Source organism: Gymnodraco acuticeps, unplaced genomic scaffold (assembly GCF_902827175.1).
Source record: "Gymnodraco acuticeps unplaced genomic scaffold, fGymAcu1.1, whole genome shotgun sequence".
Taxonomy (NCBI): Eukaryota; Metazoa; Chordata; class Actinopteri; order Perciformes; family Bathydraconidae; genus Gymnodraco; species Gymnodraco acuticeps.
In genome coordinates this window covers 8,535,952-8,596,899 of record NW_022990238.1, presented here as the reverse complement: position 1 = coordinate 8,596,899, position 60,948 = coordinate 8,535,952, and the positions used below count along the sequence as shown (strand labels likewise).

At 40.8% G+C, this 60,948-nt stretch overlaps 2 protein-coding genes across 13 annotated transcripts; one reads left to right on the top strand and one right to left on the bottom strand.

Moving 5' to 3' along the window:
* The first annotated feature begins 864 nt into the window (after positions 1-864).
* On the top strand, positions 865-25,216 carry svilc (supervillin c). Of its 11 annotated transcripts, none has more exons than XM_034219879.1 (34): positions 865-1,023; positions 3,176-3,285; positions 3,384-3,448; positions 3,896-4,383; positions 6,060-6,236; positions 7,151-7,185; positions 8,453-8,514; positions 9,492-9,637; positions 10,279-10,498; positions 10,787-11,328; positions 12,046-12,175; positions 13,587-13,634; positions 13,757-13,819; positions 14,344-14,418; positions 14,504-14,597; positions 14,688-14,846; positions 14,939-15,134; positions 15,961-16,127; positions 16,602-16,721; positions 16,812-16,948; positions 17,658-17,805; positions 18,412-18,557; positions 18,678-18,853; positions 19,642-19,786; positions 20,074-20,392; positions 20,536-20,687; positions 21,290-21,392; positions 21,877-22,084; positions 22,185-22,318; positions 22,399-22,554; positions 22,975-23,118; positions 23,202-23,314; positions 23,732-23,887; positions 24,093-25,216. In XM_034219879.1, the coding sequence occupies exons 4-34, from the start codon at positions 4,118-4,120 to the stop codon at positions 24,180-24,182; spliced, it is 4,827 nt and encodes a 1,608-aa protein (XP_034075770.1). In that variant the 5' UTR covers positions 865-1,023; positions 3,176-3,285; positions 3,384-3,448; positions 3,896-4,117; the 3' UTR covers positions 24,183-25,216. The 11 variants fall into 11 exon arrangements, with proteins under 11 accessions (XP_034075770.1, XP_034075778.1, XP_034075774.1 ...); XM_034219878.1 differs by lacking the exon at positions 865-1,023 and adding an exon at positions 2,641-2,688; XM_034219887.1 differs by lacking the exons at positions 3,176-3,285; positions 3,384-3,448 and adding an exon at positions 5,800-5,949 and having other exon boundaries at positions 14,814-14,846.
* tmem98 (transmembrane protein 98) lies at positions 24,308-33,095 on the bottom strand. Of its 2 annotated transcripts, none has more exons than XM_034219890.1 (7): positions 32,971-33,095; positions 30,659-30,896; positions 29,766-29,933; positions 29,153-29,186; positions 28,960-29,075; positions 27,037-27,096; positions 24,308-26,657 (listed from the first exon to the last, which is right to left on the bottom strand). In XM_034219890.1, the coding sequence occupies exons 2-7, from the start codon at positions 30,787-30,789 to the stop codon at positions 26,456-26,458; spliced, it is 711 nt and encodes a 236-aa protein (XP_034075781.1). In that variant the 5' UTR covers positions 30,790-30,896; positions 32,971-33,095; the 3' UTR covers positions 24,308-26,455. The 2 variants fall into 2 exon arrangements, with proteins under 2 accessions (XP_034075781.1, XP_034075782.1); XM_034219891.1 differs by having other exon boundaries at positions 29,766-29,897.
* Between the last annotated feature and the right edge of the window lie 27,853 nt (positions 33,096-60,948).

Below are 60,948 nucleotides of genomic sequence, written 5' to 3'. Positions count from 1 at the left end.
GCCATCCAGTTATTTTAGCCGGGCAGGCTAAAATGATAGGTCGTGCTTTTTACAGTACTACGGCTTCCACAGATGACATTTTTTAATGGATTTTTTGTCAAAGCACTTAAGATATTCATTGCTATCGGGATGTTAAGAGCATTCCATGGGATATAACAAAAAGTGTATCTCGAGCCGGTTTCTCAAACGTACCTACTCCACCTTTAAGTACTTTTTTAAATGACTTTTACATGAGTATTTGCTACTTTGTACTTCTCCCCCACGACAATTCAGAGGTAAATTGTGTACTTTTACTCCACAGCATTTATTTGTTCCCTTTAATTGCTTTACAGATTTTGATAAATGGTGTGAAATATAATCAACACTTTAATCAGACATTATTACACCTGGAGAAAATTCACAAGCCCTGCTACACAAAGGAATGGAAACTAGCTTTCCCTTTACCAGCGTCGATAACACTTTAATGCATCAATCATTATCAAACATATCATATTATTCTGAAATGGGCCAATCTGCACAATAAGTATTTTGTGTACTCTAAGTATATGTTGATGCTAATACTTTGTACTTTTACTTGAGTAACATTTTGAATGCAGGACTTTTACTTTTATCAGTGCAATCATGCTCTTTGGTACAATATATGACTTCTTCCACCTCTGGATGTTGACACAGCAACACAAGTTTAGTTTAATAAGTGTAGGTCTTGTTTGATGTTGTTCTAGGTGTGCAAATGAACATCTTAACAGTTAATCAAATTCCTCAAAAAAACGTAAGTGAAGTGAACGTGGGCTTTGGGAAGTTATGCTCCTGTAAACCAGTCTATGCTGTAAACCCAAGCTCTTGGAGAGCAGCGTCCGTCGGTTGCCATACTGACGGCTGCTTCCTGGTCAGTGGCGGGGACGGGGTCGTCCCATGGTTTGTCCATCTATTTATACCATACTCCTCTTAATACGGAGCCCTCTACAGCTGCCAGTGTGACTACATTTGGAGCGACAGTCCGGTGGGGACTGCGGCGCAGTGCATGTAAGTACTGAATTCTTCATTTATGTCTAATTTTACAGCCCACAATGTAACCAGGCACCAACTACGACCAAGTTCTGAACATGTTATCACAAGCCACTCATTTCGATCACTGAACTGTTGTTTGTTTTGTCTGTCTGTTGAAGTTGGGCATTGGTCATGGGAGTGATGGTGTACAGTGACTCTGAGCTTGTGTGTTCACAGTGTTATGGAGTATTGTCTAAAGTCTAAACATGATATAGAGGTGGGGACGATTTGTCAGTAATGCCCGCACATGTTTCACGCGCAATTTACGCACGAGTTACTACGGAAAGTTCAAGAATCTTTAACCTTATGTGTGTGTATCACTGTTTTTAAATTGTTTCCCTTTTGGTTGAATCCTTTATGTGTTTGCAATGTGAATGACTGTAAACAGCCGTAGTTAAATAATTTAAAAGTAGTCTGTTGACATTCATAATATACATTAATCCCTAAAAAGCATGCAGCCAAAACACGTTCGAGGATGTAGGCAACTGTTATGTGCCTGGAAATTAAATTGTGATTTTAATACATTTGGAAATGTTCTCCATCCCTTGTTATTCTCAATCCATTTGAAATATAAGCAGTGGCTATTTGTTGGAGTATTTTATCACACATAAACAAAAAACTGACACAGATCAGCTGTTAGTGTGCTACAACCCGCTGAGGTAGTGGATCATGGTGATTGCATTAGGCTTTCCTTACTCTGCCCTGGCAAATGCCTTTATTGTATAAGGCTTAAGGACAATGCATTGCTATGTGTAAACCTATCCAGAAGCAAACATTTCACTGCCACAACACATGCCATCTGTTAATGGAGAGTCAGTTTAAGTGTGAAAGAAGGGCCTCTCAGAATGTATCCCTGATTTATGGTGCTCCATGGGGGGGGGTTTCGTGCAGGTAGCCCATGACAGGTGTAATTGGTCGGAGGCTTATTCTTGGATAGCCTTTTAATCAGGTTTACTCTGCTGCTGCGGGACACGGAGGTCCTCTAGTTATGCAACATCTGACATGTCTGCCCTTTGAGTTAAACCAGTCTGGTGGCCTGTACAAAATATCCTGAAAAGCCTGTAATAGGGCTGGAACTGACAATTAAACTAAACGATAATACATCTTCCAATTCTTTTCTTATTGATAAATAAAATGTCAGAAAATAGTGAAACATGTTCAACCCAGTTTCTCAAAGTCCAATGTGATGTATTTAGATGTCTTATTTTATCATCCACAACTTAAAGATATTACATAAAACAGAACAACATTGCATTTCTCAAAATGTTCATCAAATTAAAGTATTGTTATTTATATTGCCAATGCTTTTTCTATCAATCGACCAATCAATCAGTCAACTAAATAGTGGCTTCTCTAGTCTATAATGTTACACTGTTGTTTGAGTTGTGTGAGTTAGTGGAGAATGGCTCCTGTGTGCTCATCCACCGGCTTTATTTCAGAGCTAGTGTTGTTGGATTAGAAGCCCATGATCCCCCGTTGAGCCTCCATGGCATTCTCCCCTCCAATTGACAATCCTCTAGCTTGTCACATGACTTTTTGCTCTTTAAACAAGCGTGGCCACCAGCAAAAGCATAAATGGGTGTGGCGTCGGTGGGACTTGGGCAGCTCGTGGCTTTGCTCTCTCTGGGTCCTGACAGGGAGGTGAGTTCTCCTGTTCTAGGTTGGCTGACGACGACAGTGTTTGTTTTAAAGCACTTGCACACGTGTTTAGGAGTTATAACACAGATGCTCATAACGCAAATCTTTGAGCTACTTCTCCTGATGTTGGGATCACTGAAACGTACAGTTCAGCTCATTAAAGCTCTCTGTGGCGTCCTCATTTTGGACTGACAATGTCTGCAAATGTGGCCTTCAGTTTATTAAATAGGACATTATATCTATAAAGTTTGGTTGTTTCTGATAGATTAAAGTCAGGCCTGATGAGTAATTATGCAGTCTTTAATCTTATCTCTCTTTAATTCTCTCGAGCAATCTAAGAAAAGCAGAAATCATGATTAAATGAACTTGCATCATTTACTTTGTCAACTTTGCTGCCACCAGAAGCATTCGGCCCTGCTGCAGATCTATCTGCTGTACTAAGTCCGAGGCTCACGTTTTTGTTCTGGCTCCATTGTGCTTCCTTCATCAGGAATGCTGACATCCACAGTTTTGAAAAGCAAAGAGACACATATGCAAACACTCAATTATGTTTGAACATATTTGTGAGCCACATAGTCATTCATTTGTGAACATATGATGGTAAGCTGCTGCCTTTAAATGGAAATTGAATCATATCATTACTATTTATATGTGGCTTACTGCCTTATGCTTTGTTTGTGTTATTTATTCACTTCCAGGCAACCATGATGTAGCCAACAGGGACTTTTTTTGTCACTTCTCTCTGTGCGTGTTGCCAAGTCATGTAAGTCAGATTGAATATGTATTTAAACAAATTTTGATCCAATCATTTTCGACAGATAAAACTCTGTATTGACACACAACAGACAAACTGTCTATGTGGCATGTTAGATAAAATTTGAACAGGAAAACTGACTTGTTGGGCTTGAGTTACATCCAGGGTTGTGGAAAAGACCAGAAAGTGTGCAGTGCCATCGAGGCCAGGACCCAGAGTGGAGCTGAGCTGCTGAGGTGTTGAGTTTCAGTGCAAGGGGAGATTCCTGCTTGGCACTGCAGGCTGGTACAGGTCATCTTACATGGACTGTACAAGAGGAGAGAAGAGGATGCACTCTTACAAAGTCAATGTATAAAGAAGGCTAGGAAGATATCAACAGAATAACCAAGAAAGGGATGTCAATGTGTGGCTTCTGACCGTTTGATCTGTGTTTTTGTTTGCTTGTTCCTTTTACAGGAGCAATGTCTCACCCACCAAGGAACAACATTGTCTGCAACCTCTGATTGGTTGGCTCTCAGCAAAGAAAGTCAATAGGTCCAATGGAATCTGAATCGCCATTTCACTGGAGAAAAGTTTGACTCTGGTTTGTTAAAAAGTGGAAAAAAGCAACCCATCTGTTTTTATATGCTTTTTGAATAACTCGAGGCGAAGAGAGTCAACTGAATCATCCTGAGGGACATGGACACCATGGAGAACCTAGTCCTGGAGCCCAGATCAGAGCGGATCGCTCGCTACAAAGCAGAGAGGAGGCGAGAACTGGCTGAGCGCTTCGGCAACCTGGAGGAGCTACCTACCAAGTGGGTGAGGAGGGATGGGAAAGAGGTCCACGACCCAGAGACCCACAACCAGAGAGGAACTTTAGACTCAGATGGCCTCAGTGAAAGAGTTAACGGCAGGACGCGCAGGGTTACTAACGGAATAGAGGAGTCCAACCACTTGAAGAGGTGAGTTATTACTGCACAAATGGATGAGTCGATTGAGTGTGATACCATAGATTTCACCAATTTAAACCAAATCCAAGAGCGATTTTTCTTGTTAAATACAAATCAAATATCTGAATTCATGTCTGTTTACTGATACACACATTTTAGGTGCATACAATATTTATTTTAAAATAAAAAAATTAAAAAACCATTAAGTTGACCCTTCAGAATCAGGACACGGCTGTAGAAATCTGTAAATTATGATAATGAATAACTGAAATCGTTAGATGCAGCACATTGTTGGAGTCTGTACAGTTTTCTGGAGCTTGATGTGGAAGGGAGCAGGTGTGAAAGGCTTAATTTGTCACGACAGCAATAAAGCAACGGGTCTACTTCCTAACCCTATGACACCTCGACATCAGTACAAACTGTAGGTGTTGTACTGAAATAGAACAATGGATAGTTAGCAAGTATTTTGGTAACAGTGTGCGGCTTCATTCACTGAGGAAAAGTCTAACCTGATCAGTGACAAAAAAGTACTTGTGTGTAGCTGTACAAGATAGATGTGGGACACTTGATCTACCTGTGTACTTTATGCCAAATATGCAAACAAGTGGACTTTCTTTATCGGAAGCTGATCCACTTAGCTTTGTTTCAGATTCTCACAGAAACTTGGGTTGAATAAGACTTCAAATGGGTCTTACTTTAAGACTCAAAAGAATGAGACTGTTTATTGGGAAGTGTTTTAAATAGTAACTTTTTTATTTAAAATGCTTGTGTTTTGAGCATATGACTGGATGAATGAGATTTGGATTATAGTGCAATAGTTGTATGAAAGTTAATGAGCAAGAAGAACAACATTTCCCTCCAAAAATTCAGGTTAACATGCGGTTAGCTATTGGTCAACAAATTATCATATTGGGGGTAAAATGATCATTTAGGTAAAAGTAGATTGTGAGAGATCAAATACATGCTAAATGTATTTATCAAACATTTAAAATCAAACTTTTCTTTTTTAGAATGTAACACATTGGAATATGATAAAAATTGGTCCGCTACTTACCAGCGACCTTTCAGCAGCTTCAGATCCTTGACTTCACCAGTTGCTCTACGGACTTTGTTTCTAATTAAAACTGAGAGGTCTAAATCTGTGGGTCACAGCTGGGAGTTAAAGAGCCAGTCTGATGCTTCTTTTGTATTTGATTGGTACCCTTCCAGCCTGACACTGGGTACTTTTCCTTTGAACTTGCACTATGGAACAGAGACTGGGAACGTCTTCAGTGTCAGAATGCACAACATTGCACCTTTCTCTGTTGGAGCTGCACATTTTTGTTTGTGTTCTCTTGACAGTAAAGGTTTGGTTGTATTGTTGTTTCTGAGAGCGTTCCCCACACCTGCATCCTCAACTCCTTCCCCCCCTACTCCCGCCCCCTCCAGGCAGGGTTCCCCGGGCTCTGCCAGCATGCTGGGTGGGGAGGGGCACCCCGTCCCTGTTGGACTCGATGCCCCGCAGCTCCACACTTGGGTGTCGGTGGGCCAGTTGAGAAGTTCTCTTCTGCAGCAGACTGGGAACGGAGAGCAGAAAGTGTAGGGTCGCCTGCATGAGTGTGGTCCAGACTGTCACTGTCAGCCTGTGGCCATTTTTACCTCAACATCTTCTTCCTTCCCTCCTCCTGCTCTGTTCCCGTGGGTACCAGTTGCCCTGACGTTGGGCGGTCCACCTCCTCTTTGGATCTGGCTGTAAAGCCTGGCTCTGAGGGGGGGCGGCGACGCACCCGGCGTTACCTCCCCAGCGGGTCAGGCGGGGGTCGCAAGACCAGCGAGCGCTTCAGGACACAGCCGATCACAGCCAATGAGATGGAGGAGAGCAGCGGGTAGGGGCTGTGTGCTGTGGTGCAACGTTTGGCAACTGGTTTGGTTTTCACAAAGAAGATTCTGTTTGCAGTGTTTTGTGCCTTTTACACTGTTAAATTGTATTTTTAGTCTTGTATGTTTTTAACAGAGACATATGTTAAGGATTTACATTTCAGGAGGGCAAAAAGAAGTGTAAAAGGTGGATTTGCAAATGGTTAAGGACTTGGGGGTTTTAGGGTTTAATGGTGGGGATGTTAAGATGATGCCCAATAGAATTGAATGGTGGGACCAGTTGGCTATTCTCTCTACTATATAGTGTGGCTGTGTTCTGGGTACAGAATTGATTTTTTACTCTGAGGATGAAGTTGCTCTGTTCCTGCATTTGAGATCGATTTGTATAATACTTGTATATTGACTTCCTTTATTACTTTATTAAATATAACAAAAGACCAACTTTTTCCATGAATCATTTATCAGTTTCTCTTAAGAATTTTCTCCACATTTTGCTGATATCATTTAAAAATGTGGTTTTACCATTTGCCAGTGAAGTGTATGCCATCTGGCAACCTTGAATAATATTCAGACAATTGCTGATGGTTTTTGATTTATATCTGCTTCTCACTAATACAAATGCAGTCACACTTGAGGTTTGACAGCTGCAGCACCTTTACATATATGTCCACGGGTGGTGTGGTTTGCATGTGTTTGTCCTCCTTCATGACCTCCACAGTGTTGATCTACCGAGCATGCAAATATGACACAGTATCTTGCTTGTTTGAAGCTGCATACTGAAGCACAAAGACATGTATTGTGAGCCCGCAGCTAGATCTGAAATGAAACACATGCATAGGAGCTGGAGTTTTTAAGTCCACATAATTTCCCTGTTTGTTTTTCACCTGTTGAATTCATTCTTTACCTCTTCTCACCCTTCTAGGGGGTTGGACGCAGAGGAAGAGGAGAATTGCAAAGGTGACGCTGTGTTCCTGCCTGGCTTTAATCATACAGTTTGTTATTGTCTTTGGAGACAAACGGCTTTTGTCTGCTAAGCTGGTACACTGGTGGCAATGTGATACAGAGAGGGAGAAGGTCAGAGTATCACAACACTGGTCACCACTGACAACGCAATGATGTGAACATAATGATGGAAGGAGGAAAAAGTTAAGGGGCAACAAAAGAAGACCAGAAAAACCTGTGATTCTCTTCACAAGCTTCTTACAAAGCAAACATTTAGAGCGTGCATCCAACTTGCACAGTTGCTTCCACAAACTAATATAACAGCTCATGAATCAGGTTATATTTTTAGGCTTGCAATATTTAAACTCCTCTTTGATGACAGATTTACGTCCCACTAAAACGATTTTAGCAGTGGAGCAATGCTATGGCAGTCTCTCTCTTTACCTCACCATAAAACCTTACAAGCACGTTTTACAAAGATCGACCTACTGAGAATTCACAGCACGTCTGCGGAATCAAGCAGGCAATGTAAATCTAGCTTTATATGCTACTGGGATTCATTTCAGGCCATACGTCTTCTGCCTTCCACTGTGCAGTGGATTGAATCCCCAAATTCAACAAAAGTTAGGGATTTACCAAGTCTCACCGTTTCCTGTTGGAATACTTAAAAACTCTATTTTATAATGCTAAAGTGTACACAACATTCAAATGACAATATGTCAAGAAATGGGGATAAAATGTGTTTAATAATACCTTTCAGGTATTTTATATACAGTTGGAGAGTTTCCTATTTCCTGACCTAGTGGTCTGGCCCCTTTAAAAACTCACAAGATGAGGGGTTATGAGATAATTAATGGGGTAGCAAAGAAAGACCTTTTGCCAACTTAAAAAAAGAAAACCTTTATCTAATCTTTGCTTCTTTTTGTGCTAAATATTGGATAGTTTTTGCTCCAAAAAGTGGTATTGTATTATCCTTTCTTATTTTGTGCAACCGTGATATGAAATTTGACTAGTCACTATTGCTATTTGATAAGTATAGTAAAAAGTTGTTTGTAGAGTAGAGGAATTGACAAATAATTTTGTAAAATACCTCACATTTAATAATCTACTAAATTAGTTTCCACCTTTTTAAGAATCATCACGTGTAAATTACATAATGTAATTTGTGAGGATTTCGATGCCTGTTTGATCACCAGTGCTGCTCATTGCTGACATATTGCGTCTGAACAGTGTGATGGATGGCAACTGTTAATGACTGAATTATATCTCTTTATTCTCCCAGCTGATGTGAAAACAGATGACAGAGCCAAAATGAGTGTGGCAGCCAAGATGTCTTTGTTTAAAGTGAGTCTATACCCTGAAACCAGATCTGTATTGCTGCTCAGGACCTGCTCAATTCCTTTTATGTTACATGCTGTTTGTCCTATTGCAACAATCTCCCCGTAGCTATTCACTGCTCCTCAATCAAATGTGCAAGGCGAAGATTGAGCTGAATAATGTAAGATTTTCTGAAAGTTACTCATGACAATCAAGCATAGACAAACTTGTCTTTCCTGAATGGCTTACCTTACAGTATGTAACTGTCTACTGACATTTGTAAAATGCAATATCCTATATTAGATTAAAACTACCATAGCTCAGTTAAGAAGTTGGGGGGGAAATGTATAGAACAGCTAAGGGAATGCTACACTTATCATCCTCCGCTGCTCACCTTACAGTCTGAGAATCATGGTGAGCCAGCGCTGAGCATGCAGAACACAACCTGAACATGCTGATAGATATGAACGGTGAAACAGGTGCAGTGATGCTACAGTTTGTAAAGAAAGACTGTAGGTGTAATGTAGTGTAATGAAAACACAGTTGTTGTCTCTACACAGAAGAGCAAACACCTTTTGGATTTTCATTTCAACAGTTGCATTCTCCGTTTCTAGAATTAACCCTTCTTCAACATTGCCATAGCCATGGAGCTTCAGGTGAAAATGTGCCAGACACTGTATTACTATTAGCAACCATGGCAGAGGTGTGTATAATTAGCCTGCTAGCCTGTGAAGGCAGGCTGAGGTAACTGAAGCAGGCAGCAGAGCTCTGGTTACACTGCGACCAGCTGAGCTAGCTGGCATTCTATCCATGTAGCCAGCACGCTCCACCTTACAGCGAGCTGCCTTATCCACTAGCTATCTGACCCCCTCCCTCCATTTGTCCATACAAATAGAACAGGAGACATCTGCAGGGGAGAGTTTTCACTGACATGTTTGTGCCCTGTTTGACCTATATGGTCAGATGTTGTGGGTGATATTAACACGTTTCCTCCTCCTCTGTAGGAGCTGGAGAAATCAGCTGCCCCCGAGGCCTCGGCCTTCCTGAAGCCTCGCTCAGGCAGCGTCTCTCATGAGCGCAGGACGCGCCGTGGCAACGATCATCGCTTCCTTACTCAGCCAATCACCTGTGAGGAAATCGTGGCAATCAGGTGGGGAAGCTTAGTGGTCAGATGGAGATTTTAGCTTCATTTCTAGGAATACAAATGCCATACAGAGGCATGTTTCTTGGCCATTTGGTTGGATTCAAAACACTTTTATGCAACTCAACTCCACTTTATTTATCATACAATGATGCAACCCAAAGCAACAGGCTACACAGATAACTTTATAGCCAACTTTAGATATCTGTTCCATTGCTGTTTCTATTAGCCAAGCAATTTGGAAATGATCTACGTGTTAACTATTGTCATCAAATCCCATAAAGTACACCAAAACAAAAAATGACAGGATCATATAAACTGTAAAGTACTGAAGAGGACAAGTCACTGTTTCTTCAAGTTTGTGTGTGTGTGGCATAAAGGTTGAGAATCAGTCTAGGGAGCAAATAAGGTCACAAATATTTGTTAAATAATATAAGTGTCCAACTATGTTCATAGTTATAAAGGAACATGTCACCAAGTACAACAGTGTGACCCTCTGATGTAGTTTTGGTAGAATGTGAACAATGGATCTTTGCGGCACTTACTGTATGTAATAGATGCATCAGCCATTGGCTATTCAGGCAATACTTGTTAACAAGATGAAATCACTCTTGGCTTTAGTCTTTATGTTTACTCGTGTTTCCCCACAGCGCCCCCAAACCAGTGGAGCCCCAGTCTGCGCCGGCTGAGGCGGTGGAGGATGCTGATGAGAGCTCCAAGCTGAGCATGAGTGAGAAGCTGGCACTCTTCAACAAACTGTCCCTCACAGGGAAGCAGGAGGGCGGCCCCGCTGACGGGCCCCCAGAGAGACGGAGGCAGAAGGGGGCCAGGTACCGCACACAGCCCATCACTGTGGAGGAGGTCAGCCTGGTGAGTACACAGACCTTCAATTCTCAAAACTAAATAAAACGTGAAAATGAAAGAATGTGCTTTTGAAGAAGACAGTTGTGACTTTTAAGCTTCAAAATGTGTAAATATTTAGAGAAAAAGTCTGAAACATGTGTCTTTGTCATTTTATCTATTTACACACATAAGCACAACAACCATTATACAAAGTCCTACTAAATTTCTTGCCCTGATGAAAGTTTTCTACTGTGTATTTAAATTTGAACAATGATCTATACCTGTGTCTCACCCTTGTGTCGTGTCTCTTTTCAGCTCCAGAAAGGCCCCGTTCAGCTTCCTGCCTTCTCTTTGTCCCCTCATCTGTCCGACAGACAGCAGGACTCGTCTGTCAATCTGAAACCCAGTGAGCTACGCCTCTCCCAGCCAAGTCCTGACTCCGGCCCCGTGTCTGGAGAGGGTCTGCAGCTGCACGACTCTGAGCCCGTCCTGAGAGGAATCCTGAAGAAGAGCTGCTCCGGAGGCTCCGAGTGGAGCAGGGCGACCTGCCATGAACAGAATGGTGGAGGTTGTGAAGATGCAGGAGCACAAGGGAGGATGGAGAGCACAGAGCGGCAGGAAGTGCCTGCAGCCCCACGGAGAGAGAGGCGCCAGGCTCCAGGTGTGGAGGGGGGCTCGCTGCCTGCCGCTCCCTGGAGGCAGAGGGCTCGCACCAGAAGGGAAACCATTGCCTGTACACCGATAAGAGCTGTGCCAGAGCAGGACGCTGCGCAGGGGGAGAGGGGGGGCCAGACAGAGCTGCAGGAGCAGCTGCTCTCCTCTGTGGAGCACCGCTCAGATACTACTGGGAGAGTTCTGTGAGTATCTGAATGTGCTGATACATGCCTCTTTATAAGAACAAATATTTAATTTTGCAAAAGTTCATCAACTTACTAGCCAATGCAACTTGAGCTATCTTGATATGTTTAAAATGGCTTGCAGGGATTTCTTTAAAATAAAGAAAATATAAGAAAGTTTATATTACAGGTCTGCACATTGCACATCTTACTTTAAACATTGGTTGTTGACTTAATTTTGTGAAATGATTTCTGTCTTTACATTTTAGCAGAGAAACAAATATGTTACGGTTCAAGCCTGCTCTGTTTGTTACATCTAAATATAAGAACAGCTTACTTTTACATTTGCATCATAATATATTAAGTGGCAGCTTAAGCCATAGACCAGAAACCAATTATTGACAATTTCTGTCTTTTAACTGAACTCATTTACAAAATAACATCATCATATTTTAAGTGGAGACATTGGCTTTTTCACTGTTTTAGTGTTACAAGTACTGAATTAATTTAAACTAAACTTAAGAGAGGGTAGGCTGGTACAGACATTATTTTTGTAGGGCAAACCAATAAAATACTGTAATGTTAAATAAAGGAACAATTTTGTTAAATAAAGGCACAATTTATATATATATATATATATATATATATATTTATATCTATCCATTTACTGTTGTAAACAACACGTTTGTCCTCCACTGTTCTATGTTTTATATTCTGTATATCTGATGTGACCAAAAGGCAGCAGAATGAGGAGCAGAGTGAGAGGAGGAGGATGAATGAAGAAACCCCAGCCGTGGGACATGTTGAGGTCACACTGCTAGATGGCAACAGTAACCTGCAGGAGTCCACCAACACCAGCAGAAGAAAGGTAAGAAACTACAATGATTTCCTTCACATTGTAAATGTATTGGCCTGCGATGTCTTCAGTATGTAGAATGACACTCACAATGGATAAAAGCACAGCTGCAGAATTAACAGCTGCTGCACCTGTTGTCTGTTAATGGGAAACTCTTTGCCCCTCAATAATCTCTAATCCTATGGAGCCAGCGGGCTTCAGACTGTCAGCAGTGAAAAAATCCCATTTTTGTATTTGCTGATACAAATCCCAATATGTTTATTTACACTGCTATCAAGTATTGCCATGCAGTGACAGTATTACAAAACTGCAATCCTACAACTCAATTTTATGCACAGGAATTACATTTACTTCGACTCATTTTGACACAAACACAACGTTTTTGCAACATCAGTATAGTGCACGTTTGTAGTCCAACATTCACAGTACTTTTTTATTTTAGGTTCCCAGCTTATGTTCTGTCAAATAGGGAAATGATCCCGTCCCACAGTGCTTGTTTCAGATGATATAACCAAACATCAGCTGTCGGCAAACACCTTGTCACTTCAATGGTTGTCTAAAACACATGCTGCTGTCATGCCATGTCATGTTATAGAAAAGCAACACTTGTTGTTGAGGGAGATTCGGCCCAGGGCGCAGAGCGACACCTGCAGTAACTGTTTTTTTCATGTTTTGTTGTTGCACATATACACTTATAAAAAGACAGTAAGAATTTAAGAAAAGTTTGAACCTTGCGCAGGAGAATTAAAATGCAAAAGTCCCGTTGTTGATAATAATAATCATACAACAAAAAATAAAGAATCAAAAGACAAAAATACAGATTGCATAATTCGTCAAAGTTAAAACATCCAATGTAGTTGTAATTAAAAGTCAACATGCATATCAATGAAATTCATGAAGTGATATCTTTGCTAATGAAAGTCCACTCAACGTTTTCTGTGAAATTATCCGTGAAAGGAGCATCGAGATGTTTGCAGAAAGCGGCATGTAGAGGTTGTTGGGTTCACTCTCCTTGCCATCCTCAAATCCATAATGAGAAGAGGCCGCCTGTTAGATCGGTGTGTTTGTCATTCCAATGAAACCAGATATAGCATCTCTTAGCAACAGTGCTATGCATATGGTAGGTGCTAAATGTCTTGAGATCAGACTGAAGTCACTGGGATATCTCTCCAGACTACCAAGTGTTTATGAACTGAGAAGAGTTTGACTGTCTCGGGCATTATGTGGAATGTACACAGACTAAATGTTGACCCTTTTATAACCTTATCATCTCACAATGCTGACAGCACGTGTGTGTTCATATACTGTATTTTGGTGTTTTAAATGTATTGTTCGTTCTGTTTCTGTTTTTTAATTGTACTCTTCTAGCAACACTTTAATTTGTTTGTTCTACCCCTCTGTTCCCCCACACTGCCCTCTGCAGGAAGAGACAGAACACCTTCATGTGGACGGTGTCACCCCTCAGTGCTGGGTGAATCTTCATCTGATGCTTTTAAGATCCTTCTAAATCTCCATTATGAAGATTATATTCATTACTAATTTGACCATAGCTTTAGCCTGCCCGTCTCTCTTCTAATTCCTCTTCTCTCCCAGGATCCCGTCTTTGCTTCTGTCTTTTCTAGCAGTACCCCCCAATATATCATGTGTTTCAATCAGGTAATTGTTTGCATGGCAGATAATTCGACGCCTTTTTTCGGGTTTGCAGTGTTTTGTATGCGTGAAACGTTTTTGTCCTCACACAGTTTCACACTATGACACTGTGATTTTGATAGATGATGTGTGAAGTTTCACTCATGCTAACGAGATAAGTCTGCCACCTGCGGAGTGTTTCTTTAGTTAAATAAATCATCCTTTTTCTGTAATGTAACATCACGGCTCTCAGTGGCTGTCACACTTGTGTCATACCCTTTTTTTTCCAACCTGCAACAATATTGGAAAAAAGTTTTGCTAAAAAAGTAACCGAGCTTCATTTAATATTAAAGTAATTTTTTTCATAACTTCTGCTGCTCAAATAGAGTTTTTACACATAAGCAGTCTCTCCTGCTATGATACTGATATGTTTCTTTGTTTACCATCACATTTTTGACAATGCACATGCACGTCTCCAAAGGGGTCTCTCACCACTTTCCTATAATTAAAACTAACCTGTTACCTGCATTCTCTATTTAATTCATCTTCAGACAAATTTGTCTTTTGAGGCACAAGAAGTCTCCTCTCCTACCAAGGTTCCGATTCAGCCTCAGCGGAGACGGAAGGTGACACAGGCTGAAGTTTTCTTTAAATCTTAAAGTTTATTTTAATATATAGACAAGCTTGACATCTGTTTTTCATGATGCCCAGGTTAATGGAGTTGAGGATGAGAATGGCGAAGACGAGGACATGAATACAGAGCAGGAAAGGAAAGAGAAAAATGCCGGATGTTTAGCCCAGAGAGGTGAGTTTATCTGGTTTACTCTTTATCTGTGACTCTATCTCAGGAGGATTGTATATCTGACTCCTGCTCTCTGTGCGTACTCCCTGTTAGGATCTCCAGAATCAGACAGAAATGAAACCTCTCATTACAAAGGACTCTCTGAAGCTCCAACACACACATGTTTTGAGACCTTTCCTGTTAGAACAAACTATTTAGAGAAATCTATTTCCTCAACAGAAATCTCCCTGCAGCCTTTAACAGAGTTTGAAGGTAAGATCATATAAACTAAAGGCTTATAAATATATGTTCATAAAGTCATTACAAGCACACAAACAAGTATTTTTTGTCCTGTGCGCCCGCAGATCCACAGGGCTCTCGGCTCTCGGTGTCTCCACATAAGGTGAGGGAGGAGACGCCTGTGGATGAATCAAACGCTGATGGAGGTTCCTACAGAGATCAGTCAGCTCCCTCGGCCTGTGCCCCCCCACCTTGTGGAGACGCTGCTGCCGCAGAGAGTGAGCAGGACCTCGGCGTCCTCTGCCAGACCAACGCACCCATGTGAGCTGGTTTTACTGCAGATTGTAAGATTGTTGGCCTTTCTTATCGCTGTAATTTGGAAATCTGACATAGTCAGGGATGTGCTCGACGGGCCCATCTGATTGTAGGTATTTTGTTTTTAAATAATAATCATCTAGAGAATGCTATGGTCTCTGACAGGTATGCAAATTAGATTGATTGAATTAATTTTTTTCCTATAATTTAACTTATGAGCTTTAAAAATCTTGTTGCAAAAAAACAAAAATGATGAGGTGTGTCTAAAAGGTTTGATTATTACGTGCCCGCTGCAGTGGCCTAATGTTATGTTGACAATATTACATTTGGAATATTATGGTATTATTTAAAGGACAAAACTGATTTTTTTTTTGTATTAACGCTCTGTAGAAGTCCTACATAATGATTGCATGTGAATCAAATGGATACTATTTTTGGTTTCAGGTTTTCTAAAACACCTAATTGTTTGTTTTTACATTGAGTCATGTCTATGTTTTTTAATTCAGCGTTGCTTATTGAATTTCACATTAGTTTTCTATTTGAACTCCCGGCCAATAAACTTATCATCATGATTGGTTTATTTAGATGTAGTTTATGTGCAGAATCCATCTTGGATTTCAACTTCTCTAAGTTCGTTATATTTTAAAAAGTATAGCTATTTGCAGGTTACTCCCAACAAGGATAGGACACTTGTGGAACACACTTAAATAATAATAATAACTGAGCAGCTTTTTACATTCTGGCTGTGAGAAAGATTATGTCAAAGTTTAATGACGCATCAATAACTAATCAATATAATAACTGAATTCTTATATATGTGTGTGGTGTGCAGACTGACATCGGCAGTAGCGAAGCACAGGCGGTCGGTGCGTCCTTCCCGCCGTACGCAGGGCTCCAGAAACCCTCTGAGGGCCCTGGCCGCCCGGGAGGACATCCGGCAGGACTACATGGGGGAGAGAGTGGACTCAGCGTCTGAAGAGAGCAACCAATCAGAGAAGAGTGAGTGGGGATATTACACTCTCTTTAGTCTTTAGGCAAGGCAAGGCGAGGCAAGTTTATTTATATAGCACCTTTCAACACTAGGCAATTCAAAGTGCTTGAAGACATTAAGCATTAAGAAATAGTGCCGCAGAAACATATTATCAAATGGCATTTAACATTTAAAAGCAAAGATAATACAAACATGAATAACACAGGTACATGAATACAAGTTACAGTGCAGTGTGAGATATGAATCAAAGCAGTGGCAAAAAGAAAAGTCTTCAGCCTGGATTTAAAAGTAGTCAGAGTTGCAGCAGACCTGCAGGTTTCTGGGAGTTTGTTCCAGATATTTGGAGCATAATAACAGAACGCTGCTTCTCCTTGTTTAGTTCTGACTCTGGGGACAGAAAACTGACGCGTCCGAGAAGACCTGAGAGATCTGGATGATCCTTTTTCATTCAGCTTAAATGTGTGTGTCTTCCCTCCCCGTAGAGTCCAAGAACCCGTCTGTGACAGAATCAAATCTTTCCAGAGCAGAAGACGTCCTCTCTTCCTCAGACACAACCAAGTCTTCTCCTCCCTTCAGCAGCCTCATGCTCATTCACATCAAAGGTCAGAATATAGTTATCTGTATGCACGAGTGTCCCAACGATGACGTGTTTGTATTCAGGTTTTTATATTAACTTGGGCCTGTGGCAACAGGTAGGCGGCAGGTCCAGGTGCGTCTGGTGGAGCCCTCAGCGCGCTCCCTGAACAGTGGAGACTGCTTCCTGCTGGTCGCCCCGCAGCACTGCGTCCTGTGGAGCGGAGAGTTCGCCAATGAACATGAGAGAACCAAGGTACAACCGAACACAATTCAGTTCAATTCAAGGCTTTATTGTCATGTGCACATTAGCTACAGTGTAGATATGGCAATGAAAAACGCAAGTCACAGGCTCCTCCAACAGTGCAACATGAATATATATATATATAAAATGTGTTGAGATGTGCAAGTAAATACAAAGAAAATAGAATAGAACAGTTACATATGTAATGTTATTATTTTCTATGGTGGGGATCAAAACTGTCTCAAATGTAAAGGGTGCCAGGCTATAATAGATGTTCAGGGTATAAGACATGTTGTGCTATAAATACGAATTTGATGAAAACATGTAGAAATGCTCACTTTGAAATACTTATTATCACATGTTCTACACAAGGTTAAATCCACCATGTGCCACAGGTGAAATTTAAATGTCAATCACTTTCACACCTTCACTTTCCTGCTGTCACCACATACTGTATTTTGATAGCTGTGACCAACTATGGTGAAACTACAGTTTCTGCCTTCACACATATCAAAACGTGTGACTCAATCTAAATACTGGCATTGGCACTGGCAATACTGTTAAAATGTGTACAGTATCTTATAGGGCACATTATTTGGTGCAGCACCTGTTGCAAAACTCTTTCATACCAGAAATCAAAATGTTAAGAGTATTTTGTTACCAACTAGTTCCATACGCCTGTTTGGACGCGGTATTAGAACATTTTATTTTTATTTTTCAGGCCTCTGAGCTGGCATCATCCATCCAGAGTCAGAGGGGTCTGGGCTGCCAGGCCTCCCAGGTGGTCCACCTGGAGGAGGGGGTAGACTGTGACGGCAGCCTGGCAAAAGACTTCTGGGGCCTTCTGGGAGGACGGACACAATACAGAGGTTAGAGGTCAATGTGTCTGCGTAGATCATTTATCCTTAGATGGTTTTACATTTTATGTTTATTAAGTCGGAATAGAAAATTTAAAATACCTGCTTTTTTTTCTTGAGATATTTACCTAGCTTATCAACTATTTAAAGACAACAAAATAGAAAATTGGAAAAATAGGATTTTAACATCATTTTGTGGAAAAGTAAAAGTACGAATGCCACATTATGAAAATACTCAACTACAAATCAAAGTACACAAAATGTACTTGTATCAAAACATATTTTGAAATAGCTAATTATTGGAATATTACTGTATACTGATGCATTTATGTTGGCAGCTTATACGAATGTTCAAGGTAGAGCTTCTTCTTATAATATACTGTGGTGTTGTTTAATTTATAACACATTACATTTTTACCTTTTCTTATTTTTCCCTAATATGTTAACAGTAAATGTAGTTATCAGAAAATGATGGTGGATTAAAAAGTACAATATCTCTCTCTGAAATGCTTTGGAGTTGAAGAACTGAATTGCAAAATAGGATTGTTTAAAAAGTAAAATACATGCCACCTGTGTAGATGTGGACTGAGCATTCTGTATGTTCTTGTGTTTGCGTAGGAGCCAGTGCAGAGGAGGAGGATGAGCTCTATGAGCGTGGGGTGGTGGAGTCGAACTGTGTGTACCGGCTGGTGGAGAACAGGCTGGTGCCTCATGAGCAGGCCTGGGCCTCCATCCCCAGTGTCTCCCTGCTGGGCTCCACTGAGGTCTGAACTCTCTAAATATGTTGTCCATTGCGTGCTTGTTCTAAAAAAGTCAGACAGTTTAAACATCTGATCATGTCTCAGATGAAATGAATGCCCATTCTGTCATCCTTTTTTCTCCAGGCCCTGGTGTTTGATTTCGGCAGTGAGGTGTACCTGTGGCATGGCCAGGATGTCTCCCTCAGTAGGAGGAACGTTGCCTTCCAGCTAAGTCACCAAGTGTGGGTCGGTCCTTATGACTACAGCAACTGTGGAGTGAATCCGCTGGATCCCACGCAGTGTAACCCCAACACACCGCTGTAAGTTCACACCGCAGGCGTAAAGCTTTTAGACCCTACCTTACAAAGGAAAATCATCATATCAATGTTGGGACACATAACAGAAACAGAAGAGTACAGCTGTAAGTATGACCTAGTTTGAACATGGCTGTGCACCCAAACAAGTGTGGATGTAATTCCACACTGGACACAATAAGCACAAGAAATTAAGTTTACTGTGAATGTAGCAGCCCAGTGATATGCAGTAAAAGTCTTTAGTGCATGCTGTAAAGCCAAAGCAAATGGCATTTCATTCCAAACTGAAACCCCAGGATACAGCATTGTGTCCACATGACGTGCTGTTTTATGAATACACTTCACACTGACAGGCTGCAGCTGGCAAAAGACAGTGGAAAGTCAGAATTCACAAAAGTAGCAGGACACCTGTTGAACATGTCATTCAAAACGAATGGGCTTTAATGCTGCTATAATAGCCATTTATCTTTTATGATGATTTTTGGTACAAAGTTGGGGGCACGCTAATGTCTAAAACTTGAAAAAAAGTTGGGGAAAAAGCGCTTTTATTTTTGATATGCACAACAATTACAGAAAGGATTTGTTAATTTAAAAAAAGTCTGCTAATTTATAATGTATGAAATGTCACAAGTAAAAATAAAAAGTGAGACTTATACAATAAGGACACTGCAAAGCCCAATAATGTACCACAATCTGCAAAAATATCATTTAAAAATTACATAATTGCAAAGCGGTCATTAATTAAGGTTGGATTCGATGTCAAATTAATTTGTTTTTAATGACTCTGTCCTCAGAAGGGGAGAGGGGCGTCCCAGCTGGGCGTTGTTCGGTTGTGTCTCAGAGCACAGCGAGACTGCTCTGTTCAGGGAGAAGTTCCTGGACTGGACAGTCAGGAGTGGAGGCACGGAGGAAGCTGCTGCTGTGAGCCACAACACACAGGTTTGTCTGATTAGAATGAGTGTACACACACACACACACACACACACACACACACATACATATACACACACACACAATCATCAGATTTCCCATTTTTCTCAGATGATTTAATCCTGACCTCTAATTTACATTGTTATTTTTTCGATTCCATATATTTCACTTTCAAGATTCTGGGTTAAGTTAATCATTGCAATCAATCATCATTATCTTTTTTCCAAATATAATTGTTGCTTTTATTTAAGCTTTAAACTGATTCTGATTCTGATTCAACTTCCATCCGTCCACAGCCTGTCCCAGTTCAGTCTTCCGAGTTAATGCCCCCATCCTCAGACGTCTTAAGTGCCTGTGATGCCAAAGCCTTAGTGTCCGGTCAGTTACTAGAAGGGGATGGCGTGGTCCATAACGTGTTGGCTGGGGTTGACGTCCAGAGGGGGCACGGGGTCATCATGCTGGAGGAAGGAGGTCAGATGGAGCTGAAGACAGTTGCTGTGGACACGTGGCACGTCCAGGAGTTTGATGACAGCGAAGTTCCCGTGGAGAGTACCGGGCAGCTTCACGAAGGAGACTCCTACGTCATCCGCTGGACGTACAGTATCAACACTGTCGGTCAGAGACATTTATCGCGTCACCCTCACATTCCTTACTGTGGCTTATTCTGTCCTTTTAGTCAGTGTTATTTGATTTAAACAAAAACATCAGCTATAAAAATACCTCAAATAGAAATGTAAATATGTTATCCTCTGCTGTAGATAAGATGAACAGCACTGATGAGTGTAGTGGAAGTCCCGAACAAAAAGAAAACACTGCCTTCTTCCTGTGGCGGGGCCGTCACTCCAGTGTCAGCGGACGGGACACCGCTGCTTTCCTGTCCATTGGGACGAACAAGCAAGGGGAGTCACAGGTGAGGCCTTCAGAATACCGTTTGTTGGAAATAAAACCACACCCTAAAGTAATTACTCTGTAAGAACGTTTACTGAAGGAGCATATTAAAGGACACCTTTGGCCCTTTGGTGTGAGGGTTTACTTTAATTGAAACATTTTTTTTAATTGGAGGGATGAAACCCTCTTTAATGGTCACATGCAGCACACACAGTGAAATGTGTTCTCTGCTTTTAACCCATCCTAGTACCAGGAGTCTAGTACTAGGAACAGTGGGCAGCTAGTGTACAGCGCCCGGGGAGTGAGGGGGGAAGGGGGATGTCCATTGCCTTGCTCAAGGGCAACACGGCAGGGGTGTGTTCACCCTGGAGGTGAACTGGGACTTATCCAAGTGCCAGTCCACACTCCATACTTTAAGTCTGTTCGGGGACTTGAACCGGCGACCCTACGGCTCACAGTCCAAGCCCCTACTGACTGAGCTACTGCTTGATTGAAATATCCTTTACTGATTGCTGTATTTAGTAGATACAATGCAGTACAAGGGTTTACATGCAAATACACACTGTGTGTACTCAACAGTTTGACTGATTCAAATATGGACTTTTTGTTGTGTTGTCTCTGAAGGTGGTGGTTCCTCAGGGAAAGGAACCTCCCTGCTTCCTGCAGCTTTTCCAGGGAGGCCTGGTCGTTCACAAGGGCAAGAGAGAGGAAGCCTCCACTAATGCAGGTACTGTACAGTAAGGGCCTGTATCTGTTCTCCTGGTTCAGTCATCAGGCTCAGAAATACTTAATTTATCCCTTCTAGAACATAAACATAGAGAAATTATAATAAGAAAGATGTATATAAATAATGTGCATATTTACATTTTTTTTAACAGGTCGAAAAATTAAATTTATAATATAAATGCCATTTATATTTAAGTGTGTTCAAATACAGGAAAAAGTGTTAATGGAACAATAATTGAAAAGCACATTTGAATTCAGTATTAATGCCGGAGTAAACCAGAAGAGTAATAACTAAACAGACAGATCTGCCGATAGGGGTAATTAAGTGCAAGAGCCAGTCTACTGACTTAGATGATGTGACACTCTGAAGGAGAAGATGAAAAGTTTGATGGCCACAGGCAGGAATGGACTCCTGTGGGGCTCTGGTGCATCTTTGGACAGCACGCAATGTCATGTGATTTTAAAACAAATATTTTCTTTTGTAGCAGAGTGGCGTCTCTTCTGTGTGCGCGGAGAACTCCCTGAGGAAGGCTCTCTGTTGGAAGTGGATTGCTGCTGTGCAGGTCTGAGGTCCAGGGGCTCTGTCGTCCTGCTCAGCAGCCAGCAGGGTCTGATGTACCTCTGGACGGGCGGTAAGGCTCACAGCGGCTCCAGAGAGGTCAGCAAGAGGGCAGTGGAGCATCTCACTCAAACGTGAGTCAAGTCAGTGGGTCGGCTTTTCAAGGATTCAGTGATGTCTTTAACATAGAACGTTGAAATCACTTTCCAGCCTTTGAATTGTTTGTGTTTTTAGGTGTCCACCAGAGCTGGGTCTCAGTAAAAGCAGCCCTGTGAAGGTGCAGGTGGTGGAGGAAGGCTCAGAGCCGGCAGAGTTCTGGACAGCACTGGGACAAATGGACAGGAAGGCGTATGACTGCATGCTGCAAGGTAGAAAACAACTCAACGTCTCTTCATCCAGGACGTTCTCTAATCTTCTAAATCACACTTAAAAAATATTTCTTTGTTAGATCCCGGAAAGTATAACTTCACACCTCGCCTCTTCCACCTGAGTGCCTTCTCTGGGAGTTTCCAGGCTGTCGAGCTGCAGAGTCCAACTCGGCTGCCGGGGGTCGTGATGCCATCGCCCTTCATCCAGGAGAGCCTGTACTCTGTACCACAACCAGGTGACAGCGTACACATGCACGCATGCACAATACACAAACGTGTGTGTCTCTTTCGCTGTTATCTTTTTATGTACATTCATTGAAAACAAGAACCACATTACTTTTGAGTCATTCATTTATCAATTTGTAAAATTGTTTTGGCAGTATCCTTTTTGTTTCTTTCTGCCAAAATCCCAATATCAAAAGTTAACTTAATTGTATAAGTTCATTTGGCTTGCATACATTTACCTAAATAAAATGTTTTCTGCTAATGGTAAAAAAAAAAAAATTATATTCTATTAATGCTGTTTTTTGGTATATACATATCTGACTTCTTCTTTTCACCAATGAGAAACGTTTGTGTATATGACTCCCAGAAAGGCTCTGAAATTCACTTTATTGTCTCATATCCACTGTCTTTCTTTCTTGCCTGCCTGTTAGCTTTGTTCCTGCTGGATAATCGTCTGGAGGTGTACCTGTGGCAGAGGGGTCAGCCTGAGCAGACGGAGAGCTCGGCCTCAGCCTGGAGCTGCTGGCATGCTGAGAGGAGGTGTGCCATGCAGACGGCGCTGCAGTACTGCAAGGGTACGAGAAGGCTGTTTAAAATGAATGAGTTGCTGATTAGTTGAAGTATTTAAATTTTTCAATGTTTTTTCTCTGCAACACAGAGATGAACCCAAGACGCCCACCGCAGGCTTACCTAATTGTTGAGGGTTTAGAACCTCTTACCTTCACTAATGTGTTTCCCCACTGGGAAAAGAGCCTGGGACCCCATCCACAGGTAAAAACCCCATGCACTTATCTACACCTCACTGTTTCTAGTGTAGATATTCAAAGTGTAATATGTAACATTTCTACATTAAAATGTTTAATCTCTAGACCTATTTTCTATATTTTGTTGAGTTTTTTTACGTTATCCAAGATGTCATAAGTTGTCCTTTTATCCTGACACTTTTTTATGAAACACATTTGAGATATGTCATTTATTTTAGCCAAATATAGAATTTAATAGAGTGGATGACTAGATCTTAAAATATTAGAACAACAAGCTGAGCAAATGTAAGCTGCAGCTCCTACATCCTGTGTCTACCAGAGAAACACTGATTTTTACTGTGACACTGCCTTATTCAAGATTCTTTTCTACCAGTTTTAATCACCAGCTTTGTTCTATGTATTTTTCCATGAATGTCTGTGTAAGGGTGATGCGGGGCGGGTGAAGCTGACCTTGGTGCAGGACGCCCTGGCCCAGTTGATGAAGACCCAGTACCCTCTGGAGGAGCTGCTGCAGAGCCCCCTGCCTGAAGGAGTGGACCCCCAGCGCCTGGAAGTCTACCTGTCTGATCACGACTTCCAGGTAAACTGATGGAGCAATATGCAGTGATGTCTTTTAACCAGCAGGCTGCAGTGTTATCCAAATGTTTTACAAATAAAAATAGATGCTCTCATCTTTTTAATCTGATAATAAATTATTTAGAAGTTTTGTCTAAACTTTAACATTTATATTTTATTTTATAAAATGATTTCCCCAGTAAACAAATCACTACAATTATATGTTTCAGAGTATTTTGGAAATGAAGAGAGATGAATACGCTTCCCTCCCAGACTGGAAGCAAATTGATCTGAAGAAAAGCAAAGGGCTGCTTAGCTAGACAGCGAAAACAAATGGAGGCTGACTGATGCTCCTGCAGCAGGGACTTCCTCCTCCACTGAGAAGAGAAGATGGCAGGGGGGTATTAGCACCGCGTTGCTGCACAAAGGACTGCTCACACTGTTATAAAAAGAGGAAAGAAATTAACTTTTATTTATGTCAAACTAGTATGAGTGTTTAGACTTTTTATCAGACATGAATTTCTCTGTAGCTATTGTTCAGAGCAAAAAACAACACACCTTTTCCTATTAAAGTCAACTTTATCTGTACAAATCATTGAAAGATATAAAGAAAATGTATGAGGGTGTGAGCGAAGGACATCAGTAACAAACTGTGGAATAAGGATAAGAAAACAAAGGAATACATACAAAGAATAAAAGGCTAACTACTTTTAAAAAGGTTTCCTCCTCGATTGAGATCTTTCCATCAAAATATCTCTGCATTCTCGGAACTAAAGTTTTGCTTAATTTCAGTTGAAAGATTTTCAGCTGCTGCTTCTCTTCCTGATTGTCACTACAATCTTAAAAACAGTGTATTTGACTCCTATGATGTGCATTATACAGTTGTAAGAGCTACTGATGTGTTCATTTGTCTGCCTGCCTTGTGTGTACAAAGGTTTGTGCCATATGTATTTTAGCTTAAGCCCATGTGTTCATTGTTGCTGTGGGTAATGCCTTATTAGGACTCCTTGGGGATTCAGTATTAGCTATGCATGGGGGAGCAGGTAGACATGCTCCAATAACATCCCTCTGGCCCCAAACAACACGCTAATTCTGCTCCACCTCAATCACCACGCTGTTCACAACACCCCTCCTAACACAAAAACCTATAAAGACATACGGCATCTCTATTGTGTGTGAAAGTGCAATATTTCTGATAATGGTAACACTGAGCTGATGGTGATTAAAAATGTTTTGATGTACTTTGGTGTAATATCCCATTTCCTGTATGAATCTAAATAGAATGTTTAGCTTGAATTCTTATAAAACCCCCCCCCCCCACCTTTTTGTTGTCAAAATTAAAAAAACAAATGTTTCTTGGCTCACTGTTGTCTGCAAGCATTTACATCTTAGCTGCTCTGTGAGGCTAAGCTAAATGCTAACATCAGCATGCTAACATACTCAAAATCAAACTGATGTAAATCGGTAATGTTTACCATAGTTGTGTGTTAGCTGCTTACACGTGCTAATGACAAAGTACAGGCTGATAGCAATCTCAATACTTTTCAGGTATTTGATAACAAATACTGGAAGTATTTAAAATCAGCTTGCCTACTAAAACGTATCTGGTTAATTGTTTGTGGTACATGGATGTCTGTTCCAAATGTTGTAGCTATCCAAGTTGTTTGGATACTCAAAAACCACAAATGTTGACCTGCTTGTGCCGCTAAAGAAAAGGTCATGGGATCAACAAAGTAATTAAGATTCATCCTCTGGGAACCATGCTATTCTGTCCACATTTGTATCCTAATCCAGGGAGTAGATGTTGAGATATTTCAATGTGCACCAAAGTGGTGGTTATTCATCCATCTCAGCCTCAATTAATCCTAATACAATGCAGCAATGGGACAAATGGGCTTTTCTCGAGTGGAAAAAACCCCCCCTACTGTGTTGCTGATGTGGCTAAAACTGATGCTGTTGTGTGATTACAACTCATAAACTGGTGATTTCTGAGTTAGGTAAGACAATCTGAGGGACGTTTTAGAGTAACCACAAGTCATGTGTGCGCAACACATTGTAAATAGGTAAGGTTGTTCTTCCATTGGTCCACTGAGTAGGAGCCCCTTTGGGTTCACTGGCTAACTGGATGTTATTTTCCTCAGAATGGATTAGCTGACTAAGCCTTCATGTGACTGTGCAGTGCCAGATTAGATTTAGGCCCACCGCTGGGTGATGGCGCACTTGAGAAAGACATTTCCAAAGGCCTTTTACTTGCAGGCATCTAAAACAGACCAACTCTAGAAAAGGGTTACATACTGAAAACTACCTGAATCCTAATGTCTTTACAGCCATTATGTAGCTGGAGTGAAGGCAACAATGTTATGCTGTTTTTGGTGAAGATGTGATAAAGAAACAATTTCCAAGGTGCTTTTTCTAAAGTTGAAATGTAAAAATGAGGAGTCCCTGCATCAATCAGCGCAACCTTAATCATTTGGGTTTGATGGTGAGTTTGTGAATCGTGCCATTTCAACACTACCAGGTGGAATATGTGCCTGTTCAATATCAAGTGAGTACGGCCGCAAATTGACATATTTTCATGCCCTTGTTTAGATGTCTAAATGGCCTGTTCTCTTTGTGCATCATGTCCGAGTATGAATCGATCCGGTTCAGAGGCCAGTGCCGCCTCACGCAAAACCACCATGTGATCTTCTGCTGCGTTGAGTGACTGGTCGATCCAGTCCATACTGCCGGACATGTGACAGGCGTTGCGGGTGACCAGCACCAGGTGGCTGACTGAAAGAAGGAGAGCTGTAGCCCTGAGGAGGAAAATGAAAAATGGGTTTGATTTAACTTTTTTTTGTTGCTGGGTGAGATGCACTGATTCCCAAAATCCTTTTTAAAATGAAGGAAAACTGGCTTAGAATGGGTCTGTTGGGCAGATTGCATAACTTTAGATTTGTTTTTTAAGGCACAAAATATTGGATTTTGAAGGTTTTTCCCATAGCATCAATTTGCAGTGACACTTCACATTAGCTGTCCCTATCGCTGCATAAATGAAAGGTTATTTCATTATGGATACATCGAGTCATGTGGTCTTCTCCAGCTCTTATAGGTCAATCACGGTCACAGGTCTTTGCATAAGGTCATCAACGTCATAGAAGCTGATTTTATGGATGGAAAAACAAATGTGATTACCTGGCGTCCAGGAGGATTGGATCCAGAGGTGGGTACATGGACCTGACCACGTCGTCCACCCTATGAGGAGAGGGGACGGAGAGGATGTGAGGTTAGCCGGAGTCAGTAGGCCTACTGTGTTCATTGCAGAGGTGGAAGTAATACATGGAACATTTATTGAAGTAAAAGTATGTCCCACAGTGTATGTTAAAAAGTCCTTAATTAAAAAGTATTATCATCCCAAAACACTTAAAGGTAGGGTAGGTAAGAATGGAGAAACCAGCTTGAGTAAGCTAGAATTTGAAAGTACACAATCGAAAAAAATCTGCCCTTTCCTTCAGACTTCCTTACAGAGCCCCTCCTCCTACACACACAAACGCGCACATGACCAATGAGGGCACGAGATAAGTTTGTGTACGAGATGCACGAGATGGAAGACTGACAGGCAGGTAGGCCATCCAATTATCTGCCGTGGGCCGAGACAGATCATTGGGCTTCCACAGATGAAGTATTTGTATATATTTATTGTCAAAGCATTTAAAACCCTTTAGCTGCCGGACCAAGAAAAAAGCTATGGAAAAATTATTTTTTTGCATTTTCTTATCAAATGGGCCACAAATAAGCACAAACACACTTTTTTTTTTTTACTGACCACACACTTGTTTTTATGAGCCTCTACCAAATGGTCGAGCTGGCCTTTTCTATGGTAAAAGTACATTTTCAACAATCATCATACAGTACAGTATTTGTATGCATCAAACTCAAATAAAACACAAACTCAAATACATTTGTGTCTTTTATGGAAAATTAGCAATATATAAAACCAGATATATTCATAAAAGATAATAAATGATCATTCTAAAAAAAAAAAAATGGAAAAAAGTAATGTAAAGTGTTTTTCATGATAAAAAAAATACTTGCTCATCTTACTGTATATTCTGAATTGGCCTAACAGGAAACCACTGGCCTAACAGCAAATGTCTATATCCTGTGTTGGCCTAACTTGCTCATCTGTGTGCAATTTTGGGCTGAATGCCATGCATGAAAGGTGCTATATAAATTATTATCACTCTTTCACTCTGAGACTCATAAGGCAGTACTAGATTTAGTAATATTACCATGAATCTAGCCATTTATTTACCATATTTTATTGGAAAACATCTCCGAAACTCTGAAAAAGTCATATTGCTAGCTTACCATAAAAAGCCAATTCAACCGATTGGTTGAGCATATTTTCCAAAAAATAATTACACCCTTGTTCAAACTTTTTTTGTGCATCAAGTTATCTAATTATGTTCAGTCAGTGCCCTGCCACTAAAATATGTCAAAAATGATATGGTTACCTTACAAAAGTTGACCAAAAAGAGTGATTTCTTCAGCAGTGATTTTTAGCATGCCAACTTTCTCAGTGGAAGCTAGCTGAAGGGCTTTCTGTTTGAACCACAGTGACATCTAGAGATTGTTTTGTGCATAACATGTCAACCAAAGGGTAGAGCTGGCTGAATCAGATGGAGTTCAACTTTTTTTTTTCCAACAAGATATCAAGACACAAAATGTGCTCTACCAAATGGTGGTGCTGGCAGCTAAAGGGATAATATATTCATTGCTATTGGGATGTTCAGAGCATTCCATGGAATATAACAAAAAGTGTTTCTGAAGTGAATTACCTTTAAAATATCAAAAGTAAAATAACTCATTTTGTTGTAGAATGTCTACAAAATGATGTATATTATGATACTGAATCACAATTATTGAAGCATTAAACTGTTCATTACAGTGGGGAAATGTTTTGAAACACTTCCAGATAGTTTGTGAATTTACCAAAGGATTAGTAAAGTGTTATCTTACTTATTCAATACATCATCATTGATATTAAATATCATACCAAGTACCTTAAAATAGTTTTTAAGTAAATGTCCTTAATTACTGGTAAATGTGCGTTACCTCGGGCTGATGCGTTTGGCCACACTGATGATGTCACTCAAGCTTGCCGGTGCCTTGACCTTTGCCCCTGAACCCATTGTCATGGCAACCAGCTTTTCAGTCAAAGTGTGGCAAATCTGTAGATCGAAATATAACGTGTTAGTTTTGCTAAATAAATAATATAGACTAGAACTAAAGTAAAGACTTGAGTTACCTTTAGGATTGAGATACAATGAGAGACCAATCCACTGTGGGAGAAACATTCAGAGAATTAGGTAGAATCAAATACTCAGGTCATTTACTTAAAAAACAGCAATACCAGTGTACCACAAAAAAAATACCCTATCGGAGTAAAAAGAGAAACCTAAAGTAGGGCTGCAACTTACAACTTATTTGCTAATGAATTGTTCTTCTGAATATTTTAGAATTTAATCGATTGGTCTATAAAATGTTTTAAAAAAGTGAAAAATATGGAGGCAAAAACAAAAATACATTAATAACATATATAATTCCCACCTGTGGATCAATTAAGTCTTATGTTTATCTATAATAACATAACATACTTTATTTGTTGGTTTAGTATTGTATTGTTAATTGTAATACTCAAAGTAACTAATGCCATGTAAAAAATGTATTGACATGAAAAGTAAAATATTTCCCTCTGAAATAGAAAGTATCTGAACATGTAAGAACTCAAGCACCTCAACACGGTACTTTTGGCAGTACTTGGGTAAATGTGCTGAGTTAGCAGCAGCATTTGAAGACTTAACCTAAATGTCTAAAGCTTTAAACTTATGTCATGCCACAATGGCACCAGTAAGACATACGAGGCATCCTCTATCCAGTCCTCGTTCTCCAGGATGGCCTCGATGTGCGGGTTGGTGATGACCACATCGTCCAGCTCCAGCTCCGACTGCTCGCTCTGGGTCTCCATGGCTCCAATCAGATCCACTGTGGGTCTGTAAAACAGAACAGGGAAACCAGAGGAGGCACGGCTGGATTACCAACCAGCAAGTCACAGTTAAATTACCTTTACATTTGCTGTGGTTAACTGAGCAAGTTTATTGACTGGAAATGTGCATGAGGATATCACGTTTTAGTGTTTTTCACATAGTATAAAGGGGCTCTGTGTCTTTGAGCACACAATACAGGTTTCTGTTCTAATTTCAATATTTGTCCTGGCAGGTTGTGGATATCAATGTTTAAGATGAGTATCTTTTATTAGCAACACTTTTTCAACAACAGGTGTATAAGTAAACAAAGCTAACAAAACAGCCTGATTTTGTTGTTGTTGATTGAACAAACACTAATCAAGGTGTAAAGCGTATCAATTAGATGACAAAACACTGGAAAAAAGAAAAAGAGATGTTAAATGTTGAAATAAATGAGTCCAACTGAGGTTGAATGGTACACAAATGGAGTGCCCCTGTGGCTTAAAGGATTTAAGAAGCCAACCATGAAGTGCAAAGTCCCTGTTTGAGGTCCTGTTGCATTTCTCTGCCTCCTTTTGTGGCATTTCTCAACTATTGCTAATTAATAAATGCCCATAAACCACTAGTGCTAAAAAGTGTGAAGCCAACCCTAATCGTTTAGTACAAACAGTATGTAGGCTAGCAGTGGTTATATTTGTTTTACTAACTACAATTTAAGACTCTAAAATCTGATAGGAGTTAAAACTCTTTCTAGTTCACATGTCGAGGCTTTGTATTGATTCACTGACTTGGTGTCGAAGGGGTACAGCAGGTGGTGAGGGTGGCAGTAGCGATGTCTGCACACCACCACAAGAGCGACGAAGGAGGCCAGGAAAATGGTGGCCAACACCCCAATTGCCACGATCACCACTGTCTCCATGGCGACTCCAGCTCCCACAGCAGCTGCAGGCAGCAACTTGTTTGAGAGGAAGAGAGTCCAATCAGGGTCGGCTGATTGTCCGAGCTTGATTATGGATGGCCGCTCATCTGTCGAGGAGAGAAGTGATTGGGTGACATCAAACTGGAGAAGAGGAATATCATCCCTGTGCTTGAAGATACTTCAGCTAGATTTCTCCTGATTTTGACTTCTGCTGAAACACAATTCCCCTCTGAGCCAATGGAAAGAAGGATACAATCAGCAGTGTTTCTGAATGTGGCACACCTACAACACACGGCTGATCTTTATCATGAGTACATAAAAGCTGAAGTGCACTTGCTCTTTGTTTGCATGTCATACAGCATAATGAGAACACAGTGTTTGCTATACAGAGACTTTATTTGCGAAACTAGGGCAACGACAACTCACAACAAATATTATACTATTCTATTGAACTTTAACAAGCAGCCAAAAAGTCGAAAAGTTTGAAAACAGTGTGAAGATTGCCTGTTTCCTTTCACTTTGATTAACAGCTCCAACAACACACACACACACACACACACACACACACACACACACACACACACACACACACACACACACACACACACACACACACACACACACACACACACACACACACACACACACACACACACACACACACACACACACACACACACACACACACACCTAAACCGCCTGTCTATACCTGAACAAAGAACTAAACTCTCATAAACTTTGACCTCTTACCATCTGATGTGTTCAGTCCTGGCTGAAGTATTCTGGATTATCTGCAGTTTAATTCAGGTGACATGACATTTACCCTTTCGTTGAGAGTGTAAAGTATAGCTGCCCTCTGCTCGGTTTTGTCACTCATTAACCCGCCCTGTCCCACCTGATCACTCATAGAGGATGGGAGTAAACTCTCTGCCAGAAAGCCGTCATTGGCTCAGCGTTCTCAAGGTACAGTAAAGTATAATTGAATTGTAATGATGCCTGCCATTATGAACAGTGTTCACTGTTACATGACTGCAGGGCAGCTGAACCTTTTTTTGCCCAGATGATTATGTGAGATTCTGCATTGGAATGCTGTAATTCTTTAATCTGATTAATTTGTGTTACACTCGCCGTATCGCACAGAGCTTTCCTGACTCCCTTTTCTTTTCACAGGCCGGAGTGTAAGAACTCCTTGAAATGTCTCTGCTAAAATAAAACAGATACAAATGTTTCATTGATATATTTCAGGAAACAAAAAACAACAGGGTTTCCCCTTAAACCTAACTAAGCTGATTTCACTGCAGAGCAAACTGCTTGTCTTAAGTTGTTGAAAGTAACTGAGTGAATTTAGTTAGGTACAACTTCGAGGTATTTTTTGCCTAATTTGCATGTTCTGCTATTTCATACTTCTACTTCTCAACATTTCAAAATGAAATAATGTACTTTTTACTCCACTAGATTTATCTGATTGCTATAGTTACAATGCAGAGTCAGATTTGACATTAAACACATCCCTTATCTGATTACTCGCTTGACCATTGCACTAGATAAGACTAAATAACAGTAAATACACTATTATTATTTTTTAAGATTCTTTAAATAACTTTTTGTCCATTATACATCAGAGTATAATAATTTTAATTGTATGTCCTTACTGTTGCTATTAAAGGAAAGTATCTTAATAGTTATCAGACCATTTCAAGTACTGATCACAATAGTTTCTACAAGTGGATAAACCACAAACTAAAATAAAAAACGAAAGGTAAAAAAGTTAAAACGACTAAATCATCAATGTATTGGTTTTAATGGTCTGTATGCTGAGTATTTACCACACACAAAGGTTTATTAACGTGGGTCTAGGTTAAACAAATCCCTATTCTTATCTCTACAAATTTGCGGAGAGCAACAACACAGGCACAAAAAAAGGGGGCAACCAAAGTTCATTATTTCCCCTAAATTGTTTGTCTAATAGAAACACTGGCGCTCGCTCACAGTAACGCATCCGCACATATGTAAAGTTTGTATCTGTACTTCATGAACACAGGCCGTTTCTACACTTATACATCAAAACCATAGCACACATCAGTTTTACTTAAAGTCTACTGAACTTTTCCTAACGTCACATTTACATGTACAACACGTTACTTACACGTTGATAAAGCAAATAAACAATCGATTACTTACCTAAACATTTTGATCTTTTAGTTGAATTCCTTTTAGGAGACAAAATACTTTCCTCTGCGCCACTGGGCGCGCGGAGACGGCACCGACATCTCCCAATCTGGGGCGTGGACGCGCACGGCTGACTGATGATCAGACCAAACCTCCCAGCGCGCGCCTCTCCAGTCCATGCTGGAGCTGTGTGATTGAAGCACGCCTTCGCTGCTATGTTTGTTAATGTTGCACATTACAGTGTTACAAATAAAACACACAGGTGGATACAGTTAACGCTAGGAGGCGTACCCTAACTGCCATAATGCTTGGTTTTCATCATATGTGGGAGAAGGTAAAGCCATAATGTCAGTTCTTAATGTTTCAATGGTTTACTGAAGTTACATGTCGAGCAGGTGGCACATTTAAGCTAAAGTAACAAACACATGCTAATGCTAAATGTGACATGTCTAAGTAAATGCGACTATCAATGGAGGGAGAAATAGTTATTCTCTTCTTATACCTAATTCATTAAAAGTAGCAATACTGCTCTGTAAAAATACTTTTGACATGCATTTATGAACTTGCTTAGGTAAAAATAAGCATAAACGTCAAATAAATAAAGATGAATAGCCTACATGTTGGGCAAAGATATACAATTGTATTTATCTTACAATTGAAACATTACTACTGATGCTTTAAGACTCAAGCAACATTTTACTGACAGGTAAAGGTGGAGCACCTTTTTAACTAACTTTGAACACATTGAACTTTTTACATCTACAGTTCCATTTCAACAGGGTAACCTACATCTGCCTGTGATAGTAGGATATAAAGCTCAAGAACAACTACTATGTAAATGGACATTAAGTTAAGATAGTTTGGCCAACAATTTTCCTCTCAGTAACTAAAAAAACAAAAAAAACATTTGTGAATGTAATTAGTTTGACATGCAAGTGTTTTACAATGTCCCGTTAGCCTGGTGTTAATGTGATATTCCTTCTATTTTGCAGAGCTTTGAGCATGGGTCTACAGATGGATGAGGTGCTGCAGGAAATAGTCAGGAATACGTCTTAAAGAGGTACAGTATGGCCCTTGCATACACTGTGCCTTTTCTCATACTGTACACTAATACCCTACATCCTGGTTTCCCTGCATGTGCCGCTCTGCTGGGGAAGATCCACACCACCCGCAGAGATAATTATCCCCTCTTCAACTGAGCATAAAAGACGGGTACCTGAGCGCAGAGCCTGCAAAAGCTGCTTAATGTTTGAGCAGTCCTGCCAATCTCAGGGATGCATCATTAGGTGTGTCTGTGCAGTATTCGGTGCAGAAGTTCGACTTGGCAGAAGAATGGATCCCAGAATAAAAAATATACATGTATTTTTAAACAACGCCAGCTTGGATTGAGAACAGAGGTCTAGATTCTCAAAGTTCCACTGAAACCTTTTCATCTCAAAATCATGATTTTGTACATTATAAATATTTCTACTTTTGCTGCTCACAGAAAAATGTGCATTGCAACTAGGTAAGACAGGTGAGTGCTATCCAGTAGGACAGGGGTGGCCAACCCGCGGCTCTCGAGCCGCATGCGGCTCTTTGCCTAGTTTCATGCGGCTCTTCAGTTCATATCGAATTGTATATGTGTGAGTTTGGGGGAGAGCCACTGACTCCTGACTAGTGTTGTACGGTGTACCGATACTTGAAAGGTACCGCGATTCCCTGCCGTTAAAAACGTTACTAATCCTCCGTTTCATTAGTATCGATACTTTAAGAATGACGGGGGAAAGTACTCCGGTGAGAAAGCGCCGTTTAATAAGAGCCGTGTATGATCAGCGCTCTGCTTCCATTCCCTGCACTGCAGCCGTGCCTGCAGTCCCGCCACTCTCAAGCACGCTCTAAGTCCCTCCCCTCTCAAGCACGCTCTAAGTCCCTCCCCTCTCTCATGCACGCGCTAGCTGCCAGAGCATGTGAGAAAACGAGAAGCATGGCTGCAAGTGGGAGTGCAACTGCCGCTGCGCCTCGGCTTGTTGACAAAAAAGACGCCAGAAGCGAAATTTGGAAGTATTTGAGCTATATCTCTGACAGTGAGGACAAGCCTACGGACACCACGAGGCCCGTCTGTAAGAAATGTATTAATTTTATTTAATACGAATTATTGTCATTTATTTTATTTATTGTTCTCATTGTTTAAAAGTTTGTGTTATGGTTCTGGGGTGAAATAAAGCACAATAATTACATTTAAGACTGTTTCCCTTTTTTTAAGAAAAGTATCGAAAAAGAATCGGAATCGCAATTCTTGACTTGGTATCGAAAACAAAATGTTGGTATCGTGACAACACTAGCTAGCTACTCCTGACAGTTAAACCTGATATTTAGTAGGTCTGTTAAGTATTGAATGCTGATCATTCTGACGTAATTTGGCCGGTCAAAGTTGTTTGGGCTCGGATAAAATCGCTCCGTTACTTTCGCTTCGTCCCGTGTTACTTTCGTCCCGGCTCTCCCTACGTGTGTATGTGTGGTGTCAGGAGTCAGTATGAGAGGATGACAGCGTGTCTAATTTTGATGTGACCCAAGAGCCAATCACAATAATACCTGTGATGCTGTGAACCAATCACCTTTGAGGGGGGGAAACCTATAGTTGATTAAACACTATCCAGTGTTTCCCCTACCATTGTCTTGGAAGGGCGCTGCACCCCGCCAACGGAGCCCCGCGCCCCCCCTGGAATTCAAGGTGTTTCAAAAATATATATAATTATTATTTTTTAATATATACATAGCACCAAATTGCAAATAATCTATAACTACTGTCACTTTTCACATTGAACATGTGCTCTTTTATTAAATAAACTAAACGCTTTCATTTTAAGTTGTGAGTTTAGTGTTTTTGACCCTAAGAAACACTGATGCATTCATCAATAACAATAATCCACAGCTCCTCTCTCTGCTCCAGAGGATTTAAAAAATATATATCCCAATGCCACAAAAATGCATCAGTGACGTGGTTGAAATCTTGTCTCCAGAAAACAAAAAACTGAAACAAGCGGTATCAGTGCCTGTGTGTTTGATGTGGCTCTTTGCAGTAAAATAGAAAAAAATTGGCTCTTAACCTCTGACTGGTTGGCCACCCCTGCAGTAGGAGTATTGCGCAGAGCAGGTCTATCAGCTGGTAATAGTGGATTCCTCCTGAGAGCGATCCTGTCATGCTGTAATTAAACTATTAGCTGTCCTTGATCCTACCGAGTTGGCCGTCAGGAGTCTAGGCTATGAAAAGGAATGTATTTATTTAGTACACTGAGTTCACAAAGAAACACTTTATTCATGGTAGAATGTTGTTTTTTCTTTGTAGAAATAGTGGCCTTAAACAGCAAACACACAGGTCTTTACAAGTCACCAAGGATGTTTTCATTGAGAAATACTGCAAGATAAAGGAATGATTGACACTTTTGGCAGCATCAATTGTTGGATCAGGAACTGTTTGAATTAGCTGAATGTTAATGAATAAGAATGATGGGAAATGCAGAGGGAACATAAAACAAGCACCAAAGCTATTGCTAAAACATACAGTATGTACAAATGATATAAACAGCAGAGAAACAAAGTATTAATAAAAATGCTTAGGGTTGTTGCATCTCCTCAGGATTTTTGATACTGAACTGAAAATCCTTCACTGTTTGACTGAATAAGTTATTTAATTATTTGAGTGCTGGCTCATTAAAATCCATGATTTCAGATGTTTTACAATAAAAAGATTACATATGAAATTATTTGGCAGATTGATAACATGCATGTGTGATATTATATGTATGTAATTTGTGAAGAAATCACAACATTAGTCCTTCCACTAAGGGGCAGTGATATGTAAGTTACAGAGTTTGGGGGAACATTCATTATAAATAAGGAAGAAGCCAGTGGTCCTATGGCTACATAACAGGTGGAGTTTTCTTGTTGAATCTGATGTTTCCACACCAAGCAGACGCAGCTTAACAGGAGCAGCCTTTAGTATGTTGGTAGGTTTACCCACCAGGCATAATTGGAACCAATGGATTGTATAGTAACAGAAATGTCCACCTGTTGTCTCCTCCAGAACCTGTGAGGGACAAACTGGTGTGCCAGCTGCAGAGCTGCTGTCGACAGGATGCAGCAAATGATGCATGGTTTCCCTACAACTCTTTATTTCACTTCCCATTATCCCGGGCATGCTTCTCACAGCATGGGTGGATTCATGACAGGCTGAGTTAGTGCATGTCTGTGCAGCTTTGCTTTGCTCTTAATATGGATTGCTTGAGTAAAGAGCACAGGTTGGGCCGTGTGCCTTTTGACTGATGGATGTGGAGGGAGGAAGCGGCCTGGTTTACCGTCCCTGTGGCCTTTCATGACATCTGTGGCCCTGTTTAGCTCTGCAGGCGGCAGGGGAGTTTACACATCAAGTGTGTGTATGTGTGATGGGGTGTCTTTCTTTAACAGATAGCTGAGGATGGCCTTTGAGAAGTGGTGAATCTAGATCAGCACTTTGATGATTTATCTATTTCTTGCTTTCTCTTAATCAGAACCAAACATTCTTCTCTGTCAGTGCTTGAAGACAGTCTTTGTGTTTCCTGTTGTTGACAGAGTGGCAGGCAGCACAAATGTATTTGTTCTCAGCCTGCCTGGCATGTGTGGTCGTTTAAGCGGAAAATCAATCAACTTTAACAATTTCTTGCAATCTTATTTCACATTATTTTGATGACTACGCTTCCTATTTAATTCAACGCCCAACGCTATATAATAAAGTGATGGTTCCAGCCTTCAGATGTTATCAAGTGTTTTCTATGTTCTTCATTCACCTTGCCTGAATTCACCCTCTCTCTCTTATTCTCTTGTATGGGTTTTATGCTTTACTTATTAAAACAGGAGACAGAAAAATGAGAATATGTTTGTTTGAAAAAAATAAATGTAGGAATTCTTGTCATCTCTTCCAAACAATATATTGGAAAAATATTTATCGGAGAGAATTGTTGTTCAAGCCCATATACAAGGTTCAAGGTAGAATAATAATGTATTGTCAAGTCTACACAACAAAATGCATTCTTAACCTATTGCAATATAGCTACACACGACGGTACACACAAAGTACCCCCTATTGTATTCTCTTTGCCCATCTTGTGTGTTTTGTGTGGGTGGCTTTGCTTCCCAAATTTGAAAAGAAAACGTTTTGTTGTATCTGTTTTATCAGCACTCACACTGAAGCTGGAGGCAAACCATGACAACACCATCTGTATCAGAAACTGAGGAGAAGCGCAGAGACAACAGATGCGGTCCAAGGCAAAGGTAAGATAAAAGTACTAAAAACAGAAACGGGTAAAAAAATCAATTTCTTGTTTCTGAATTTGGTTTGGTTTAGACCAAAACTCTGACGCCAACATCCCCACATGGAGTGAATTCTCTGTGCCCTGTTACATGAAATTGATCTGGATGTTAGCACGAAACGTCCCTTTTTTGATTTGCATTTCACATGTAGTTTTACACCTTGTGGTTTGCAACATCATTAATCTCGAATGAGCACACTTGGCTAGAAACAAACCTCAGCATGCCTGCCACAGATGGCCGCGCTATTATTCATCTACTTCTCCATAATCCAATAAGAAATGATTCAAGTGTCGCGTAAATTGAGTGATGTGTGGAGGTCGGAGAGAGCGAAGAATGTGCCTGGGGAGATGGTATGTGACCTGTATCCAGATAATCAGAAATTGAAGAAACGCACAATGCCTACTAGAAAAATGTAGTTCTTTACAAGAGGAATCATTATCCATGTAAAATACTCTGCTGACCCAAGCCTTTTTGGAAACTCAACAAATTGTAAGATAACCCAAATCTCTAAACTTGGTATAATGACTCTAAACTATAATGACTATACATGTGTTTCATATAACATATTTGGTGAAGCACCCCAGATTTTCCTTTTGTTAAAGAGCTGGATGACCCAACTCCCGGAATGTCCTCCCAGCTGACATTTTGTGCTTTTGGTCACTACAATACAATTCAAATAAAAAGTCAATGTTTGGGTGTCCCCCAGGAATATTTCGCTCTAAAAGGATGTGAGAACAAAATAAAACAATACCCCTATTGTGGAAAGTCTCTATAGGAGTAGACAGATGTTGAACTGTTTTCCATGGACAGCTGACCTTTACAAAATAAAATACAGATTGTTGTTATTTTTTGATGGTGCTAACAGACAGCTGTGGGGTTGTGAAGTATGGTTGCAGCTCGCCAGAAACAAATCAATCAAAAAAAAATCAGCTCTGGTGATAGATGGATGGCTAGTTACTATAGGTAACTTCTCCTTCTCCCGTGCGGCTGTGAGTGACCGTAGCACCCGCTGCTGTTGCTGGCCAACAGCTTGCCGTTGGGCTCATTTTCTTGAACACGTTTAACATTACAGCATGGTGGAATTAGCTAAGTGACTTGCATGCAGTTGACTATTCCTATTCTATATCTATGTACACTTCTTTTGAGAAAAACACTGAAAATGTCATAAAAGATCTCTGTAACTAAATGCATTATGTGGTGGCTTGGTTGAAAGGCTGCGATCATAAGAGGCATTCTTTTTTTCTGTTTTCTTTGTCAACAACACAGCAAGCAAAATAGTTTTTCATGATTGTTTACTAAAGAAGTTCATGATGTAAACTATGACTCGGAATGAATGAATCACCATTTTTTGTTATTGCATAAATGGATGAGTCTGAAGAGGTCAGCCAATGAATTAAAAACACGAATATTTAACTCCATAATCGTTCAAGGTCTGAGTGCCACTTATGATGACGTTTGCTTTTGAGGACCCTATTTAGGTCCTGTACTGCTCGTAATATTCTCCGGCATTCAACTTTTTAAAAAGCCATTTTTCTGTGAAGAGCGATTTAAAGTCTGTCTACTTTTAGAAAAAACTAATCCTAAAAGGAAACTAGAGAGTTTTTCTGAATGTACCCAGCTTTACCCCAGGGAATCCAATCCCTGTGGCTCCGGAGGCTTACACGACTTCCTATTTTATAAGCAGCTGGGTAAGAATTGCGGGGAGGCTCTCTGCAACTGAGATCAAAACAATGATGCTGGGTAGGGTGGGCTTGGATAAATGGTGGGGGGACTAAGTGTAGGACGCATAAATGTCCTTGAAAAGGAAAGAATCCAGACGGTTTTCAGCCAAACGGCTCTGCTTCTTTATTTTTGCTCGCCCTTGTCTCTTCAGTACTGCTGAAATCTGCGTTTTGGCAGGCAAACAGAGAGAAGCCGCAAACCTTTTTCCTTTGTTGCAGATAAAAGGATGGTGTTGGCTAGTACAACCCCTCAGTGCATGCATGTATAGTATTATAGTATTAACGGATTATTATGTGTATATTTCATTTAGAAATACAATCATATGAGTTGTAAAATACAAAAAATTAGGTTTGTCCTGTTGTATAAGATATCAGTGACAATATCATTATATCTCTAATATCAGATGGTTAGAAATCAAGTACAGTATGTGAAAGTTGTTGGAGTGAAAGTCCATTTCTGTGATGATGATGATCTTTCTGTCTTTCTTAAATCAACCATAATGAATATAACAGGTAATTTACATTTATTGCTGCCAAAGTTGTCCAGGCTTTACGCTCATAACCAGCAGAACACATCTTACATCCAAGCATTTCCCTGTCACAGTGGGTTTCATTGAATTATAAACTAATCATAAAGACTTTGTGGAGCTCACTGAAGTCTTAAACATCAGGGAGCACAATGTGTCTGTGAGCTTGAGGCAAGTCAGTCCAGATTTGGTTTGGAGCAGTGGCGTAGCCACCATAGGGCCAGGGTGGGCCCAGGTCCACCCAGTTTACTCATTGGCCCACCCTGAGAAAGCTTCAGTGTCATTTAAAAAAAAATTTTTTTTTAATTTTTAATTTTTTAATTTTTTAAAATTATTATTATAAAATTGAGAATATCCAATAATTCAAAGTGAAATTCAAGTGAACAAATATCGAGTTTAATTAATGTTGTATTAATGTTATCCTCTGAACCGAACTCATTTACGGTAAAAACTGATTGTTGGTTCCGGCGCGCGCCATAATAACGTGAGAGAGGCAGAGAGCTGCCTGCAAAATAAATGATGGCTCAAAGTTCACTAATGAACTTTTTTTTTTTTTAAAAAGCCAGACTCCAAGAAGAGCCCCCACTGCCCTCATCTAGCAGCGATCTATACGATCATTTTCTTATAACGATGAAATAGCCCCGCCTCCCTCTCCCCACGTCTCCCTCTCCCCACGTCTCCCTCTCCCCACCTCTCCTGCTGCTGGGCTGTCAGAAGAAGAAAAAAATGTCAACGGAAACTCTGCCGCACGGTTCCCTCGTCCCTTGGAAGAGGCAGAGAGGTGGGTGTTTTTCATCTGCTGGTGGACAGTCCGGAGAGATATACACAGGGTTGTGTTGTAACGGAATACATGTAACGGCGTTACGTAATCAGAATACAAAAATCAAGTGTATTCAGCCGGCGTTACATTTGAAAAACGAGTAATCTGATTACAGTTACTTTCGTAAACCTGAAGTGAATACATTTTGGAATACTTATTGATATTATTGGGGGAAAAGTTACCTCACAAAATGTAATATTCATTACCGGCAGAACTGTGTGCACACTGCACGGCGCTGCAGCATGTCTGTGAGGCCCCGCCCCCGCACGCAGATGAGAGAGAGATCTCTTTTAAAATATATTGAAAGTTAGAAACAGAGATGGTTAGATAAAATGTGCAAGATAACGTTTATGTAGCGTTTCTTTATTGTCAAAATTATGACATTTATAACGGGATAAAATCAAAGTGAATGGCCTGCTGCTGCTGAATGCATGGGGCAAGTGACTGGAAAAAGTTTTAAAAGTTATTACATCGTTTCAGATAATAATAATAATAAATAATAATGATGATTCATTCTATTTAGGGGCGCCTTTCAAAGCACCCAAGGACACCTTACAATTCATAACATATTCTAAGGAAAGATTTTAAGACGGTACAAAGAATGCAGTCCGGGTGATGTGTTTTATGTGTGGTGCAGATGAGAGAGCTGTCCAGAATGACACCAAGATGTTGTGTTTGTGCTCTTGATAAGCCATTAAAACAGTAAAATACGTGTCTCCTGTTCCTCAAAACATACCCATCTGTTATGGAAAAATAAAGTATTCCAAAAGTATTCTAAAAGTATTCTGCCACCGGTACCGGCGGGGATTGTTGTTAGCTTCTGATGCGCAGAAGAAAAATCTGGCCCACCCTATTTTTTACAGGCCCACCCTAAAATACATTTCTGCCTACGCTACTGGTTTGGAGTTTGGAGTCTAGACAGAAAGACCACAGTTCAGAAAACACTTGCATATTTATTATATTAGGGCAGAGAAAGTAAGGAGTGAATTCACCCTGAAAATAAACTTTTGTTTAGCGTCAAGCAGAGCCTCTGGCTGAGTTTAGCCATTCGTCTATGTGCTCCACCTCTGTGCTCGGTTTCTTGTTAACATGATTTCACCAATGAGAGGATTTCTTGGTCAATTTTGCATTTTATAAATCCTCCTCTGACTTTTGTTGGACAGTGTAATGTAGCTGGAAGCTGACTTGGATAACAAATGAATATTCTCCTTCCATCCATACAGTATACTGTCCTCTGTTTGCAAAAGGCATTTCTCATTGCCTTATACATATATTCCTCCATCTACTTAATATTGCTGATGATATAGCCTATATTTCTATTCCATCTCCTCCCCACATTTCTAATTTAGTTGAATTGAATACAATTTGATTTAAGGGATTACTACCCTGTCATTTCTTATCGCTGAACCATGGAGCTGAGAATTGCTTCTTCCTTGGCGTCTAATCTTTACGCAATTCCTTACTTCCTAATGGCCGGATAGAGAGTGAGAAGATGTGAGAGAGCCAACATTTGTATCTTTGTTGCAGGTAAATTAAAAGATCTAGGGCTGCTCGCTATTCACACAGAAATGTTGAGTGCATGGCCCTCTTCATGCAGATTGTGGAATTAAACTGAATGAAACTCTTACCATTTCGCCCCTATATTTTAGAGGGGTAGGCAGGGTGAGAGATGTTCAGGGCTACACTGTAAAATGTTTGGCTGTAAAATTACAGTAAATTACTGGCTACTAGTTGCATGGATTTCACAGTAATTGACTGTAAATATTTCACAGTAATTGACTGTAAATATTTCACAGTAATTTACTGTATATATTTTACAGTTAATTAGAATAAAAGTACAACTAAATACTGTGACTTTACAGTTGCCATGCCCATGGAATTACTGTGATATAGCAGATGAGATCAAGCAGGGAGTGTCATACAAATACCTGGGTGTAATTATTGACCATCTGCTGTCATGGAAGGATCACATTGATTATCTGTGCAAAAGGACAAAACAAAGAATTTATTTTCTCCGCCGTCTTAGGTCTTTTGGTGCGAGCAGAGAAATTCTTCTGTTGTTCTTTACATCTGTGATCATGTCCATTCTACAGTACTGCAATACTACCTGGTACAAATGTCTGTCAGCAGCGTTAAAATCAAAACTGCTCCACCTGTTAAAGATCTGCTCAAAGATTGTTGGTCAACCCTGTCAGAGACTCTATGACTCAGCCTATCATAACAACCTAGTGAGGCTGTCCAACAACATCATCTCCGACCCAAACCATGTTCTGAACAGTGAATATGAACTGCTACCATCTAATCGGAGATACAGGGTCCCACGATTCAATAAAGTCAGACTGAAGCACTCCTTTGTGCATCAGTCAGTCCTCACAGTAAATACAGAGCTAAATCCCAGACCAAATGCACGCTGAAGGCTCTTTGAGCATGTTTTTCTCTCACTGATTGTGCTGTTATGTTAAATGTTTGTGTTTCATGTATTTGTGTATGCATATTTGTCTGTTGATGTTGGACATGGAGCTGCTGTGACGCAAGTCAAATTTCAGACTTGATCTGACAATAAAGTAATATCGTATCGTATCGTACAGAGCTGTGGTATTATGGTACCTTGCTGTACATAAATTACAGTAATTACCTGTATGTTCACACTATTACTGTAGAAGTAATGCAACACAGTAGCCAGTAATTTACTGTAAATATACAAATCTAAATAATACGATAATATATCGTAAATTTGACTGGGATTGTACTACACAATTCAATCAGCTCAATCAACAAAGAAAAACAAAGAAAATGCCCATTTAAACTTGTTATTACTCCATTGAAGTGCAAAGTACATTTCACAGTGTCTTGGAAATGTTGTTACGGCCCCAACCTCTACTCCGCGGTAGTGGCTCGTGCTGAGACCCGCAACATGAAAGAATACACGCAATAACCGGTACTTGGTAACGAGCATTTATTGATAATCAGCCGTTTGCTCACACAAGCTAAACGGGAAACAAAAAGAGGTCTGGAGCCGTGGCCAAAAGGAACAAACAGAAGGAGGGAACCCGAGCCAGCCACACCACGAGCCGTAGGACCCAGATCTCCCCCCTAACCAGAAATCAATTATAAACCCTGTGGGAAACAAAATAAAGCCGCAAAAACTGGACTACCAGGTACTCCAGGCTAAACATAAACACATCTGCAAAAATATGTCCTACAGCTCAACATGGCAAAGATGTATTCTAAGGAGAGTGTCTCCCGGCGTTAGGATAGGCGAGACATCCTTCTCCTCCAGCTTCTCTTTATATATACACGGCTGAGTGGAATTTGGAACACCTGGGCAGAGGCGGAGCCAGGGGCAGACCAGGTGCAGCTGGGCAGAGGCGGAGCCAGGGAGACAGAAAACAAGGAGGGGAGCACTTAACACATGTCTACACAGACATTCACTCAAAGTCAACAAGTTTTCTGAAGAATGTGCTGACATGGGGGTTTAAATTGCCATGCCTCTTTTTGGATTTCGAGCCCGTCTCAGGTTTAATGCCCAGGATAACAATAAGCCAAGACAACAATTTCAATTTACATAGATTTATATGTTGCATCGTTTATTTTAAGGCACATGCAGCGGTGCCCCTTTCAATTTAAGTAAAACCTGCACCAAAGAAATAAATTAGTATTTAAAGCCAAGCAAGAGCGATCCAAGCAAGAAAATCACTTAATTTGTTGTGTTATCACAGAGGATGGTCTGAATACAGTAATTTACTATGAAATAATACAGTAACATGTTGTGAAATCCTGGTAATCATTTATCCTGTACATTCACAGTAATGAACTGTGCCTGCATTGATTTCACTGTGACATTCTAAATTACAGTGTTATATTGTGAACATTACAGGTAAAGACTGTAAAGTGGTGAAACAGTAATTTATTGTAAAATATTACAGCTAAATATTGTGAAATCATGGTAATATTTTACAGTGTAGATAAAAAGTCAACAGTAAATGCCACATAGAAGTGTGTCTATCCTCTAACAGCCTTAATATTGAACGTTTATAGTGTATTAAAGCTTAGATTATGAAGTTCCAATTATAAAATGGCCATTCCCACGCTATATAATGTCTGATAAGTTGTTGCAGTCATTTTTAGTGTTTTACCCTTTGTTGCAGGTTGCCAATTTAAAAAATAATGTAGGCAAAATAAAATAAAAGACATTTAAGAATGCTGTAGTTTCCAAATCTATCAGTAAGCAATTTGAATTTTTAGCCTTAAATATAGAAGTGGCAAAGGGTCAACAGGTCATGGTCGTGGGCTGTTACAGACCCCCCTCAGCTGTCAAATACTCCTTGTCTTCACTAGCAAATATTTTATCGCAACTAGACTACAAGGAAATAGTGCTACTTGGAGATTTTAACTGGGACTGGTTAACTGCAGTGTCAGAGGATTTTAAAAACCTTTGTATCTCTTTAAATGTTACTCAGATTGTTGACAGTCCTACTCGCCCTAATATTAAGTCCCCAAATAAATCCTCCCTAATTGATCTCATTTTAACTAATGTTCCCTATAAATACTCAGCTGTGGGAGTATTTGCGAATGATCTGAGTGACCACTGTGTTGTAGCCACAATTAGGGACACTAAGGTCCAAAAGGTTAAACCTCGTATTATCATCAAGAGAGACATCAAACATTTTGTGGAGCAGGGTTTTGTGCATGATCTGTTTGGGTTTGATTGGGGAAAAATCGATCTGTGTGCTGATGTAGAAACCGCATGGTCTTATTTTTATCTTGGTTTTATGGAAATTATAGATAGACATGCACCCCTGCGTAAATTTAGAGTGAAGGGACGAGACAATCCTTGGTTTTCTGCTGAATTATCTATTCTCCTACATGAGAGAAACAAGGCCTGGGCAAAGGCTAGGAATTCAGGCTCAGAGGTAGAATGGCTGCGTTTTAGGCAGCTAAGAAATAGCTTCACTTCACATGTCAAAAGTGCTAAATCTAAGTATTATCTGTCAGTTACCACAAAGAACCTGAACAACCCTAGAAAATTCTGGAAAGCCATAAAATCGATATCCACCGGTGATATCCGTAATGAGCTACCTCCGTGCCTTACCACAGTATCTGGCACTATATCGGATAGGACCACCATACTAAATTGTTTTAATGAGCATTTTGTGTCCTGTGGCTCTCTGTTTCATTCTGTTTCTAATTCTGCTTCTGTGAACACCACAGTCGGTGACTCAGAACAATGTGGTCTGGAAAACCCCTTCAGTTTTACTCCTTTTACTGTTGATGTTGTTCGTGAAGTCTTAACCAAGCTAGATCCTAAAAAGCCGGCTGGTCCGGACAACGTAGAACCTTTCTTTTTAAAGATAGCTGCAGATTTTATTGCTCCACCTCTTACTACTCTTTTTAACCTCTCCCTCAGCACGAACAAAATCCCAAAAGTATGGAAGTCAGCTTATGTCCCGCCACTACTAAAAGGAGGGGAGGCCACCTTATTAAACAATTATAGACCCATCTCTAAGTTGTCAGTTCTGGCCAAGGTTCTTGAACGCTTAGTGAGTGAACAGGTAAAGGAGTTTTTATGTAACAATGACATCCTGTCTAAACATCAGTCAGGCTTCAGAAAGCAACATAGCACCATCACTGCCACAATGAAAGTGGTAAATGATATTACGAGTATTTTAGATAATAAGCAGAGTTGTGCAGCTCTATTTGTTGACCTATCCAAAGCTTTTGATACTGTCGATCATTGCATTTTGAAGCAAAGGCTCGTCAGTATAGGCATGTCCAGCCATGCAGTAGGGTGGTTTGTAAACTACCTCTCTGAAAGATCCCAATGTGTTCAGTTTGATGGGCTGTCTTCTGAGTGGTTAAACATCACTAATGGTGTACCACAAGGTTCAGTTTTAGGTCCGCTATTATTCTCTATCTATATTAATAGTTTAGGTGAAAATGTCGAAGGAGCAACCTTACATTTTTATGCGGACGATACCGTTATGTACTGTGCAGGTCCCTCGATTAACGAGGCTGGTGTTAAATTACAGGCTGTTTTTAACATTATTCAGGCTCAGCTCTCTGAGCTTAAGCTTCTTTTAAATGTGGATAAAACCAAGGTAATGCTCTTTTCTAAAGCTAAAGCTAAAAATACACCAGAGACTGCTTTGGATATTGTAACTACGCAAGAAATACAACTTGAAGTGGTTACCTGTTACAAATACTTGGGTATCTGGCTTGATGACTGTCTCACTTTTAAACTTCATGTCAATAACCTGCTTAAAAAGCTGAGGGTTAGGCTAGGTTTCTTTTACAGAAATAAGTCCTGTCTCTCGCTTGAGGCCAGAAAAAGGCTAGTCACTGTGACCTTTTTACCTGTGCTGGATTATGGTGATTTGTTATATATGAATGCACCTGTCAATTACCTGAGCAAGTTAGATGCTGCGTATCACAGTGCACTGAGATTTTTGACAAATTGTAAAGCACTTACGCATCACTGTACCCTGTATACCAAGGCGGTTATGCCATCACTTACTGTACGGAGGCTCAGTCACTGGTACTTTTTCATTTACAAAGCCATGTTGGATAAACTACCATCTTATATCTGCTCCCTGATCTCTCTGCGAATTGAAAGTACTTATTGCCTGAGATCGCATGCTGTGGTTTTATTAAATGTGCCAAGTGCTAGGACTGTCTTAGGGAAGAAAGCTTTTAGATGTGCAGCTCCACTAACATGGAACAGTCTGCAAAAAGAATGGAAAATTACCAAGCTAGTACCACTACATGTTTTTAAAGCTCGGTTGGATGCTACAAAATCAGATGCTGTTGGTACCTGTACTTGTGGTTAAATATGTCAATTGTAATCCCTGTACATTTTGCTGTATGATGTCCTTTTGTTGTTCTGTTGTTTATGTCTTCTTGTGGAACCTACTGCTGCAGGTCTCCCTTGAAAAAGAGATCATTGATCTCAATGGGATTTTACCTGGATAAATAAAGGTTTTGAATTGAATTGAATTGAAGAATAAATACAGCAGAAAGACATTATATAATGGCATTTTACAACAGGCATTTAAAAAGCAAAGATAATAAATTAAACACAACAGTTATACAATACATGAATAAAATGTGTACTGCAGTGCGAATATGAACAGCTCTTGAACAGCTTTTACGAGGTTGTGATCAACCATCTTTTACATCAGGTAATTTTATACGTTGAGGTCAAAGAAAAACAAATGGTCTTCCCACTGAAAAGGCCCTTATGGCGACTTACGTTATACGACATGAATATAATTTGGCTCATTGAATCTACAAGAGTCAAATTATGAAATCCCAAGTCCCTTTAGGGGCCCCAACATGCAGAAACCAGTTTTAGAAAAGGCGACGGGGGTAAACGGGACCAATCACTTCTCTAATCAACCATCTGATTTTCATTTTCCCTTCACACTGTGATTTGTCAGCTGTGTGTAGAGGCTAGAAAGTGAAAGAAATGTCAAATGTTTCTTTTGGCCTAGTCCTTTGACACTTACTTATTAATTATTTTGATAATATCCCTTTAACAGGAGTTCTGTCTCTGTGTAAATGCCAGCTTTCTTGGAAACACTGGCATGACATATAGACGGTTCCAGACAGCTGTGTTTCTGATGAGGGTTTATGTCCGCAATGACCTCAGTGTTTCGTCAAACGATCCAAATCAGCGATGGTCCATCCATGACCACTGTGGTGATGAGATGAAACGACTTAATCAACCATGTAGGGTCAGTCAGTCCTGTGCAGGGGACACGCTGCCACCATCAACACTCCCTAATCTCTTTAATCAGATTCTATTACTGACAGACCTGCCTTGGTTTTTTTTCTCCGCTCTTGGTCAGCTGCTGCGGCTTTACCCAAAGCCGAAGTGAAGCTCATTGAGGTGATAGGCTGCTTGACAAGACGCTCGAGTGGTAGCGATGTGTGTACCAAAAAACCTCACTCGGCAGTGCTGATGAAATCCACTCTGTGGTCTATTGATCTGGCCTGCAGTTTGATTGAAGCTGTCTTTAAAAATGCATTAGTTTGAGGCATGTGGGAGCTGCAGGGTGGCAGGCGCTCCTGTAGGGCACATTTGTCTATGTTTACAGTACCAGGAACGTTCAGACAGCAGCGAGGAAAGTGTCCTGACAGGGCCACCTAGGGCCCAATGAGTCACACACACACATTTGAATACTTTATTTGGTTCCACAAATTATATTACATAAGACAGGGAATCAAATATATCGGGGCTAAGCAGCACAGAACACTTAGGGGAACACATAGCATCTCCTTCTCCACACGGCTAAGCTGCCAATAATAGCTGAAACAGAGCAATATTTGGCAATTTGTTTGGCTTTTCTCTTTGACATTCCAGCAATTCTCAGACCAATCATGGTGCATTTATATACATGGCCAAGACTTCCGAATATAAGTATGCTGTATCTACACTTGTACCCAAAGCTGGTTATCACATCGAGCAGTGGTTGGTATTTGATATACTTGTCCTGGAAAGCCTGGCCCATGTACAGGTCAAAGGCACAGCCGTCTTCTAATATTAGCACCTCCCTGTGGTTGGTGTCAACAAAAACAACATCAGGTGTATTTGGGATGTTAGCAAAGACATCATTAGTAAAACCAAACCATTCTGGTAGCACTCTAGCGTGCTTGTACATTGCTGCGCTAGATGGTAAGATGTTTCGTACCGCATCAGACACAATGTCCACAATACGGTCATGACGGGCTATGTACAGGCGTTTGTATGCATTACATCCATTTGTTATGTGTGCAATGGATTCTAGGTGTTGTTGTGAATCCTGATGGTTTAAACAGAATGGAGTGTGAATGCGAGGGTACCAGGTGGACAGATTGTACTTAGTGGGTAATACCTGCAGTCTTGCTTTGATGGTAAATGTCAGAACATCCTCACCAACAGCGGCGTTCTTAAACACTGAGTGTGAGACTGAGTGGTCAGCAAACCCCAAACAGGCTAGCTTTCCCTGTAGTCTGAGTCCACACCAGTGCTGCCTGATCTCAGACTGCTTCATGCTGAGCAGAACCCTCCTTGCAGAGTCTCTGTGCAGTTCCACAGTCTCTTCCTGAGGTGTTGTGATGTCGGCCTTCACAACCACACTGGGGTCAGTGATCAGTTCATCAGAGACAGGGACTTCAGTCTGTGTGTTGAGTCTTGTCCATTTCAGCTGGACTCCAGTCCGATTGCAGAGGTCATTGAGATCTGGCCAGTCAGACCCCGAAGCCCCTGGCCTGAGAGTCCAGTTTCCCAGAGTCTTTCCTCCTGAAGCCGAGGAAGTTGTTCTGGTCTGCGCTGGCCAGGGGGATCTTCCTTCTGTGTAGATCCAGCAGGAGAGAGGCCCTGGCCATTTCTCTTACGGTGACATCATCATTGTTAAGCATGTGGATCAGGTGGGCTAGCCTGGTGGCTATGTAGGTCCACTCGACATTGGGGACTCCCAGCCCCCCCTCTCCACATGGGAGAAAGATGATGCCCCGTGTGGAGTGTGTGTTGAGGCCCACCCACTTTCTGACCAGCTGGACAGTTTTGTTTGTCATTTCTCTCAGTGCCTTGAGAGGGATGTGTACATTGGCAAAGAGATGTTGAATTTTAGCCAAAGCCACCTCTCTCACAGCCTGGAGCTTCATGAGGACGGGGAGGGGGGACAAGTCAATCAGGTGGAGACGATGGAGAAACTCTGTAGTGAGCTCCTCGACCTGCTCCCCCCACTCGCCAGCGATGTTAAACCTGTGGCCAAGGTATGGGTAGGTCTCATTACGGGAATACACCTTAATGGGTTGGCCCATTACAAGAAAGGAGGGGGGCTTGTCGTTCTTGGCCTTATACCAGCGGTTGCCTCCACTGCGGCGCTCATGGAGTACGGCACACTTAGCTTGCTTCACCTCCAGCCCTGACCATTGGAGGAACTCATCAGTGCGTGCCAGCATGTCAATGATGACATCCTCTTGTCGTGATGACACCTGCACGTCGTCAGCGTATCCCTGAACAGGATTTGGGGATTTGACATGCAAAGGAGCGCACTGGTAAATCCACTTCATCCATTGGTTGAGTGCTAGGATGAAGTTCACGGCACTCCAGGGACAGCCAGTTTTTATTCCCACCTTCAGTGCAATCGGCTCTGTGAGCTGCTGCCCACAGATAACCTGGAGAAATGAACCTTGGTACACATTGGATACAATATTCACCAAAGGCTGAGGCAGGTGTATTTCCTCTAATGCTTGTAGCATCACCTCATGGGAGAGTGTACCAAACGCGTCTCTAAAGTCCAAAAACACTGTGTAGAATTTAGATGATCCTTGTTTGAAATCATCTATTCCGGTTTTTAAGCAAAACACATGTTCGTTCATTCCCTGTCTGTTGATATATGCTTTCTGATGGGGGGAGAGAATCCCTGTGTCCACCAGCCAGGGTAAGATGCGGGTGAGTAGGCACTTCATAAAGACTTTGTATACAGTGGGCAATAGTGAAACGTCACGCCAAGTGGAAGGATCATCTGGGACATTTTCCTTTTTTGGTATCCTGTGAATGAGGGCCCCTTTCCATGAAGCAGGCACCTTCTCATTGACCAGGCAGGCATTGAAGATGTGTGTGAGTGTCTGTGTTGACGTGGGCCTGGTAGCTCTCAGCGTCTCATAGATGACCCCATCAGATCCACTAGCCTTGTTATTAGGAAGAGAAGCCAGAACTGCATCCACCTCCTCTGTTGTAAAATCCTGGGTATCTGGGAAATAGCCTGGCTCTATTCCCGCAATGAAATTGTACCAAGGGGGCGTGGCCAGGGGAGTAGCCCTCGGCACAGTTTGACATTTGGCTTTATAGTAGTCATACACATTGGCTGTATCACTAACAGTGGGCGTGGTTTCCGGAAAACAGCTGTTATTTAAAATGATATCGATTGCCTTTGATTTGCGGTGTTGCCAGAGATATGCCAGCTTGTTCCTGGAAACTTTCCTTTGCTGCCGTTGTGTCTCTGTCCCGGCGGCCCGCAGCGCTGGTTGTATTCTCTCACTGATGAAGCGAAGCTGCATTTCTATCCAAGGTGTCAGCGAGTCAGCTGTAAGGTCCACCGGGAAGTTGGCAGAAAGAGGGAATTTCTTCAGGATTCTGGCGACATATTTCAGAAGCTGGAATCCGTAGGGACGCGAGTTTCGTTGAGTCGCGGAGAATATTCCATTAATGAAAAAAGCGCTGGTCAGGATTGTCACCAGCCTGCCCCACTTATCTGCGCCTCCGGGAGTAACAGCAAAGTTAGATCTTACCTGGAGCAGTTTTGTGTCCAGTGTCCCCCTGTACGCTCTTTCATCTCTCTGGAAAGTAGTCCACTCACAATCTGACAATAATCGCACATATTGCTCGAAGTTTACACGAACATCTCCGGCCGGTGTTGGGCTTGGGTCGCAGACGTTCAGGCGTTGTTTGTAGACCCGCCCGCTGTTCAGGGCTTGTTTAAAGGCCAATCTCAGCGTGGTAACGAGACACATTGTGTACCAAAAGCGTCCAGTGCATCTTATATCCCACTGCAATAACGATGGCAGTTACAACGGGTGTATGTGAGCTTAGATGTTAAAAAAGGTGAGCGAGTTCCTCTCACCACTCATGCGTGGCCGTCATTTTCCCTTCACACTGTGATTTGTCAGCTGTGTGTAGAGGCTAGAAAGTGAAAGAAATGTCAAATGTTTCTTTTGGCCTAGTCCTTTGACACTTACTTATTAATTATTTTGATAATATCCCTTTAACAGGAGTTCTGTCTCTGTGTAAATGCCAGCTTTCTTGGAAACACTGGCATGACATATAGACGGTTCCAGACAGCTGTGTTTCTGATGAGGGTTTATGTCCGCAATGACCTCAGTGTTTCGTCAAACGATCCAAATCAGCGATGGTCCATCCATGACCACTGTGGTGATGCGATGAAACGACTTAATCAACCATGTAGGGTCAGTCAGTCCTGTGCAGGGGACACGCTGCCACCATCAACACTCCCTAATCTCTTTAATCAGATTCTATTACTGACAGACCTGCCTTGGTTTTTTTTCTCCGCTCTTGGTCAGCTGCTGCGGCTTTACCCAAAGCCGAAGTGAAGCTCATTGAGGTGATAGGCTGCTTGACAAGATGCTCGAGTGGTAGCGATGTGTGTACCAAAAAACCTCGCTCGGCAGTGCTGATGAAATCCACTCTGTGGTCTATTGATCTGGCCTGCAGTTTGATTGAAGCTATCTTTAAAAATGCATTAGTTTGAGGCATGTGGGAGCTGCAGGGTGGCAGGCGCTCCTGTAGGGCACATTTGTCTATGTTTACAGAACCAGGAACGTTCAGACAGCAGCGAGGAAAGTGTCCTGACAGGGCCACCTAGGGCCCAATGAGTCACACACACACACACACACACACACACACACACACACACACACACACACACACACACACACACACACACACACACACACACACACACACACACACACACACACACACACACGTTCTGGAGCAGCAGCACCACCACAAATTGTTCATTTTAATCAGTTATTAAATGCATGCACTTAATTGAGAGGTTGGGTCTGGATCATAAATCAGCTGTATGGGCTTCTATGAATGATTCATAGTGGCCAAATGGCACCATTTATAAAAATGTAATTCTTTCAAATAATCCCAAGATATTTTCAAAAGGGTGGAAATCAAACACTAAGGGAAGGCACAGTTAAAATGGTCATCTTTATCTTTTATACAACACTTTTTAATTAGCTTGTTGATGTAGCTGACAGACGCACAGGCTACAGCTCAGAAGCTTTTCCTTATATTTCGGTTTTTTATTTGGAAACATGGTGTGTGATGCCAGAGCACTCGTACTCCTGTATCATTTTTTCTTATTGTGATTTCAAAAATTCACGAATATCATGTCAGACAATATTCAGTGAGACTGATTGTTCTGTCAAAGCAACACCAACAATCGATTAGTAAATGGAAAACTATAGGACGCAACTTCTCAATCTAAGGTATTTTAAATCTATAAATACTTACCATTTATTAGATTATCCAGTTAAATATTCATATATGGATTGTTATATTAAATATATCAGGTATCTCGACAGCAGGTCAGATGTATGTGTGAGATGATGATATTACAAGAGTGTTTTCTATTTCTATCTATAGCTATAAAAGCTCTACACTGGATACAAAAAAACAGTGATTGAAAACTGCCGAGCTAAATTAAGGCTTTGTCAACAGATGAAATAAAGTCAGCTGGCTTATTTTAAATGACTTAAAGATTTACAAAACTCACAGTAAGTCGGAAACAAAGAATACATGGAAATTGCTGTAAAAAAGATGAGAAACTAAATCTTAATTTTTTAATCTGTATAGCATAGTGATGATCAGTCAACCTTCAATTTAACAGTCACATCTACAGTACAAAGCAGTAATTCAAATGGTATATCTTTTTTAAGTAACAGATATGAGTAGTCAATATTTTGACTGACCTTCAAATTAGTATTTTGTATTGGCAAAAATGTTCAACATGCATGCCATTTTTGAGTTTTTTCCTTCGCTGCAAAAGTTGTGTAAATTCCTGCAGATATACTGGACATAGTCAACATTAGTCTCTGAAACTCTACTGTATGTCTCTAATGTGAGCATGTGTCATTTCTGACTGTGCAGCTGATAGTAAATGATGGAGCTACGACAGAGTGTGTGTGTGTGTGTGTGTGTGTGTGTGTGTGTGTGTGTGTGTGTGTGTGTGTGTGTGTGTGTGTGTGTGTGTGTGTGTGTGTGTGTGTGTGTGTGTGTGTGTGTGTGTGTGTGTGTGTGTGTGTGTGTGTGTGTGTGTGTGTGTGTGTGTGTGTGTGTGTGTGTGTGTGTGTGTGTGTGTGTGTGTGTGTGTGCGTGCGTGTGCGTGTAGTGAAATGAAGAGTTAATCACCTGAAGCACATCACGCATTGTGGAAAAAACCCTGGACTTGATAAGCAGTGCCATCAAGATGCGCCAATTAAGGCTTGTTGTTAATTATAGCTGTGTTCTTCAATTAGTGCAGAATGGAGGCAGGTCCGGCCTGTACTTAATGATGAGCAACGGGTCAGCAGGGTCGAGCTCTCTGATTGATGAGTGAGGATGGATGATAAATGATGCTTAATAGCTGCGAAGAAGGAGGAGGAACGCCAACAGAGAGAATAAAAAGGAGTGAAACGTGCCGAGAAAAGAAAGTAGAGAAGAAAATGGCTTTCTTTAGCCTAATTATCCTGCTGCTGTAATTGTACTTGTAGCGAGTATCACGGTAAAACCCTACACCCACTCAGCTTCCGCCACAGACAAATGCCCACAACGCTCTCACTTCCACATGAAAGCAGAGGCTGAACAGAAGGCAATCCCCGCAGTCTGTGCGCTCCGCTCCCCCGCAGTAGATTCTGGGTCAGGTTGTGTTTACCAGCAGGGCAGAGGCAAAACCTTGGCTGCCAGGACATGAAACACTAAAGAGCTTTCTGAAGCAGGGAAGTGAACATTTGGCTCTTCTGGCAGAGCTTGCATCACCCCTGCTCCTTGCCCACTCCCATGATGGAGAGGGGTAAAGTTCAGACACACCATTCCACACAGGCTTTGTCAGCAAAGACCAGAGCCCACGCTTTTGTCCTCCATTCATTTGTGGATGTGTCATTGATAGTCATTCTACATTTTATTTTACAGAGGATGTGCAGTTATTTATTTGCATGTTGCTCCGCTGACATTCATATCGTAGCACGTGTGATGGTGAAGTGATGAATGTGCATGCAAATGCGTACGCTACACTAAAGACTTCATCTTCGTGAGTCAGTGGAATAAGAATGCTCTTCTGGCTTCAGCTTCTTACACAAGAGGCTTGTGTAAGAACATACAGGACTGTAATGACTTCTGCCTTCTGCAAATATGAACATACACACCATACTCTGAAGATAGCACCGACGCCCTGAGGGGGAATGAGTCTGTATGGTTTACATATTAGCTGATGTGGAAGGGTCAGGATGTGTGGCGTGTCGTCTCATGCAGGTCACAGATGAAATAATGGTATCTGAGGAGGACTCCTCTTGACTATAATGTTCCTTTATGCTACAGTGAGTGCAGATTCATTTCTCTGTCATGGTAATTAGAAATACAATTGGACATTTTCAGGCTTGAATTGTTCTTACAGTCATAGCTGTCCCCTGTCTCGCTGACCAATTACAAGCCTTAGATAAATAAAGGAACACCTTCATGCTCTTATCACCACTTTAAAAACGGAGTATTCTTAATTGAATACATTTTCAGTACGAGAAGAAGTACTCTGATCCTTTACTGAGGTTGGAACTGACGTGATTGATAAGCAAGTCTGAATATGTACTGCGCCATCTTTGGTGTTTTGTTTGACTTGTGTACTTATCATTACAATTGTAATTACCAAAAAGAAGAACATTTTACGTTTTCTTTTTCTGCAGATAGTGTGCTTTACTATAGAGTTTTGATAGCTCACAACAATACAGTATATAGTGTATATACATTAAAAAAAGGAAAATAATTCAAACTTCAGTTTTTATACGGAGCAATGTTTTAGCAGTGGGCCCCCTTTTATGTTTGTAGTGTGCACCATCTGAGCATGAGAAACACATAAGAATATGATCATTGATGCTTTAATCAGTACTTTGATATTTTAGGTTGGACTTGATTTCAATAGCAACCTGTTGTATAGTTTAAGAGGAAGACATCTTTTTATGAATCCCTCACAGGGACATTTTTAAAATGTCTTTACATTTTCTTTAGTCTATTGATTCAAAGTTTATATGTTGATCACACAAGTTTTTTTCGAATGTGTTTTATCTATAAATCTGCCATTTCATTACATGGTATTTTATTCATGAAGCATTCATCTTTGGGCCACTCATACTTCTCTCAAATGTAACCTATATTTGTTTCCTAGTTGTATGCTACCATTGACACACAAGCATTTTCATGTGGTCTCTTTGTGTTCTCCATGAGATGCATTCATTGCACTAATTGAAGCGTGTTTGGTGACACGTGTAAAAAAAGACTTGGCGTAATGTCGACGAGGACGGAGGCCTAATTTGTTTGGAGATTTTGCTCATTGATTGCCAGAGCAACTAATGAAAGCTGGAGCACAAAGGTGAGTATCTCCCAGCTTCACATAAGCTCTCACTCTTTGTTCTATAGAAGAAAGAAAATATCGTTTTTAGATTTTATATTCAATAAAAATGTGCATATTCATTCTGTCTGTGATTTAAGCACTTTCTACTTAATCTTAGGTTGGGCTAGTTGATGTTTTAACAGCTCTTAACATTCCTACATTTCACCTAGTTTCATCTCACAATTTCCTCTTTACTATGGTTTATCCCCACAATATCTCTAATATGGATTCAAGGAAATCATGTTGCACTTGCTTTTGGCACTGTACAAAGTTCAGAGTACGTGTAAATGTTTATGTGCAACTCATTGTGTAGTTTAGATGCTTTTATTCTGTTTGCACAGATGTGGTTAGAGGTTTGTTGTGGCTCAGAGGTGCAGTTGCTGTGGGAGGAGAGAGGCGCCCTGATAAATCCCATCTGTTCTGGAGACGTGAGCCTGATGCCTGAAATGAAGCGTGACCAAACGGTAAGAGAAGAAGAGGCGAGAAGAGAGGTGGAACATTTTAACCTTACAGTAGACTCTTTCCCTTCCCTTCCTTTCTCGCTCTCTTCCTGTCTTTTTGTGTTCTTTTTAACTCTTTACAGCCGGGGAGCTACTGTAGGTACCTTTTTTTTGCTTGAGTAAATTCATCTCTGTATACAGCGAGGTAACTGAAAGGAACAGATGGAGCTTCAGGGACCGTTACATAACCACTGTTCTGATATTGACCATCACCAAAATGCTCTGTGTATAAAAGAGAAACATGAAAGTAACTCAGGGAGCGTGTGTTTTTTCCACGGTGCCTTTTATTCAAATTGTGAGCAGATAGATAGAAAATATGGACATGTTGTAAAGTGTATGTCTCCTATAATATATGCAATATACAGCTAAGACTTTCCCAGCAGAAACACTCTACATTTCAATCTAACACCTGTTTAATGATACTTTCTCGTGGCTCCACAAGGAAGCCATTCAGCATCTTGTGTGAAGATGCCACAAGTGGATCAGGTAACATTTTGTGGGATGTGGTACTTGGTTGCTCTGGATGTGCTGTGGCTGCAGTTAAAAGCCGTGGCTAATTACCATACTGCAGGGGCTCCCTGGGCCTCAATGATCAGAATTGCCCTCCTGTGGTGTCACATTTAATTTTGAAGCAAACACTTGTCAGTATAAAAGTTCATTTCAAAACTAATCTTTTTGAAAGATAAATGGAGTGGGAGGGAGGCGATGGACGGAAGAGGGGGCATGCTGGCCGAGGCAGAGCTACGAGAGGTAAATGTGCCTGAACTCTCTAATGGTGCCGCCGTGCATCGCATTTCTAATCAGGCTGCCAACAAAGAGGCAGGTGAGCCTCTGTGCCTCTGCTTTATTTAATTACATTTTTACATTTTCATGTTGATCCACATCACTTTAAATGTGCCAGACATATCCATGTGGACAGTTCTCAACAGATGTTGGATTATATATGCAGAATAACAACATGACGGATCATTTCAAATCACAAAAGGAGGCAGGGGACACAAAAAGAAGACACACCTTAAATGAGACCCTAGAACATTTAAAAAATATTTTCTCAGAAAATCATTTGGTTTATTAAACGTTATAAAATAGTGCTGTAAAATTCCTTGAGGTCTTCAAATGTACGTTTTGTTTGGCAAATCCCAATCCAATCAGGAGCTCCAACAAGCCGTTTAGGACAGAGAGTGAATACACATACTATACAGAGATGCTGTATGAGAAACTAATGTGATTTTGGAACATTGAACAATGTAAATCTATTCTAGTAGACCTCAACAATGGAATTATGATCAGTAGAAATGGCCATGACATGGGACCTTTAAAATAGTTAATGAATGTTCTATCAACTCTATTGACCCCTTGAATTATTGACTAATTTCTTCAGCTCTCCCGGCAACAAGAATATTAAAATCTTTGCAATGCAAGCAAATGTGAAAAAAACCACACTCTTCAAACTGGAGACAGGAAACAAAGCAAAGCAGAACAGACAAGGCAAGCACGCCAATACTGGGCATGATGACAAGTCTTGCTGCTTTCCAAACAAGTTTGACTTTTCTTTCTTTACCGAATAGTGTCTCTGGGAAGTTCTTTCTGCACACACTGTGCAGCCAAAAAGCGGGATATATAGCCACAGAAGCAGCGAAGATGTTCAGTGTGAAATGGAGTGTGTTGAACCCGTCACGGTATCTGTTGTTTGTGCTGTGCGCTCAGCCGTGGTAATTAATAGACTCGCCAACGTCCCCCAGAGTGCACTCTGTTTCCTACACAACTTCTCTGCATTACCAAACATCAGAGTCAGGAGGAGATGAACACTGTAAAATATTTCTTCCATTGAAATCCACTGTAATCATAAATGTTATAATTGTTATTATATGAATCCATTCCCATTGAGTTAAGGTGCTCTCCTCTGGTCACTTACTCTTTGGTAATTTCACCTCAGACATTTATTATCAAGAATTGGAGATTCCTAACACGAACCAGACTTTTATTAAACTCACGCGTATTGCCATATCCAGTAATAATGAACATTTCATAAAAACTCTCCTTCCTTCCCTTGTGGATGAAGTTACTGAGGCTTGTTATTAACCCATCTTGGAAACTATGATAACAACTTTTATAAATGAGATTTCTTTGAGATAGAAGTCTAATTTCTATCTCAAAGGAAACAAATATCACGGACTGAAAGGTTGTTCCCACTCAGATGCAGCACATATTATCCATCTGTTGCAGTCGCATAAACTCAGTATCAAGCTGCATATTTTTGCTATGGGTCGTAAAATTGGTATATCAATTAATTTAATGGATTCCTCTAATAATTTAAATTTAACATTCATTAGATTTAGAATACTTTTCATCTTGAAGTCGAGGTAAACAACAAAAGCTTCAGTTTGTCTCCTTTCTTCCTCCCCCCCTTTACCCTAGAACAGGGGTGGCCAACCAGTCAGAGGTTAAGAGCCACATTTTTTCTATGTTACTGCAAAGAGCCACATCAAACACACTGATACCGCTTGTTTCAGTTTTTTGTTTTCTGGAGACAAGATTTCAACCATGTCACTGATGCATTTTTGTGGCATTGGGATATATATTTTTTAAATCCTCTGGAGCAGAGAGAGGAGCTGTGGATTATTGTTATTGATTAATGCATCAGTGTTTCTTAGGGTCAAAAACACTAAACTCACAACTTGAAATGAAAGCGTTTAGTTTATTTAATAAACGAGCACATGTTCAATGTGAAAAGTGACAGTAGTTATAGATTATTTGCAATTTGGTGCTATGTATATATTAAAAAAAAATACAATTATATTTTTTTTTAAACACCTTGAATTTCAGGGGGGGTGCGGGGCTCCGTTGGCGGGGTGCAGCGCCCCTCCAAGACAATGGTAGGGGAAACACTGGATAATGTTTAATCAACGATAGGTTTTCCCCCCCTCAAAGGTGATTGGT

Bases quoted from the DNA above. Each gene is read 5' to 3' on its own strand.
- svilc (XM_034219887.1), top strand. From the start codon at position 4,118: ATGGACACCATGGAGAACCTAGTCCTGGAGCCCAGATCAGAGCGGATC. The intron at 5,950-6,059 runs GTAGGGTCGCCT...CGTGGGTACCAG, and splicing joins GGGAACGGAGAGCAGAAAGT to TTGCCCTGACGTTGGGCGGT. The intron at 23,119-23,201 runs GTACGAGAAGGC...TCTGCAACACAG, and splicing joins GGCGCTGCAGTACTGCAAGG to AGATGAACCCAAGACGCCCA.
- tmem98 (XM_034219890.1), bottom strand. From the start codon at position 30,789: ATGGAGACAGTGGTGATCGTGGCAATTGGGGTGTTGGCCACCATTTTC. The intron at 29,187-29,765 runs GTATGTCTTACT...TTTCTCCCACAG, and splicing joins GACTGGATAGAGGATGCCTC to TGGATTGGTCTCTCATTGTA. The intron at 29,076-29,152 runs GTAACTCAAGTC...TTCGATCTACAG, and splicing joins ATTGTATCTCAATCCTAAAG to ATTTGCCACACTTTGACTGA.